Source organism: Miscanthus floridulus, chromosome 4 (assembly GCF_019320115.1).
Source record: "Miscanthus floridulus cultivar M001 chromosome 4, ASM1932011v1, whole genome shotgun sequence".
Classification (NCBI taxonomy): Eukaryota; Viridiplantae; Streptophyta; class Magnoliopsida; order Poales; family Poaceae; genus Miscanthus; species Miscanthus floridulus.
Window position 1 is genome coordinate 117,069,810 of NC_089583.1, and position 71,630 is coordinate 117,141,439.

General features: G+C 47.1%; 4 protein-coding genes and 3 pseudogenes across 4 annotated transcripts in view; 4 read left to right on the forward strand and 3 right to left on the reverse strand.

Annotated features, from left to right (window-relative positions):
- Positions 1 to 2,164: 2,164 nt before the first annotated feature.
- On the reverse strand, positions 2,165 to 3,902 carry LOC136549173 (peroxidase 2-like). The gene is made up of 2 exons (XM_066540449.1): positions 3,824 to 3,902; positions 2,165 to 3,057 (listed from the first exon to the last, which is right to left on the reverse strand). Exons 1-2 carry the CDS (start codon positions 3,900 to 3,902, stop codon positions 2,165 to 2,167), a joined length of 972 nt encoding a protein of 323 aa, XP_066396546.1.
- Positions 3,903 to 8,437: 4,535 nt separating this feature from the next.
- LOC136550474 (peroxidase 2-like) lies at positions 8,438 to 23,737 on the forward strand (annotated as a pseudogene).
- Positions 23,738 to 32,543: 8,806 nt separating this feature from the next.
- LOC136549174 (peroxidase 2-like) lies at positions 32,544 to 33,704 on the reverse strand. Its single transcript, XM_066540450.1, has 2 exons — positions 33,402 to 33,704; positions 32,544 to 33,305 (listed from the first exon to the last, which is right to left on the reverse strand). Exons 1-2 carry the CDS (start codon positions 33,702 to 33,704, stop codon positions 32,544 to 32,546), a joined length of 1,065 nt encoding a protein of 354 aa, XP_066396547.1.
- Positions 33,705 to 39,159: 5,455 nt separating this feature from the next.
- LOC136549176 (peroxidase 2-like) lies at positions 39,160 to 40,453 on the forward strand (annotated as a pseudogene).
- A 3,502-nt stretch (positions 40,454 to 43,955) lies between these two features.
- LOC136552801 (peroxidase 2-like) lies at positions 43,956 to 45,107 on the reverse strand (annotated as a pseudogene).
- Positions 45,108 to 63,969: 18,862 nt separating this feature from the next.
- LOC136552802 (peroxidase 2-like) lies at positions 63,970 to 65,126 on the forward strand. Its single transcript, XM_066544371.1, has 2 exons — positions 63,970 to 64,248; positions 64,365 to 65,126. The coding sequence occupies exons 1-2, from the start codon at positions 63,976 to 63,978 to the stop codon at positions 65,124 to 65,126; spliced, it is 1,035 nt and encodes a 344-aa protein (XP_066400468.1). The 5' UTR covers positions 63,970 to 63,975.
- A 5,163-nt stretch (positions 65,127 to 70,289) lies between these two features.
- Positions 70,290 to 71,630, forward strand: part of LOC136552803 (uncharacterized) — a 15,098-nt gene continuing 13,757 nt past the window's right edge. The window contains exons 1-4 of the mRNA XM_066544372.1: positions 70,290 to 70,643; positions 70,922 to 71,011; positions 71,111 to 71,347; positions 71,496 to 71,598. Coding sequence (XP_066400469.1) covers positions 70,318 to 70,643; positions 70,922 to 71,011; positions 71,111 to 71,347; positions 71,496 to 71,598 — 756 coding nt within the window. The 5' untranslated portion in view covers positions 70,290 to 70,317. The remainder of the gene's footprint in view (positions 70,644 to 70,921; positions 71,012 to 71,110; positions 71,348 to 71,495; positions 71,599 to 71,630) is intronic.

Below are 71,630 nucleotides of genomic sequence, written 5' to 3' on the forward strand. Positions count from 1 at the left end.
GGACGCCGTTCTGACCTAGGCCCACATAACAGATGGTGAGGGGAGGACGGAGGGGAAACGACGATGGAGCGTCGACGACGGCTCGGCAACGAAAACAGAGCAGGGGCGCGGGGCTCGCCGGAGTTGATTTCACCAGCGGCGTCCTTGCCCGGAGTTCATCTCAGGATGGCGGACGATGTTTGCAAGGTCGAGCCGTGGAACTAGGAAGTCTTGCTGATTTCAGTGGGGCTTTGTGGTGATGGCGGTGGTCCGCCGGAGTGGTTGCGGTGGCGCGAAGGTGGGTCGTGGTGTTCTGCGATGTGGTTGAGTGGGTGAGTGGGTGCGGCGTGGCTACAGATCGAACTTGCGTGCATAGAGAGTGCCATCCCTCGTCGTCGCGCCTTGCCGGCGACAGCCATCGGCAATGGCGCCTTGGTGGTGAGTGCTTCACGAGGCTAGGGCAACACAGAGGGCTGGAGCAGGCTATGGGGTAGTGAGAAGGTGGAAGAGGGGATCAGGAAGCTCTCTATCCACCCTAATCGTCCTACGCTGCACCAGTGGAGGAAGAAGCGGAGCTTGCTCCAATGGCGACTGCGGTGTCCTGATTTGGGGGAAATCGAGCTACCGCCCAGGAGAAGAGGGGAGGGGAGGAAACAAGGGGGATATGGGATGTTCTAGACCTACGCGGAGCTTGCTATGGTGGTGGTTGAAGCCGGGGAGCACTCGCCGGGCGTATTTATAGGTGGCGGAGGTCGGTTCGCTGGCGAGATATTTCTCGCCGCGCGCCTAGGTTTCATGGGCACGATCCTTCGTTTGAGCTCGCTCCAAACTACAAAGGCGGTGGCGTACACTGCGCGCTTATCTGTTGCTCGATTTGGGGTGAGCTGGAGCCAGAGCGCAGCCATGGCGGCATGGCTAGCTTGCTCGGGTGCTGCCGCGTGGTGGAGTGGATAAGGGCAGCGAGGTCTGGTGGGTCCGCAGCATCCTTATGCTTATCTGCATCGCTGGGCTGAGGCGGTAACAACAAGCCCGAGGAGACGGAGGTCGATGGCGTGGGCGACGCGGTATTCTCGTCGTTCACCCAGAGGTAGACGACGATGCTGACGAGCGCGCCGCGGTGTCAGTGGCGTGGAGAAGAGGGAAGGGAGGCAGGTTGCGTCCTGCTGGGCTGCGCCAAGTGAGTGGGCCGGCCCATTGCGGGAAGCAGAGGAGAAGGAGGCGAGAGCGTGCACGCGGGCTTGTGCTGGCGACGGCCCAGTGCGGGGGAGGCGGAGAGGAGGTGGGCCGTGACCATGGGCCAGAGGAGACAGGGGAGAGGATTGAGCCCGAGAAGCTTTTCCATTTATGAAATGCATTTTCTATTTCCCAGAAAATAAACTAGGCACATTTGAATGAATTTGAATTGGATTTCAAGGAGAACTTGGTATGTGGTGGTTGGTTAATTCAAGGGGAAGATCAAGGAGCTATTTGGTGAGGGATGTAAAAGGGGGAAGCCAAAAAGATTATTTAGTGCCAAATAAATTCTAGGGCAAACAATCATGCAATCAAACAATTCAAGCATTCGAACAATCATTTCATCACTCCACACATTCTAACCTAAATGTATATGGTGTATTTTGATGCAGGGTTTTCTGAAAACATTTCCTTTAAAAAGGGTTTTGAGGAAAATAAATAGTCAATGTTTTAATTTGTTGCAAAGTTTTAAAAGTTCTAATTTTTAGTGGTTTTTAACATGATGCAAAAACACGGGTGTTACCCAACTATATTAGCTTAATTAATCTATGCCTAAATTGTAATTATTAGAATAAATTCAATTCAAGGATCAAATGGGCAATAAAAATATGTGTGCTCTTTTAGTGCAGTGGTGCGCTAGGTTTAATTTGTTTCTAGCTTCGCCACCCCTGGTTCGAGGTAGGGCACCACGAAAAATTTTCATAAAAAATTATATATAAAAAGTTTCAAATATTTAATAAGATATATAGATTAAATAATTCCATTTATATATAATTTTATATATGTACTGTAAGAATGAGCATATACAGTTGGACTCTAAAAAAAATTGTATACACCATGTTACTTAATCATATGCATGCAAGAAACACCATGATTTAACGTGGCATGCATGCTTGGACAGCTCATGCTCTGCATGAAGTATGTGACGATCAGCATCCATCTGATTAGATAGTTAGTTGACCTTGACCATCCAGCACTTGTCTCTGATCTCGCCGTCGGCGCTGCTCTTGATTCCGACGCGGCCCATCTTCACCATCGCCGCCTTGAACTTGGTCTCCCACAGCCCCGGCGTGAACGCGTTGGCGGACACCATGTCCGCCGTCTGGTTCGACGCCAGCAGCGCGGCGTCCGACGCGAAGAGCACCTCGTGGTTGAGCACGTTCCTGTAGTACTGGCTGTCCAGGCCGTCGGGGGTCACCGAGTCCTGCGGCACCGTGGTGTCGCCGCCGTTGCACTGCGAGGCCAGCGTGCCGGAGAGCGTGGCGTTCATGTCCGACACGTGGGGCGGGAGGCGGTCGGAGAAGGACGAGCAGCGGGAGCGGCCGACGGTGTGAGCGCCGGAGAGCGTCACCATGTCCTCGGTGTCGAGCCCCTTGGCGGCGAACATCTCCTTGAGCTTCTCGAGGCTGGCGAACGGCGGGGGCAGGTTGGCGAGGGCCTCGCTGTCGAGCGACACGCGCCCGTCGTAGCGGCCGGCCGGCATGTCGAAGTCGACCGCGTTGTTGCCGCTGAGGAAGAAAGTCGCGTCGCGGCCGGCGAAGGCAACGATGTCCGCGCACGAGACGACGCCGGGGCAGGCGGCCTCGAGCGCCGCCTTGGCCGCGTCGATCACCTCGAAGCCGCGCAGGCTCAGGTTGGGCGCGCTGGCCCTCTCCGTCGGCTCGCTGGAGCCGGTCGTGTTCAGGAGAACAGAAGCATCGCACCCCTGGACGAAGCAGTCGTGGAAGAACAAACGAATGAGTCCTGCGCCCGTGCCACGGTTACTGTCTATGGCACTCTTCACGGCCTCCCTGACAATAGTCTCTGCTTTGGGGCATCGATACTTGTAGTAGCCGACACTAAGTCCTGAAGGAGCGTTGCTTGGGCTTAGGGAAGGAGGATAAGTGGGTGGGATTGAGATTGAACTAGATGGACTTGGGGTGGGGCTAGCCAGTGGACTCGTGATCGATGGGCTTGGGCTTAGGCTAGGAGGATGAGAGGATGGGACAGAGATTGAACTAGATGGACTTGCACTTGGAGGATAAGTTGGTGGACTTGAGATCGAGGGGCTTGGACTTGCACTTGGAGGATAAGTTGGTGGACTCGAGATTGAGGGGCTTGGACTTGCACTTGGAGGGTAAGTTGGTGGACTCAAGATCGATGGGTTTGGACTTCCACTTGGAGGATAAGTTGGTGGACTTGAGATCGATAGGCTTGGGCTTGCACTTGGAGGATAAGTTGGTGGACTCAAGGTCGATGGGTTTAGGGCTTCTGCTTGGAGGATAAGTTGGTGGACTTGAGATCGATAGGCTTGGGCTTTCACTTGGAGGATAAGTTGGTGGAATTGGACTCGGGCTAAGGGTAGGGCTTGTGCTTGGAGCGTAGGTGGTTGGGCTTGGGCTCGGTGAAGGATACGTAGCTGGGTTTGCATTTGGAGGATAAGATGGTGGAGTTGAGCTACTACTTGGAGGATATGCGGCTGGGCTTGGGCTTGGATGATAAGTAGGTGGAAGAACTGAGCTCGGTGGGCTCTGGCTTGGAGGATGTGTTGGTGGACTTGAGCTTGGAGGATAAGAGTTTGGGTTTGGGCGTGCGGGGCTCAAGCTAGGAGGACTTGTGCTGGGAGCATAACTGATCTGGCCCGCCACGGCCCCAAGGAGCGCTAGCAAGGTTACAGGGACGACGACGGCGGCGAGCTTCTGCGGCGCCATGGTTAATTGCTGTCGCTCGATCGCTCGGCTGATGGTCGTTTTTCTTTGCACTTGCACAACACAAATCGGGTGTTTTGCTCGGGATTACGCTTTGCCCTGCCGATTTATAGTCGCCCCGGCCTGCAGGAAGAAACGCGTCAGGAATGTCGCCGCGTCGTCTCGTCTCCCGGGCGGCGAGGATCTCTCCGCACGTTGCGGTGGACGTGAAATTCAAACGGCGGAGAACATGGAGGACAGGACAGGACAGGACTGGACTCGACGGGTGCACAGCAACAGCTAAGCTAGCTCAAGCGGTTGACCCTGGGTACGGTGCTTGCGTGTTTGGTGTCTACCAGTAGCAGCTACCAGCCCTCCTGTTATGTTAAGCTGGGATTGGGCGGCGCCCAATGATTGTGCGTCCGGTGATGGTTGCATTGGTCTCAGACTCAGATCGAGGTTCTGAAATTGCGGCAGGGATTAGCTAGCTAGCTTTGCGTGTTGGGAACTGGGACCGAGTGAATGGAGTTGTTCTCTCAAAGACATGCATGCAGGAGCAGGGATGAATGATGAACAACACAGCTAATCGTTTGCATGATTTCTGCAGGTTTACTTTGACATTCGTGACTGATCAGACGTGATCGAGAAATACTCCTACCTGTACTCTGTCACCCAACTCCTGTCGGTGATATTGTGATAATATATAAACATGCATGCCATGTGATGTCGTCGGTCTTTACACCGAGGTGATTGACGCGTAGAGCGTAGCGTAGTGTATGTATATGTTTTCGTGAAGGAGTGGACAAAGTTACGCCCGATAGTCGATAGCCAATTAGGCTTTCAGAGGGCCGGGGGAAATAATTGCGGAACCTACAAATACTTTTAAGACTTCACCTAAATACAAAATCTAATTTATTTTAGAATCACACATTACAACGCAGACGTCCACAACATGCATGCACACTCACCCCTATGAACACACGTGCGTAAACCCTACCTTTATGAGCACCTCCAAATGACTGCGCCGGCAGATCTTGAGATTCACGAAGTTCTAATATGAACACTGCGTCTCAGTTAAAACTGATCTCGATAAAAATCCATAACTCTGATTGTTATCAAATATTGTCAGAATAAATTAGATAAAATTTGTGAATGGGTAAAGTGTATGGCCATCCCTTAAACTTGTGTGGTTGTGTCATGCTTGTCCTCGTACTCATGAAATTTGTCATTTTGGTCTTTAAACTTGTCGAGATGTGTCATGACGGCCCTCGTACTCTCAAAGTGCATCATTTTAGCAACAAATAGCATCATTACACTACTGCAGACGGGCTCTTTGTCGAGTGCTTAGGGCACTCGGCAAAGCCCCTATTGCACTCGACAAAGACTTTGCCGAGTGCCGCACTCGACAAAGAGCAGTCGGCAAAGAACCCGTCGGCAAAGGTTTCTTTACCGAGTGCCACATATCGGGCACTCAGTAAAGCCTTTGCCGAGCGTCACGTCAGCACTCGGCAAAAAAAATCCGACGTCAACTCTGACGGCCTCTTTGCCGAGTGCCACCTCAGCGGCACTCGGCAAAGAATTTTTTCTTTTTTTTTTGAAAATTCTTTGCCGAGTGCCATCCTCTTGCACTCGGCAAAGAAATTTTTTCTTTTTAAAAAAAATATTTGCCGAGTGCCATGGCTCTGGCACTCGGCAAAGCTAGGAAATTGGGTCTCTGCTTCCCAGCTTTGCCGAGTGCCATGGTCATGGACTCACGGCACTCGGCAAGGCCCTCTTTGCCGAGTGTGGCACTCGGCAAAGAGGGGAAAATGCTATTTTTTGGTTTTTTTGCTTTTCATCAGCACAAACAAAGAAATCACATATATATCAACACACAGCACATGATATATCACATACACATCCATAACCCATCACATACACATCCACCATCCATAATACATCACATACAAATCCATTGTCCATAATCCATCACATACATTCACATCATCCATGACAATATCCATCACAATATATATACGTCTCTAGTAGTAGTCCAACGTAATGCTAAGTCTAACACAAGTCCATGCAACATGAAAAGAAATAAATAAACGGTACCTACTGCCAGCCTCCCCATCCGGAGTGTGAACTGCCACCTTGAGGAGGGCCAGTTGGCCACCCGGCCTGTGGAGAAGGGCCACCTTGAGGAGTCAGGTTCGAACCCGCCGACTGTGGCTGCACAAAGGAGAAGCGAATTCATGAGTATCTACAGGAGGGCCGCACAAGCTAAAGGAATAAACAACCATATATACTCACCGGAGTCTCTACAGAAGGAGGAGCCACAACTGGAGCGAGCAGCGACTGGGGCACGACCACACCTGGCAAGGCCTGAAGGCTCGCCATGAAGCTGAACATGTCCTGCAGCCTCTGTGTCTCGGCCGCCCTCTGGGCTTGTACAACCTCCATCTCCAGCCGATGGGCCTCCGCCTGGGCCGCCTGCTAGGCCTCCAACCTCCGCAAGTCGGCCTGCAACATTCCACCCGTAATGTTTAAACAATGCAAAGGCAAGGTAGATGTGTAGAAGCAATGAACGACGAATAAAACAGTACTAACCTGGAGTTCCGCCATCTGCTGCTGTGAGCTCTGCTGCCGAGAGCGTATGGGGAGGAAGGAGCTCGTGCTCCTTGCTTGAATCTCGGCAAGGATGGGAACAGAGGCGGAGTCGACTGTGCTGTCCGCCATCCAGTACGTGACAACGTGGTCGAATCTCGGTGATATCACATGTGGAGATGTCCTGGTTTGTGAGCATCTCGGTGATATCACATGTTGAAACTTTTTTAAAATTTTTCCATGGCATATGCATACAATATGGCGACAACTCGACAAGTTTCATGATTTTTGAAATTCGTTCGCATTTTATACAATTAAAAAACCACTCCCACGCAAGTTGGCGGCGTTGCCCCGTGAGCACGTTGATCGAAATTTCGAGACAGTTCCTGGATTTAGCCTAAATTTACACTAAGAAACAAGGATAACATTTTTTGAACAAATGTAATCCATTATTCGATGCACCTACAGTTCAAACTTACATTTTCTGGAAAACTTCAACAAAATAAAATAAACTATAGAAATATGCCAAAGGCAATGAAAATGTCCCAAATTTAAACATGTTGTTTGTGGTAGTGTACTAAAGCTTCAAAAAAAATTAGTGGCAAAAAACCAAAAAAAATATTTTGCCGAGTGCCAAACAGGGGGCACTTGGCAAAGAGGACACCGCTGGATGCCGTTAGGCCCCTACCAATCTTTGCCGAGTGTCTGCCTTTGTCGAGTGCCAGACACTCGACAAAGACAGTCTTTGTCGAGTGGCAAAGGCCTCTTTGCCGAGTGCGGCGCTCGGCAAAGCAGGTCTTTGCCAAGTGCCCGAAATTTGGCACTCAGCAAAGATTTTTGCACTCGGCAAATCACGTGTTTCCCATAGTGTTAGTTTGGTCCTTAAACTTGTCAAGGTGTCATATACGGGCTCTCTTCCTCTCAAAATGCATCATTGTGGTCTCAAAGTGTATCATTTTGGTCCTTGAACTCGTCAACGCATGTCATGCCATATCTTTGATTGACCCGTGCCCAGGCGCCAATGGTAGCATGCTAAATATGTGCTCACATGGAGCTAACATGAACTTAAATTTTATACGGCAATTTGTATGCTCCGATGACATCTAGAATTTTCTAATTGATTTTGAATTTGAGATTATTTAGATATAAAAGGGTCAAAAGTAATGTACCCAAAGTTTTAGAAAGTACTCCCTCCTCTCAAAATAAGTCTCATTCTTACTTCCTGAGAAGTCAAATGCTTTCAACTTTAACAAAATATATACGAAAAATCATTAATATTTATGGTGCATAATATTAGATCAATGGTTGAACATATTTTATAATAAGCTTATTTGGATATATAAATGTTGCTAATATTTTTTATAAATCTAGTTAAATATAATTTTTTTTGACCTACTAAGAATCCAAAGCTGACACTTAATTTAGGATGGAGGGAGTAAGGGTCAAAATAAAATTTTTAATATTGTACTGCTATCAATAATAATTGTTCGATGGGATCGTAATAATGAGGCAAACGGGATGCATAGTGTAGTGGGTTTGACTCTAGCATGAGCAAAATAGGCCTTGTCCGAGCCGCTGGGCTTGGCCCAATCTGCATATGTTACTCCATAGGGTTTGAACAGTGAGGAAGCAAGCCCACAAAAGAAAAACAGCTTCAACCTAGCTCAAAGTATTAATTCTAATTATTTTTCAACTAAAAAGAAGCTGGTGGCTCACCCAGGCATAGGTCCGGCCCAAACTTGGCCTAAACATATGTGCCCGACTTTCCCCATTAGACATTTCTGTTTAGGAATTGTCGAGTTGTGTCCATGCAGCATGTTGGTACATGTTCTCGGCGCGTGCATCCCGGGCTGATCTGAAGCGGCACCTAACAGCCCTCGATCTGACTTCCGGTTCCGGGTGTCTATAAATTGACGTGTTGTTTGTTACGTACTCATCACTCACTGCTCACTGCACTAACAGCAGCAGAAAAGATGGCTAGGCTGGGCATCCTCGCCTTGGTTGCGCTGCTCGCCGCCGCCACTGCTCAAGCGCAAGGGTCCTATGCTGCTCCTCCTGCAACGAGCCCGGCGAGCGCCCCCGTGCCGGTGCCGCCCAGCCCAAGCTCCACCACCGGCTTCTGCTCCAAAGCTGAGTTTTGGCCTCTACAAACGCTCGTGCCCTTAAGCCGAGGAAATCGTCAGGGAGGCCGTGAGGAACGCCACCAACGTCAACCCCGGCCTCGGCGCCGGCCTCATCCGCATGGCCTTTCACGACTGCTTCGTCCAGGTATATGAACCAATGCTTCCAAAATTTGGCCGTGCATGCATGCAATGCATTGCCTTGACAAGCTACCACCACGTATTTGTTGTTGCATTTTGCAGGACTGTCAGGCTGTGACGGCTCTGTGCTGCTGGACCCGACGCCGGCGAACCCGCGGCCGGAGAAGCTGGGCCCGCCAAACTCCAGCCTGCGCAGCTTCGACGTGGTGGACGCGGCCAAGGCGGCGCTCGAGAAGGCCTGCCCGGGCGTCGTCTCCTGCGCCGACGTCGTCCAGTTCGCCGCCCGTGACGCAGTCTTCTTCCTCAGCGGCTCCAAGGTCTTCTACAGCCTCAAGGGCGGACGCTTCGACGGCAGCGTCTCCTTCGAGAACGAGACGCTCAGGTTCCTGCTGCCGCCGTTCTTCAACCTCTCCCAGCTCATCCAGAGCTTCAAGGTCAAGGGCCTCAGCGTCGACGACCTCGTCGTGCTCTCCGGCGCCCACACCATAGGCCACTCCCACTGCTCCTCCTTCTCCGACCGCATCTCCACGCCGCCCTCCGACATGAACCCTCGCCTCGCCACCGTACTCAAGAAGCAGTGCCCGGCCCACCCCAACTTTACCAACGACCCCACGGTGGAGCAGGACGTCGTTTTTTTTTTGCGATCGGGTTAGACACATTTTTCATTAAGAGGAAAGAAGTTTTAATCCGTTACAGAGATACCAGACAATGCCGGCGAGAAGCTAACATCACAGCCTGCGACTGATCTAACTACCCAATTCCTTTTCGATATTACATTAGGATGTAATTTTGCGACCAAATATTATGACCTAATAAGGATAACGCCTAGACGGCGCGAATGGCCCTAGAGGCCCACTGCTTCCTGCCTGGAAACAGAACCTGCATGGCCTCCCGTGTTGACGACGATAGCGGCAGCTTGAAGGCTGTCTGGAACTCCTGAAACGAAGTGTCGTCAGGGAGTGTGTCTCCACCTCAACGCCTAGGCGCTTCATCATCACCTTCCTTGCTTGCGCCTCAAGCTTTTGCTCCCTGTACTTGCTCTTCGCAGCTAGGCGAGCGCTCCGTTTGGGGACGAGCTCATCATCCTCAATTGCCCGTGCCCTTGCTGACTTGGTGACCGGCAAGCGTGGCGGCGATGAGAGGACGGGCTGCGACAGTGGCTTCCTGAAGGTGGAGATAAAGTCATCAACGGGCATCGGTTGCAGCGGAGGCACCGGAGTGCGGATAGCTACATCGTCGACGAACTCAGGGCAGTCGACGGGCTGAGGCGAAGTATCCAAGACTGCATCACCCCCGAGCTCGGAGGCCTCGACAGTTTGAGGCGTGGACAAGGGTGCCCTAGCCTGCTCAGGTCCGGCGATCTCAACAGATAAAACCGGAGACTCCTCCCCCAACTCCAATGCCATGAGGTGTGGCCTGAGAGAGTTTTGGCCGGATCTGCAGTCATCAGGGCCCGAGAGGCATAGGTCCACCGCCAGGGCCGTCTCTGAAATCTATGGGCCAGCCTGGTCCCTATTAAACGAGCATCCGAAAAGGAAGTCAAGGCCATCGCAAGGCCCAATTGGGACACAGGTCATTCGGCCCGTCATCAGCTCGAACTCCGCCACTAGGGCAGACCCCACCATGCCAAGGTGACGAGTGCGGGACACTCGCCCGGTGCGCGGATCGATGTCGATGGAGAGAGACTGTGCGCCACTGTCGCTGATAACTTTCCGCGGCGTGCACAACGATGCCTCACTAAGCATCGAGTCGATCGTTGCCCATTTGATAGGAGAGGGCGAGCCAGGGCGCCTGAGCACGAAGTCAAACTAGTTGTCCATGAACGGTTCGACACACGTCGCTCGTGTGGCGGAAACCGCGGTGACGCATCCACAGCAGGGCATGGCACCGCGCGGTGATACGACTAGGCACATCAAGTCCCTGACCATGATGGTCTGCCATGACTCCTGTGTATGGAAGGTTGGCTCGTCTGCTTCGGTGAACTGGGTGGTCCATGGACGTGACGATGCCGGCAGCGCCTCAACCCGCTTGAGCAGGGAGCGCGAGATGCGACGTAGGCGCTTGGGTAGAACAGGATCACCAGCAACATTCACATCACCGCTGGTGGCATCCAGGTTCGCACTGGCCTACGGCACAGGGCCTGATGTCTCCGCAGCCAAGACATTGACCTGAGGCTTCGGAGTAGGACGCTCGCACACTGGTGGCACAGACGGCTCCCTGCCGGTGGAGACAGAGCACATAGAGGCAGTGTCCACCGGTGACCAGTGATCGGGCAAAAGCTAACACCGACGACCACCCTAAAGCGACCGAGGGGCACGCCTAGGGGAGCAACCATGCTTGCCTACCTAGTGACTGACAACCAGTGCCTAGGGGCAGTCGCGCGTTTGGTGGCCGACATCCTTGCAGGTGAAGCACTTGGATTGGAATGTGTAGTCGGCTCGCACGTGGTCGCCGGCAAGGCAGTTGAAACACTTGCCGATCTGGTACGATGGCACCAGTCGACGCGGTGCCTCGGCACGCCGCCAACGCCTCCTGTTGTGCACTTGCCTGAAGCCATCCTCATTCGGCTGGACCGACATGCGCACCGGGTGGACGACGATAGATGCCAGCCGGTGAGGGCGGTACATCGACGGCAGCCGCACGCTCAGTTGATGCCCTCGACATGGACGTGGACGACGGCGCCGGTGCCGGTGCCGACAGCAGAATGGCCTTACATCATCCAAACGATGGAGGCACGTCGGAGTCGTCAAGCGATGCCTTCGAGTCGGTGAAGCACAGTCTCTCCTCCGACTCCCCCCCGATGAAGTGGCGAAGGGCTCCACGTCGGGGTCGAGTGAGCTCAAACGAAGGACAAAGCTAGCACGAGCTGCCGTCGCAAGCGGAGGTAGCTATAGCAGATTAGGACTCCTAGCACTCCGAGCAACCTCCTCCTCCTCAACTTCGTCTGCCTAGGAACGACATGAGCAGAAGCCATCAACCCCATGCTTGCTGCCCGCAACAAGGACATGGCGCGGTATATCAGGTCCTAGGGAGCGCGGATCTGGGTTTGATAGGATGGGATCTAGGCTGGGTTGGTAGATCGGTGAGGAAGGAGGCGTGGCTATGCCAGCGTCGCCGGGTGGAGGGGACGGGTCCGGTGGGTGTCCCTCCCCCAGCTTGCGGCAGTGGAGCGGTAGGATGTGAGGCCACGGTGAAAGCTCTAGTTTGGTTTTGGTGAATTGATGAAACCCTAAGTGCTAACCTAGTTTTATCAAGTGATCATGAGATAGGTAGCACACTCCAAGTTGCGAAGCAAACAAAGATCATAGCATGATGAAGATGATGCCATGGTGATGATCAAGTGCTTGGACTTGGAAAGAAGAAAGAGAAAAACAAAAAGCTCAAGGCAAAGGTATAAACCATAGGAGCTATTTTGTTTTAGTGATCAAAACACTTAGAGTGTGTGATCACATTTAGGTTTGATAGCCATACTATTAAGAGGGGTGAAACTCATATCGGAATGCGGTTATCAAAGTGCCACTAGATGCTCTAACTCATTGCATATGCATTTAGGATCTAGTGGAGAACTAACACCCTTGAAAATGTTTGTGAAAATATGCTAACACATGTGCACAAGGTGATACACTTGGTGGTTGGCATATTTGAGCAAGGGTGAAGAAGTTAGAGGTAAAATGGAGTTGGTCGCAAAGATGCTGGCGTCGGTCAACTGATCGGACGCTGGGTCGCTCAACGACCAGACGCTAAAGGGCTACATCCGGTTGTGTTGTCGGTCAGTACAGTAAGAAGTCATAGTGTGACCGGACGCTGGTAGGGTCCAGTCGAGCATAACCGGATGCGTCCGGTTGGCAAAAATCAATTTTGGAACCTTACTGTAAACGACCGGACGCTGGGTGTTCAGCGTCCGATCAACTCAGGCATAGTGTCCGGTCAAGATAGATGACCATTGAAGTCGGGACACATGGCTGACTATGAGCGACCGGACACTGGGGGCTCAGCGTCCGGTCAACTGGTCGGAGCGTCCGGTCAGCCCGCGTTATGCCCAGTGAAGGGGTATAACGGCTCTATTTTGTGTGGGCTTCTATTTAAGCCCCATAGCCGGCTGTAGCTCATAACTTTGGCCATTTTCATTGACATAGCAACCTTGTGAGCTTAGTCAAAGCCCTCCCACTCATCTCCATCATTGATTCATCATCTTTGTGAGATTGGGAGTGAATCCAAGTGCATTGCTTGAGTGTTTGCATCTAGAGGCACTTGGTGTTCGTGTTTCGCTATGGATTTCGCTTGTTACTCTTGGTGGTTGCTGCCACCTAGATGGCTTAGAGCAGCGAGGATTGTTGAGCGGAGGGTGGTGATTGTCTCTGGCTCCGATCGTGGTGATTGTGAGGGGTTCTTGACCTTTCCCCGACAGAGAGCCAAAAGGTACTCTAGTGGATTGCTCGTGGCTTATGTGATTCTCATCTTGTGTTGGTTGTGCGGCACCCTATTGAGGGTTTGGCGTGTGAAGCCAATTAGCGCGTGAACCTCCAAGTGAGTGAATCGCCACAACGAGGAGTAGCTTGCCGATAAGCAAGTGAACCTCGGTGTGGGGGTATTAACCCCTATACCCTTATGGCTAGGCTTGGGCTGGCCTGGATTAGGGGGTCCGGTCCACTGGAAGATGACGCGCGGCCTGACCAACTTGTTCGGAGTCCCACGCAAGGAGTCAAGGCAGATTTGGAGATCAAGCAAGATCCTGGTCGATTAGAATAGGAATCCTTATCTGGCCACCTATGGCAATTGTAACTGGCTAGGATTAGTTTCCAGATCTGTAACCCTACCCCCCGGACTATATAAGGTGGGTAGGGGGCCCCTCTAAAAAAGATCTCTCATTGACATACAACAATACAATCAGACGTAGGACGTAGGTATTATGCCTTCTTGGCGGCCGAACCTGGATAAAACCTCGTGTATGTCTTGCGTCACCGTCTTGTTTGTGGCTTGCGCATCTGTCTGTCGACAATCTACTACCTTGGGCATACCCCTAGGTAGACTGCCGACCATATTTCATCGACAATGGCGTGCCAGGTAGGGGGTGTGCATACTGCTCTCCAAGCAAACAAGATGGTCGTCATCCCCGGCTCCGTGGCTACACCGAACGGCCTCACGTTCATCGTCGGCCAGATCACCTAGACCAACGGCTCCGACGACTTCATCGCCATGACCACGGAGGAGGCGCGGATTCAATCTGCGTCGACCGCTGCTTCACCCGCATCGGCTACGGCTCCGACCATGGTGGATACAGCTCCGACCACAGTACATCTGGCTCTAACCATGCCCGCATCATCTTCAGCCACGCCAACAACCTGTTGTCCGTTTCCCTGCTACAAAGGGAAGCAGATCGACAACACCGACCTGCTAAACTCCATCGATCGGGTCGACACCAAACTCGCTGAAACCCTAGCTCTAGTAAGTTTAATTCAAAGTCAACCTAATGAGCAGGTAACCGCTCCCCACAATAGATCTACCCGACCAGCTTGGGCCAGTCATCCTACATGACTTGGTACAGATCTCGTGGTCATATCTACTCCTGAAGGGCGCTCCGCTCGTCGCCGGCCAGCCTCCGCGACGGGTCTCTAGCTCTCCGAGTATGAAGCCTTGACGGAGAACTACTAGGTCCAGCCCTATGGCCTACGAAACGCTACCTCCAACTATGCGTATAATATACAACGCCGCTCGGATTTGTGTTTTATACATCGACCTCGGCCGAAGCCACGCAACTTCGTCAACATGATCCAGATTGAGGATTATCAAGAAGGATCCGTCCACATAGTCCAAGAGGGTGACTCCAACTCCTCATCTAGCATCGCATCTAATGCCTCCGTCCACACCGAGCTCCAGCATCACGATGATGAAGGCGTCGAATACGATCTGGATATCCCAGACCACGCCCTAGGGTTCCCACAATTCCCATCTTTCCCACCAAGGCAAGGGGATTTGATCAATGTTGTCACTAATGACGAACCACCAGCAGTCGGTGAAATAGAACAAGAAAGGATTGCACGCGAAGCACGCAATATTGATCGGTTTAATCGCTAACAAATCAAAGCCAAAGCAGAAGAGGAGGCACGACGCATAAGGGTCCAGCCACGCGACCTCAACAATGCCTTCGACAGGGTGAGGGACAAACAGGTCTTCAGGACTCCAAGTGCCAATGTAGCCGTTGCTATGGCGATAATGCAATGGCTACCCAATACCCCAGAAACCCAGTCAGTTCACGATGATATACAAGCTTATCTGATGGCTGCTATGGCCTAGACCGCAGAGATTGTAAATCAAGCCCAGGCTCCATCCATCTCAGTCGAGTCAAGTCACAGCCGCCAGTACTCAAGTCGCTCACAGCCACCCAACCAACGTGACTCACGCAACAACGACCCATCAGACAACCGTCAAGGCGGAAACGATGGCCATGATGGTGGTCGGGATGACAACCGCACGACGTTCGAGACGACAACCGCCGAGACAACCACGATAATCGCCGCGATAACCACGGTCATAGGGCTAATCTAGATGGCAACCGAGATCGCTGCGATGGCAATAACGATCTCTGCCATTACCTCGGAGGACGTGATCTACGCGATCGCATCAACCAGAGAGCCAACGATTGTGCATCCCACAAAAGCTATCGCCGTATGGAATATGATACTTCCCACGTCCCGCCAGGTTTGAAGCAGTTTACTCCGCACCTTCGCCAAGTCATATGGCCCAAGAACTTCAAGCTCGAAAAACTTTAGAAGTACGACAGTAAGGAGAACCCCGAATTATGGGTCATGCTCTACGAAACTACATGCAGATCAGCCATGGCTGACGAGCACATCATGTCTAACTACTTCCCAGTCGTTGTTAGCCATGCAGGTCATCAATGGCTGGTCATCTTGCTGGTGAACTACTTTGATTCTTGGCAAGAGCTCAAGCAAGCCTTCATCGACAACTTCATTGCTACTTACGAGCAACCCGGCAACAAATATGATCTGCAGTGGATCCGAGATTGGAAGGATGAGCCACTACGAGACTACATCCGGCGTTTCTCGGAGATACGCATCAAGGTCCCGTCAATCCCTGACAACGAGGCAATCAAGGCTTTCATCACTGGCCTATGCTTCCACGACGCCCTAAGGGATAAGCTCCTCCGCAAGAGACCTAAATCAGTGACAGCGCTCCTAGCCACTGCTAAAAAATATGCGGACACCAACGACCCTAAAAAGATAATTATCAAAGAAGCAGCAAGGGTTCCACGCTCCGACCACCCCCCACACCACGACGACTACCGCGGCAACTGTGGTCAGAATGATAATTTTGATCGCTGCAACCAGCGCAACGACTCCCGCGATCACCGCGACCAACGTAATCAGCGGTGTAACCACCATGATGATTACAGGGGCAAGCATGCTCGGGAAGACAACGGCGAGGTCAACACCGTTAAGAAAGGTGGCGGACATCATAACTATGAAGAAGACTATGCCAAAGCATTAAAAGGGCCCTGCCAGCTCCATCCCAAGTCAAACCACACAGTGGAGAATTGCCGCATTCTCAAGTCTATCTACACACGTCAACAGGCTCCGAATATGTCTAACAAGCCTAACGACGTAGGGGAATAGCGCAACAAGGATAACGACGATGAAGACATAGATCCCCATCACAAGTACGTTAAGCCAACCGATCACGTGCACACCATCATTGGAGGCAAAGTGTCCATCGAGACCAAACGAGAATGCAAGCTGCTCGCCCATGCTTGCTTGAACGTGGCCAACATCGACAACCTCATCGGCGATCCACGGCTCCCTCCTTGGTCTCACCATGAGATCTCCTTTAGCAGAAAAGACCAATGGGCCACAATACCTGAACCAGGACGTTTTCTCCTGGTCCTCGATCCTTGTATGAACAAAGTTCAATTCTACAGAGTGCTGATTGATGACGGCAGCTCCATCGATATACTGTTCAAGAACAGTCTGCCGGCCCTGAAGATAACCCAGGCGGATCTCAAGCCATACGAGGCACAGTTCTGGGGTGTTCTCCCCGGACAGAGCTCTACACCTCTCGGGCAGATCATGCTACCTGTGTAGTTTGGGACCTCGGACCACTTCCGCATCGACTACGTCAATTTTGTGGTTGCTGACTTCGATGGCACCTACCATGCTATTCTTGGTCGACCATCGCTCACCAAGTTCATGGCCATACCTCATTACAGGTATCTGGTGCTCAAGATGCCTACCGAGAAAGGAGTTCTAACCCTCAGGGGTAACATATACGCAGCTTATACCTACGAAGACGATAGCTTTAAAATAGCAGAGGCTCACGACCTCTCTATTCGCATGGCTGAGACCATGCTCGATGCTAAGAAGACCTCGGCCGACCACCTGAAGATCCCAGAGCTCGAGGCTCCACGTAAGAACATCAAGTCCAAGGAGCACAAGGTGATCCAGCTGGTCGATGGTGATCCTAGCAAAATGGCCCTTATCAGGGCCAACCTGGATCCTAAATAGGAAGACGCGCTCGTTAGATTCTTGAGGAGCAACGTGGATGTGTTTGCATGGAAACCTGCTGACATGCCCGGTGTACCTCAGAACTTGATCGAGCACTCCTTGAATGTCAACGGCAAGGCCAAACCTATCAAGCATAAGCTACGACGGTTCGCTCATGACAAAAAGGAGGCGATTAGGGTAGAAGTTACACGGCTTTTGGTAGCCAGATTTATCAAAGAAGTGTATCATCCGGAGTGGTTAGCTAACCCGGTTCTTGTACGCAAAAAGAATAATGAATGGAGAATATGCGTTGATTACACTGATCTCAACAAACACTGCCCTAAGGACCCCTTCGGCTTACCTCGCATAGACAAGGTCATAGATTCAACTGCCGGTTGCGAGCTACTTTCCTTTCTCGATTGCTACTCTGGTTATCACCAGATCGCTCTCAAAAAGGACGACCAGATCAAGACATCTTTTATCATGCCTTTCGGCACCTACTGCTACACGACCATGTTGTTCGGGCTCAAGAACGCCGGGGCTACCTACCAACGCGCTATATAGGCCTGCCTCAAAGACAAGATAAAAGACGACCTCGTCGAGGCTTATGTTGATGATGTAGTTGTCAAAACCAAGGAAGCACATACCCTTGTTGACAACCTGGAACGCACCTTTGCAGCCCTTAACACATTCCAATGGAAATTAAACCCAAAGAAGTGCATCTTTGGTGTTCCTTCTGGCATACTACTTGGCAACGTCGTCAGTCATGACGGCATACGCCCTAACCCGGAGAAAGTCAAAGCTATCTTGGACATGAAGCTGCCTAAAAAGGTGAAGGATGTTCAGAAGCTTACTGGATGTATGGCCGCTCTCAGCCATTTCATATCAAGATTAGGTGAAAAGGGATTACCGTTCTTTAAACTGCTCAAAGCATCCGAGAAGTTTGAGTGGTCGGAGGAAGCAGACGCTGCCTTCACACAAATAAAAACATACCTTACGTCACCTCTGGTACTCACTGCTCCTAGAGAAGACAAAACACTCCTACTTTACATTACAGCGACTAATCGAGTGGTCTCCACTGCCATGGTGGTCGAGTGCGACGAGCCCAGCCACATCTACAAGGTACAGCGACCAATCTATTTCATCAGTGAGGTACTCAATGAATCCAAGACCAGGTACCCATAGATTCAGAAATTGATCTACGCCATACTGATAACATCCTGAAAGTTGAAACATTACTTTGACGGATATCGTGTGGTGGTCATGACTGAGTACCCTCTGCGAGACATCATTAGCAACAAGGATGCGAACGGGCGCATCGTCAAATGGGCAATGGAGCTATGCCCCTTCTCCTTGGAATTCTCAAGCCGTACTACAATCATGTCTCAGGCACTCGTCGATTTCATCATTGAGTGGATAGACTTAAGCACGCCTGCCTCTCAGGGGCCCAACGAGTATTGGAAGATGTACTTCGACGGCTCTCTCAACATCGATGGCGCAGGAGGAGTCATTTTCATGTCACCATCCAAGGAGCAGCTCCGGTACGTCCTCAGGATTTATTTCCCAGCATCTAATAATGCCGCCGAGTACAAAGCATGCCTACATGGTCTGCGCATTGCGGTCGAGCTCGGTGTTAAACGTCTCTATGTCTACGGAGACTCGGCTCTAGTCATCAACCAACTCAATAAGGACTGAGACACGACCAGTGAAAAGATGGACGCATACTGCAAGTCGATTAGAAAGCTAGAAGGTAGGTTTTATGGCATCGAGTACACACACGTGGTCCAGGACAACAATCAAGCAGCAAATGCGCTGTCAAAGTTAGGATCATCCCGAGCCAAAGTCCCACATGGTGTATTCATCCAAGACCTGCTCACGCCTTCCATCGAAGAGGAAGATCCCACGGTCGACAAGCCTCTAGACAAGCAATTGATGGCTATGGTTCCGTCGTCGAGCACCACCGAGCCACCTCCGACCACTCATGAGCCCGACTAGAGAGTACCTTTCATCAAGTACCTGACAGATGGCAGTGGTCACACTGATCAGACAGAAAACGAGCGCCTGATGCGTCGTAGTAAGCAGTATCTGCTTGTCGATGGCAAGTTATGGCGCAAGAATGCAAAGGAGGAAATCTTGATGAAGTGTATAACCCAAGAGGATGGTGAACATCTCCTAGACCAAATCCACTCTAGCTCCTGCAGCAACCACGTGGCCTTGAGAACACTGGTCGGCAAGGCTTTCTGAGCAGGGTTCTATTGGCCGTCAGGTGTAGTCGATGCAGAAAAGCTAGTCCGCCACTGTGAGGGTTGTCAGTTCTTCACCAAGAGAATCCACATACTAGCACATGAGATCCAGACAATATCAGCCTCTTGGCCCTTTGCATGCTGGGGACTGGATATGATCGGGCCCTTCAAACCAGCTCCTGGGAAATTTACGTGTGTCTTTGTGCTGATCGACAAATTTTCTAAGTGGATAGAGTACATGCCTCTAGTACAGGCATCCTTAGAAAAGGCTGTCACATTCCTCGACTAGGTCATCCACCGCTTCAGCATACCCAACAGCATCATTACTGATCTGGGTACTCAGTTCACCGGGAACGCTTTTTGGGACTTCTGCGATGAAAGGAGCATAGTAGTAAAATACGTCTCGGTGGCGCACCCTAGAGCTAATGGATAGGTCGAGCGGGCAAACGGTATGATTTTGGATGCATTGAAGAAGAGGATGTATAGAGAAAATGACAAAGCTCCCAGAAGATGGCTCAAAGAGTTACCAGCCGTGGTCTGGGGCCTCAGAACTCAGCCCAGTCGTAACACCGGTGTCTCACCATACTTTATGGTTTACGACGCTGAGGCAGTCCTCCTAGTAGATATAGCTTTCAGATCAGCACGGGTCGAGAATTTCGACGAAGGCAAGGTCAATGAAGTGTGGGAGCTAGAAGTGAATAGTGCAGAAGAGAAGCGGCTCGATTCTTGCGTACGTACAGCCAAATACCTTGCTATTTTGCGTAGGTACTACAACAAGAACGTTAAAGAGTGGTTCTTCATGGTCAGGGACCTGGTCCTGAAGTGGAAGACAAACCAGGCTGGTGTCCATAAACTCGCAACTTCATGGGAAGGGCCCTTCATGATCAAGGAAGTCACACGACCAACGTCTTACAGGTTAGCTCACCTAGATGGTACAGACGTACCCAATTCATGGCACATCGACAAGCTTAGGCGTTTCTATGCTTAACTACTAAGATATGTACTCCTCTCGTACTTTCGATTTAATTCAATAAAGCTATTATGATTTCTCCGACCGCTCTGATGTGTCACTTCGAATTTTATGGTTATTCTAACTTAGCCAGTCAAAACCGACCACCATTCCTTCCTAGGTTTTCGGAGCAGGCCCTATCTCTGGTTCCTCCCAACGCATGCATGGGATCCGCTCTCTACGCTACGGGTGATCGGCAGGTCCCCCCTGGTTTGACTTGTCCGCGTCTACATGTGCATAGGTCACGCACCTCACACTCCGACCACATGGCAAATTAGGGCCGTACAAACTTTTCAGGATGATGTGTCGAGTAAACTGGTACAACTAAATAGAACACTAATATGTTCTCACTTAGTTACACCAACACGAGTTTCAAGCTTAAACACGTTTTATATAAAACAAACAAGCTTATAATGATATACAGTTACGTTATTACAAGCTTGCCTGAAGAGGTACAAGTTTACAATAACACAACTACATCCTTCTTCTACAGCTCTAGCCTATCCTGTTGGCTGGTCAGGGCACGCGGCACCTGCTGCTCGCTGCTTTCGACATCCTGCTTGAGTCTTGGGGACTCTTGTACTGGTCGAGCTGAAGAGGATGGCCCCGCCGATGCCTAGCTGGTTGAGACTGTAGGCTTCGCCGGTTGGTTCACAACTGATGGCGTTTCCAGCTGACTTGTTGATGGCGTACCCTGTACAGGTGCTGTCCCACCTCCACACAGGTTAATGTCGCCAATTATCTTTGAAGATAGGTCCAGCTAGGTCATCTGAAGCTCCTTAGCCTTGTCTGGATCTACCTCCTTCGAGTACCCAGCCTCCAAGCGCTTGAGATCGATCAGGGGGTAGTGGGCATGCACCATGCTTAGCACATGTGCGCCTGTGTACTCACCTACCTCCTTCATAAACTCTTGGAACCATCCCCATACCTTTCAGCATCTCTCAACCAGTCTGAGCTACGGCGTCCTTGGCACTTCCTCTGTAAGTGCTGGGTCGATAAGGTTGAGGACGGGCAAAATGCCAGTTGCCACTTCCAGACCACTGTTGTGCTCGGGGACTGCCCAGACCACTACCGTGCTCGGGGACTGCCCAGACCACTACTGTACTCGGGGACTGCCCACACCACTAGCGTGCTCGGGGACTGCTCCGACCACTACTGTGCTCGGGGACTGCTCCGACCACTACCATGCTCGGGGACTGTTCTAAAGAATGCTCGGTGACTGCTCTCCTCGGCTACATGTGACATGTACTCACATACAGTCGAGAGGCATTTAGTTGGACCTTGCTACAATGCTTATACTTCTCCTTCCAGCAAGCTCGGGGACTACATCGGTACGATGCACCTACCAGTGCATCTCGTATTGATTGTACGATGACTGGATTCTTAACTTCAGTGGAAATTCTTTTTAGACCCTGGCACCATGTGCCTACGTCACCTACTACCAGGCTCAGAGACTAAGTGGGCACACTTCACCTTGCGGTGAATGTGTTTTATCGACCCCTACGCTTTGACTGATTGCCAGGATTACTACTGTCCAAGGGTCACTTACATTTCTTATCAGAAATACAAGTGGGCACACTTGATAAGGAAAGAAATCTTTTTCTTTTTTCTTTAAGAGCACCATGCATTCTTCGGACAACCGAAATCTTCAGCTATAATCGTGGTCTATTGCTCTCAATTTTGATCAGAATGCTGCCGCATTTGATTGGTCAATGTTTCAATTAGTTGAAGATGACATGAAGACGGATTGCATTAGTCGAAGGAAATCCAATGGCGTGTCGCAGCATAATACATGGTGCTCGGGGACTAGCTGTGGGGGTATTAACCCCTATACCCTTACGGCTAGGCTTGGGCCGGCCCGGATCAGGGGGTCTGGTCCACTGGAAGACGACGCGTGGCTCGACTAACTTGTTCGGAGTCTCGCACAAGGTGTCAAGGCAGATTTGGAGATCAAGCAAGATCCTAGTCGGTTAGAATAGGAATCCTTGTCCGGCCACCTATGGCAATTGTAACTGGCTAGGATTAGTTTCTAGATCTGTAACCCTGCCCCCCGGACTATATAAGGTGGGTAGGGGACCCCTCTAAAAAGATCTCTCATTGACATACAGCAATACAATCAGATGCTGGACGTAGGTATTACGCCTTCTTGGCGGCCGAACCTGGATAAAACCTCATGTCTGTCTTGCGTCACCATCTTGTTTGTGGCTTGCGCATCTGTCTGCCGACAATCTACTACCTTGGGCATACCCCTAGGTAGATTGCCGACCATATTTCGTCGGTAAAAAATCATTGTGTTCATCATTGATTCCGAGATGATTGGTCTTCATTGTTATTCATCCTTGTGATTGATTGGTTCCTTCATCTACGAGGCGGTATAATCTTCTTGATCACTCTCTTTACATTACCGCAAACTAGTTGTCAAGCTCTTTAGTGTAGCTAGTTGTGAGAGCTTGCTTGCTTGGTTGGTGTGGCTCTTTAGTTAGCCTTTGAGAGCACACTAACATAGGGTAGTGTCATAGCTTTTGTGTGGATAGACTCTATCTAAACTAGAATTGTGGTAGGTGGCTTGCATTTTGAGTAGGCTAGCGCAACACTTGCTTTGCCTCATAATTGTCTAACCATTTTGTTAAGTGTTGTTCTAGAAATTTTATTAGGCTATTCACCCCCTCTAGCCATTAGGACCTTTCACACGGCGAACGGCTTGGCTAGCAAAGTAACAACAAACAACGATGACTCGACCAGCAGAGCAGGACCAAGCGACGATGGCCCGGCCGGCTGGCTGCCCATCAAAGGGGCAGCTCCATCCCAACCACAGCCTCGTCCAAGGGAAGAAAACCCATCAAATGATAGATCAACAAGAGGTAGGAGCGGATCTGTAGTTGGAAGAAGGATTTTGGTTGGATCTAGGGAGGATTGTGGTGGATTTCGGTGATTTTTTAGAGACGGTGATCGAGCGCCCGTGGGGAATGGGTGGAGCGCCAACGGCTCCATCCTGCTAGGCTAGTGCGGGGTGCAGGACATCATCACTCTCAACACATTGGACAACCAGTACTACAAGAACACATTAAATCACAAGGTGCTATTCATCTCAGACGTGGCCCTTCTCATCTCGATGGAGATGGCAAAGAAGGTGATCGAGAACGCTTTCATCCATGGAAGGTGGGAGAGGAAATTCACCAAGGCGATGGTGAAGATTTCGCTCCTCGACATCAAGACTGTCGCCAACAGGGAGATCTGGAAGAACTGCCACGTCGTCAACTAGCGTTAGATTTGTTTCATCGTCATAAGTACAAGTGCTTTGTTTGATTTGATTCTTCATTGCATCCAGATATCTGGTTGGTTTTTTGGTATTGAGTTGGCATAAGATATGATATGCTCGATTAGAGATCAAATGATTCAATAAATTAATTAAGTTCCTAGTTCTTTTTTGGCTGAACCTCAATGCTCCATTTTTTAGACTGAATTGTGATCAATGGGCTGATTTTACAAATAATGCATACTAATGACACATGATACATGTGGTAAACCTCAGAGGAAGTGTCAATTGCGTATACATGCCTATGGCAGTAATAATATAGTAGCCCACTCTTTTCTTTTGAACGGTAATGGCAAGTGTTCTGCCTTTTCATTGGATCAGAGTAAGGAAAAGAGTGCAACTACAAAGCCTCGGAAAAGTTGCTATGATCTGTGAGCTATAGAAAAGTTGTTTTTTTACAACGACACTTAAAAGAGTATCCCATATCTGATATATATTGAGGAAAACAACCTGGATAATAAGACATAAAATGACCTCTAAAAAATAAGAGTACATAATAAAAACAAATTGGTCTTCTTCTTCCTACAATCATCCGCCGCTTGTCGGAGCTCGAAAATCGTACTAAATAGATGGTAAAGAAATGGAACACTTGCAAACATCCTCGCTAAATATGGCTTTGAAGACCGCAAAAGCCACTCACTACTGACAACGAGATCTACTACCCATTGAATGAATATTGGTTGGAGGAACCTCCAAGGAACACAGGCTTGCAATTCTTCACCATCAGATTGTTGAAAATACCAAACCTTGCTGATCGAAAGAAGATGTCGAGATCATCCCATCGAAAGTCAGCCAACTGCTTCCTAAGATAAACATACCAATTGCCAAGATCTGAAGAGCAACAGATTTGACAAAAACTATGCTCTCACTAGCCCTTCACCAATGCTAGATTGAACGTCATTGAGGTAGAGAGAGGCATGAGAGATCTTATTCTAAAGCATCATCGTTGCCACAACCTCGTCGATGACACCAGAAACCAAATACTACAAGAAACATTGGAACAAACCTAGATCTACAAAGAGGTCGGGTCCCCACTCTAACCACCGGTGAGATCGCCGGATGGGAGAGTGAAAGGAACTTACAGTGCTTAGAGAGGGGTGAATAGGCATATCTAAAATTTCACAACATAAACTAAAGTTCAATGTCATCAATTGTCGGAAGTCCCGATAGTTTGGGCCCAGAACTTCTGACCGTCGGAAGTCCCGACGCAAACTGTCTGGGAGTTCCGACTCCTACATGAACTATTAAACCAGTGCTAAAATAAACTGAAGAATGAATTAGCTTACAACCCCACTTCCTAGTGGTTAGGTAATATAAAGATGTAGGATCACTCCCTTGACATCAAAATGCCACCACTCTAGTAGATTGGGTCTAAACCCTAAGATATAGCTAGAGGGAGAAAGAGACAACCAAGGACAAGTGAATGCAAACAATACAGCATCAACAAGCATGCGAGAGAATGATTTATCCCAAGGTTTGGCAACCCCACAAAAGATCTCCTATGTCCTCATTGTTGAGGTGACCACAAAGGTTAGAGTCACTTCCTACCTCCTTGGCTCTCTCAAGGAAACCATAAAGGTCACTTGAGTTTTTCACTAGAAATTAAGGGTAATACAAACTTCCCAAGGCTCTTCCATAAGATGGACGCTCTTGGGCGATGCCTAGCCGGCTAGGGGCAAAGCCCTAAGAGTAACAAATGCAAATCCAACCGGCTTGACGAAGAAATCAAGTGCCCGAGCTTGCTTAGATGACTTTCTCACTCAATCCACCCTCTCTTCACTCAAATCCTTGGAGGAATCGAAGCTAGGAGCAAAGGGGAGAGGAGAGGGGTGCCTTGAATGCTTGGGAGCTATTTTGGCCAAAGTTAGGTCATGAGTAATGAGTGGGTAACAGTTAGAAGAGAGGAGAGAGATATTTATACTTTAAGGCAAATTCTAACCATTTAGATCTGCATTGAAAGTTCCAACCTAGATCACCTAAACTTCTGGCACCTATATTTTTGTACGGTCAATAGCATGGTTAGGGGAGTTTGGGCAAACATGGCGTACCTTGGAACTCCCGACAGCTACCGGGACTTCCGACAGTCGGGACTTTCGACTAGCGTCGGGACTTTCGACGCGCAGTGTCGGCCCCTCAATTTGAAAGTCCTCAGTGCATCCATATTTGCACCAAGATCATGCATAAATACACACTAATCATAGGGATGATACACAGATATATAATAAAGGTTCTGAGCTTTATTGATATTCTAAATTAAGGTCTACAACAGTGGCCGAAGGGGCATAGTCATAGGCTACATAGTAGCGAAAGACTACGGCCATGAAATGACATTATTGGTGGTCTCTAAAGCGGGATTATAACACAACGAAATGGCATCCTATTCCACAGGCAACTTGAGCGTGGACGAAACCTTAGCCTCGATGTCATATTCCTACAATCATATCTCCTTACGGGAAACCTAATCCTCGTGGTACATTTCATCTTCGAAGTCATAGTCTTCTTCTGTGCCAAGGTCTAGTGAGTCAACAACGGGTTAGTACATACGTACTCAGCAAGTCCCAACCACAGGGTAGAAATAGAGATGTGGTGGTGATTATGATTACAGGTTGGGTCCTAGTAGAGTATTACCATTCCCACTAGTGCCCTGGGTTAGCATCATTCTATTACCAGTTTCATTACACATAAAAGTAAAACTAATCATAGTATCCCATCCTAGCATTTGCCCATTCCAAGGACGTGGCTATTCGAATAGATTTAATAACCTCTACAGAGGTGTATAGATTTCCCCACATAATAGGTGCAACCTCATCCATGATCGATGGACGAAATAGACCTAACGAGACTTCGTACCTGAATGTACGCGTAGATGTCCTATATAACTCCTACTACAGGCTTCTTAGGGGTTGGAGACACAAAACCGGGAAGATACCAAATCCCCCTAAACGTGATGATACCAAATCATCACAAAAGAAAACATGGCTCAAACTAGGCCAAGAAAGCAGTGGCTCGAAACATGGCCTAAAAACCTAAAGCTTAACTGTGGAAGATCACATAGCATCCACGCCAACCAGGATATGAAAGAAATCCATCCCCTATGTCGGCTCCTGATATTCCATTGCCTACACCGGCCTCCTAGTAGAAACTATACTTCTATCTAATGGGGTGTGAGGTCAATCCTACCCATATAAACACAGTGGCTGTACGAAATAACTCACTAGGTGAGAGGGACTACGAACTGGTCCTTATGTGACCTGAGGCGAGTATCTCCCAGAGAAATCCCCTCTAGGCATCCTTGCCATGGTAAACTACCTCCATAGTTTACCACTACTACGCCTCATGTTGGGGTTTAGTTTAGGTTTAACAATGTTTTAAGTTCTATTATTATCCCTAAATCTAGTCATGATGTGGAGCTTATAAAATAACAAGATAACCATTTATTTTAATTATTTCATACTAACCGAGCTCATTTTCTAAGGTAATAATCTCATAGTCATGTTTTAGCATTTCAGTGGTTTTAAGCAAGATGGTAAGGAGGGGAGCTAGGACTTGCCTTCATCATTGACACTTTGTGGCACGTCTATGAAATTCAGGCCTTCGTCCTCCTAACGATCACTGTCGTCTGTCGGACGTATCGGTCAAATAAGACTACCGCTACTCACAAAAGAAAAAGGCAAAAGCAAACATAGAACTATATGGCGGCACTAGGTGCATATGGTAGGGTTTGCTTTTAGATGAATTTTAGATGTGGTTTCATGCAAAACGGAGTTATGGTTTAAAAGTTATTAATTTTAGAAGTTTATTCTATAGCTAATTAACTAGGTAGAATTTTATATGCATTTTCTAGTCCATGAAAATGGGTGCAAACTACATGGTAAATTTCTTTCATGCATCTAGTTTATTTACAAATTTTCTAGGGAATTTTTCTAAATCGAGAAAATAGGTTTTTAACATTCTGTGTGCACTAACCGGGTGTACCCAGCATTTTCCTCAGTGTACCCAACGCTATGTGTGGTGTGCGTGTGTGTGTGTGACAGGTGGGTCCCATGGCCACGTCAGCTCGGGACGGCATCAGGACCATGGCCCATGTGACAGAGAGAAGAGGAGGAGGGGAAGTAACGGACGGGGACGGCGGTAACGGGGACACTGTTATGCCCCGGTCCCACCCGTCAGTGAGAGAACGAAGGGAATAGGGGAACGGTGACAAGGAAGGTGGCCACGGGCTCACCAGGAAAAGCTTTGCCAGTGGCGTCGTGCCTTAGGAAGGATGTGTGGTAGGCGGATGGCACTCGGGCTCACCAGATTGGGGAAAACCTACCTAGTGCTCTTACCAGAAGGGGGAAAGAGGAAACGGAGGGGGAGATGGTGTGTTCCGACTCACGGCGGAGCTCAGAGCAGTGGTGGGTGAGGCGGAGGCTCACCGACCAGCCCCTTTTATAGGCGGGCAAGGTCGGCGGCGGCGGCGGGATATTTTCCTACCCACCGGTGGATATTTTCCACCTCACTCACGTGCTTGAGCTCGGTGGTGGGGAGCTGGATGCCTCAGTGTCCGTTCGTACTCTGGCAAGTTCGTCGATGTTCTTGGTCACATCGGTGAGGTCTTCCCTTGCCTGCCGCCATGCCGGCATTGACGCATTGTGGGCGTTGAGAGAGAAGAGAGGGAGGGAGAGGGGAGATGGGATAGCTCGGGGTGTCATCAACTCGGCGACTGTGCGCCCGTCATCCCCAGCGTCGAGCTGGTCCACAGCAGGGTCAGTACAGTGGCACAGGCATGGTCGGCGTGGGGGAGACAAAGGAGCTGACAGCCGGGTCCCACCTGTCGTTGAGAGAGAGGGAGGGAGAAGGGCCACGAGCTGCTAGTGCTGCGATACTAGGCCGTGGCCGGCCCATGCGGGAAGGGGAAGAAGGGGAGGGGGAAGTGGGCTACGCTATGGGCCAAATGGAGAGGGGAAGGGATAGGAGGCCCATTGCCCCTTTTCTATTTCCTTTCCTTTTCTATTTTCCTTCTTTTCCTATTTAGCTATTTTGAAATGGTTTGAATGCAAATTCAAATGCAGTTTGAATTTAGTGATGCCACCATAAGTTCAACGAGCAAACAAACACTCAACCAAGCCATAGGTTTCCTAATATTCTATTCCTATGTTGATTTATTTATATTATTTTCTAGGTTAACTAGTTGTATGTGTGAGTTTCTATGCAAAGTTTTAAAAAGTTTATTTCTTTAGTGATTTTTAAACTAAGTCAAATTTGTAGGGTGTTACATGCTAGCCAGTGGTCAAGCAACCTGAAGGCTATGTCTGCAAGCGCCGGGACTTCTGACTCCCGGAACTCCTAGGGAACCGTCGGAAGTTCCGATGACCAAAGTCATAGAAAACTAATTCTAAGTGTTCGTGAAGTGATAGAGTATCTCTCTTTTGATTTTAATTCGATACTTGAACTATTCTATCTTCCTCAAACCACCTAAATTTGCATCCCTCTTAATAGTACGACAAACCTAAACCCAAAAACATAAGATAGATATGTGAAGAGCGTTTGAGTTCGTCCTGCCTTTTAAACTTCAAGAATTGAGGGACACCATTTCATCTTGAACATCAATTTAATTCCTTCACGGGGCTAAAGCTGTAATATTTCTCATTAAAAACTCATTAGTCCCTAATTTGGATGTCATCAATACACAAAAACCCACACCAGGGGCAAATGCACTTTGAGAGAGAGGAGGGAGATCAATGCGGTTGCGGTAGAAGCTGGCAAGATGAGCAGTTTCCACGTGGGAGAAGTTTTGCGGAGACGCAACTCCCGGTTGGGATTTGCGACGTTATATGGAAAAGTTGTTATACGTACGTGTTGTAGAAAAATTGTAAGCTGTTTGGTTAAAACAACTATGAAACCTACTCCGATCCTTTCTCTATCTCCCTTGGAACAACTAGCAGAAACAAAGCCAAAAACATTGGAAAAGTAAAGCGAAAGTCAAAAACGGGATTTAAGGTGTTGTAAAAATTGTACTACGTGAAAGCAACGACTTCTGAAAAACTACTTCTAGTTCCACTGGTTCCACTGGTTTGGTTGGTGTTCTGCTTTTTGGTAGCATAATCAATCTATAAAAGCTGAACCAGACACAACCTTAATTTGGTGGAAGATCGAACTTGGCAAGACGCATGCTATGCACGGTCCAAACACTACACAACACGTGTATATGTCCATATGTTGTCAGGGATCCATCATCACTGTGAACAATGTTAAGTGAATTATATTTCTAAAAATTTAAAGCAAGACACCTTAACCTATTAAAACGACTCCACCCATAGGCAAGAACTAGCCTTAAAACTTCTACAAGAGCACACTAAAACGAGTCTGTAGGGCCATCACACTATACCAAGTCCTTAGTCATAGGCGCACTGACAATATTATCCTAAGGAGCAAAAGAAGAGCCTGTGATCTAAGAACACACTACCACAGAAAAGATCCTAGATGTCACTCAAGTGTTACTTTCACACAAAACATAAACTAAGCACTAAGCAATATCAAGACATGATTAAAAATCAAGAACAAAGAAGAGGACAAAAGCTAATTAGATCTTTTTCCGTGGTGTCAAGCAGTTAGACCTACCCCTTAATATTCATGTTGGAGCACCTACTAAGCGTTGAGCACCACACCCCCAACTATTGAAGCTGCTGCCTCGCCTACGTACTGGCTACGGGGTTCCAAAGGTTCAGTGGGAGGAAGACTCTCATCGTACATGTACTGTGGTGCAGTTACATGTACGGACAGTCATCCTTCTTCTCCGGCAACACGTTGCTTCGGTCCAGCATAAGCAAGCAACCAGGACTAAGTGAACTTTTACTAACCAGCTAACATCTGATCCTCTTAAGCAGGAGTGGATAGATCCTCTAAGGTAGCATTGGTGGCGGAGGGAGGGGGCCTGCGCCCCCCCCTCCTCGCCGTGGAATGGATAATTTTGTTTGCATCATTAGTGCTCTTTTTGATGAGGTAGGCCGACGATGCAATGCAAAGTGAGGAGTGAGCGAGGACTTAGTACATATATACTCCAATCTAAAGATGGCAACGGGCAGTAAAAACCCAATGGGCACACATACGGGCGCCAACTTGTGCCCATGGGCACTGGCGCGTGTATAGATTTGTACCCAACGGGCAAAGGAAGACGGGTAAGAAAATATCATACCCGCACCGCAAACCCACCAAACCTGCACTGATATGTGGGACCATTGCAAAAGAGGTATATAATCTACTTCCTTCAGATCCTAGGGTTCCTTTCATCCACCCAGCCACCCCTATCTCACACCGCCTGGCGCCTAGTGGGCCCCCACTCCTCTCTCGTCTCCTCTCCAGTTGTGCCTCCTCTGCCCTAGATCCAGCGCCGTCCGCCCATGCCCATCCTTCCTTCGACGCCAGCTGCCCTCCGCCCATCCTTCCTCCGTCGCCGACCGCCTGTTCGCCTGTCCTCTAACGCCAGCCGCCGTCTACCTGACCTCCAGTGTCGGCCGCCGTCCACTCGTTCTCTAACACCTGGCCGCCGTCCTCCCCGCTCCTACACTAGCTAGAAGTGGGCCGCCGATCCATCGTCCTCCCCACGCAGGCCAGTAGTGTGTATTCCTTGAAGAGTAAACTAGACCACCTCATCCTTTAACTGTGGTCCTTTATAAATTCCAACTTGATGCAATCGAACATAGCTCGAACCCTTCTTCATCTTCTATTGCCAACTTGATCATGAGCAATTGGTTGATAATGCACAAGAACCTCCTCAAGAGCCAGGTGAATATATGCATCCATCCAAATGGGCCGAGTGAAATATGCACTCGGCTAACCAAGCCGAGGGAACATACATACACATACACATACACGGATATCCAAAAGTAGATCGAGTGACTACTCGTTCGGACAAATCAACATATATAGAGCAGCATTTTACAACAAAATTAATTATTATATGACCACACAATAAATTGGTGACAATAAAACCTTTATTGATGCAATGTTTTACAATTTCTTTGCAATATATATCAACCTTTGCAACACAAGTTCAAGATTATGACAATGCAATAAATTCGTTGTAATTTTGTCAACTAATCTGCAAAATGGTGTCAATAACATCAACCTCTTGCAACGAAAGTCAAGATTGTCACAATGCAACACATATCGCAACATTTTTGCAAACTGTGTCAATAACACTTACACCAATCACAACAAATTTAGTACCATTGCAATAATGTCCTCTGTGGCCTTAGGCCAGTCTCAGTGGGGTTTCATGGCCCAGTTTCCAACACACCTATATTTTAGAAACAGTGCAGAAGAATTTCATCCCCATGAAACTCTCTCTACTCCCATGAAACTTTTATTCTCTCTCTTCATCAATGCAGTGTCATGTCAGCGTATTTAATGCCAATAAAACTCTATGAAATTCCTATTGAGATTAGCCTTAGGGGTATTTTCTAGTAGTAGTGTGCATTAGATGGAAAATCCAGTCATTAATCACAATAATCCACCATTCAGGTTCAGCCAAAAAACCAAGTAGCTTTATTCAATCATTTGTCCCTAGTCGATGAGTACATCTTGTGGAAAATTCTTCTTCTTCTTTGGTGAAATACATCTGGAAAATTGAATTAAAAGAAAAACAAACCTTGACCATCTGGATGCACGGAAAGAATGAAACAACATACTCGCTTCCGAAGAAAGAAAATACAAGAGATCAACATAAGGTGCTGCTATATATCTGCAAAAAGAACAGAGTCGCGCCGCGCTAGTTGACGACGTGGCAGTTCTTCCTGATCTCGCCGTTGGCAGCGGTCTTGACCTCGATGAGCGACATCTTGAGCATCGCCCTGGCGAACTTCCTCTCAAACCTTCCTCGGATGCCAGCGTTCTCAAGCACCTTCCTCGCCGTCTCCGTCGACGTCAGCAGGGCTGCGTCGGAGTTGAACAGCACCTTGTGACGTAGCACGTTCCAGTAGTACTGGTTGTCCAGCTTGTTGGGGGTGACGATGTCCTGCACCACCGTGGGGTCGTTGGTGAAGTTGGGGTTGGCCGGGCACTGCCTCTTGAGTACGGTGGCGAGGCCAGGGTTCATGTCGGATGGCGGCGTGGAGATGCGGTTGGAGAAGGAGGAGCAGTGGGAGCGGCCAATGGTGTGGCCGCCGGAGAGCACGACGAGGTCGTCGACGTCGAGGCCCTTGACCTTGAAGCTCTGGATGAGCTGGGAGAGGTTGAAGGACGGCGGCGGCAGGAACCTGAGCGTCTCGTTCTCGAAGGACACGCGGCCGTCGAAGCGTCCCCCGGGGAGGCTGTAGTAGACCTTGGAGCCGCTGAGGAAGAAGGCGGCGTCGCGGGCGGCGAACTGGACGACGTCGGCGCAGGAGACGACGCCCGGGCAGGCCTTCTCGAGCGCCGCCTTGGCCGCGTCCACCACGTCGAAACCGCGCAGGCTGGGGAAGTTTGGCGGGCCGAGCTTCTCCGGCCGCGGGTTCGCCGGCGTCGGGTCGAGCAGCACTGAGCCGTCGCAGCCCTGATGCAACAACAAATACGTGGTAGCGCGTCAAGGCAATGCAGTGCATGCTTGCATGGCCAAATTCTGGAAGCATATTGGGATTAGTTCACGTACCTGGACGAAGCAGTCGTGGAAGGCCATGCGGATGAGGCCGGCGCCGAGGCCGGGGTTGACGTTGGTGGCGTTCCTCACGGCCTCCCTGACGATGTCCTCGGCGTAAGGGCACGAGCGCTTGTAGAAGCCGTACCTCAGCTTTGGCTCCAAGGACCCTTGCGCTTGTGCAGTGGCAGCGGCGAGCAGCGCAACCAAGACGAGGACGCCGAGCCTGGCCATCTTCTGCAAGCTGTTGCACACCGTGCTCGAAGAATGGGAGGCTGCTGCTGCTGAGTGAGTTGGGGATTGTTCATCTGCGTGCATGCTTATTTATATACACCATGGAACTGCCATGTGCCATGTCCTCTAGCTCGTTCCGGAATGCACGCACGCGCTGGGAACGTGCTTACACAACTTAGCATTGTTTTTCTAATGACCAAAACACAACTAACTCAGCTTGATCTATCCCTCTGACTTTTTGGGCTAGTATCAAACTAGGCAGCCAATGCAGACACCACATGTGGGATAGCGGACATCTAGCTCACTACTATAGATGGATAAGCTTTGTCTTGTGCCACAGTGCTTACTCTACTCCCCTGACAGGACGTCGCGCACATTCACAACAATAATTCCTGTGTAAATTATGGCAAGTCAAACGTTTTCGGCCAGCTACACTCATATTGACAACAATTTATGAAGGATCGCTGGCAAATCCATCATTATTGGGTTGGTTGGATCTAAGCAAAGTTCGTGATTAAGATTGCTCGGGCATTGATCTGGAGCCACATGCCATCTTGGAGGAGCTTTGTAAGTGTTGAAAAATTATGAGATATGCGTTTAATCCTAACATCAAATATGGATATTTCATAATACATTGTGAACTTAACACATAACTGTACATAAAACATCCCACTCCGCCGTTACCATTAACACCACATATACATGTAAGAAGCCATGAAGTGGTGATCAATTTCTAAGTCAAACAAATAGTTCAAGTTAAGATTTCAGCTAAACACAAGTGAAGGGACCATGACGACTAAGGGCGTGCTTGGAGATACTATCAAACCCAATGCAAGATACCATCTAGATGTGCAACTACGTTTTCCTAAGCGTGTTGCTATCTCTAATGAGTTTTGCACCCTAGGTTCCAAACCTATCAACTAATAACCTAGCAAGTTATACTAGGAAAGGTAAGCACACAACCTAAAAATGCAAGTAAGTGCAGAAGCGTAAATGAATTAGAGAATGCAAACTCCCGTGATGACGATTTCCCTAATGTACCGAGAAGATCAACCTTCCCCTAGCTCTTGTTCGAGCCCCTCACAAGGGTACCCTCTCGTGAGCGCCAAAACGTCCAACTTGCCTCAGACTGGCCATCGGTATCTACAGTGCCCACCGGAAAGCTCTAGTGACTTCTCTTTTGCCTTTCTGAGTTCTTTCTTTGAACCATTTTATCTAGTCTTCACTTATATGATCTCTTGAGCTTCTTCCTTGTCTTTTGGAGTATTCAATGTTTCTCTTGATCTTCATTTGAGCCATTGATTCCTCGATCTTCACCTTAGCTTAGTTCAAGTTTGTCTTTGCATCCTAAGGACTAATGTTCCTTGTATACTCGCAAACAATGTTAATCAAAATGGTTATATTGCCAATCAACCACTAAAATCACTAAACCCTTGTTGGTCCATGTTTCTTACAATATCTCCCTTTTGATGATTAATGACAACACAACCAAAGTAAACAATAAAATATATCAAATTAAAACTACCTACTTACTTGATGCAATGAAAGAGCAAGATCATATGGTGCTATTTTAAATATGCATGATAATACGAGAAAAAACTTAACTTGTTCTTACCATTTTCACTTGTCCCCTTAATTTATGTGGTCATTATGGACATAAGCCTCTCCCTTACTCCATAATCCACTTCTCCCTTTCTAGAACCGCTATTAGGTATAAAAAAGATTTTTTTTTGAATTTTTGGGGATTTTGGTAAATTTTTTTAAGTTGGTCTTGCTGTGGTTCAAAATTATCCTCCTTTGGAATTAAACACCGAACATGAAGATTAGTAGCACAAGGGAGAGTCGAATATTATCATCCTTCAGAAGCGAAGTAAAATTGATCACAACACTTGACACTCTACATTACATAGATTGAGCTCCCCTAAAAGCCTATGTACATATGGCGTAAGACAAAGCATATGCCTAGTTAGACATCTAAGTCAAGATAGGGAGATTAATCTATATAATATATTGAGATAGAATATAAATAAATACATTTATTAGTTGTAGGTATTAAAGATAAACTTCTAAACTCATGTCTTATAAGATTCTAACCGAGCATGATGCATGGACCGGGCCGTTTCGAATTGTAAGTAAACCATCAGGAAATTAAACCCAGTTCTTTTAGTATGGAAACATAAAAAAGGAGGATAAATCATACTACATCATAACATAAATGTATCATTTTTTTAGTAAATATGTCAGCGTGACGATGACACTGTGCTTGCACCTTCTTGTGGCCCGTTGCCCTGCCCCCACCATGGCCGAATCACTGCCCCTCTCTCCCTAGCCGCGCGAGAGGCAGCCATAGAAGTCCACTCCTCCACCCAACGGCCAAGCATTATTGTCAAAAAAAAGCCTCCATTTTCAGTTGTCTCTGCAAAAGTATTTCTAGATTCTGCTAGTTTAGTGGGCCCAGTGGAGTCTTCATAGAGCCAGCTAGGAATACAGCCCAAAAAAACCATGTTTGTATAAATCGTTTCTGTAGCAGTGGATGCCATGCAAGACTATTCACTGGTATGGCATAGAATTAATGAAGAGAGAAAGATAAAATAGTTGTATCATTCTAAAAATGCCGTTTGGATACAATATCCAAGGTTAGAAAACCATGCACAATCCTTGGGTCCTTTGTTATTGATAGAATATATACTCCATCTATCCCAAATTAAAAGTTGTCCTATGTCAAAATATTTTAATATTAACCAAATTTGTAGATAAAAAATACTAATATTTATAACACCATTTTAGTATTACTAGGTGCACCATGAAATATATTTTTACATACTTATTGATGCCATAGATATAACATTTCCTATTGTAGAGGACCATGACGTCTAAGAGGGGGTGAATTAGGCAACTTAAAAATCTAACTCTAGACTATGGCATCTTTTTCTAACCTTAGCAAAACCTATGCAAAAAGATAAACTATCTAAATGTGCAACTACGTTTTGCTAGTTTGTTGCTATCTCTACCGCAAAAGGATTTATGCAAACAATGTAAAAGCGGAAGCTAAAGAGTAAGGTAGAGATATACAAACTCCCGTCGATGACTCCGGTATTTTTACCGAGGTATCGAAAAGCACGCAAGCTCCCCCTAGTCCTCGTTGGAGCCCCTCACAAGGAATCCCTCGCAAGGGCCAAGCTCCCGGTCAGGTAACTCCGTGGATAGCCCCGGGCCTTCCCCATGCGTAAGTGGGTCTCCGGTGTGCCTTCTGGCAAGCCTCTCCCGGACCGCTCCCCGCGGGTCTTCACTATCAAACGCGGTTGGTGCGATGATCTCGCAAGACTATAAGCCCCTCCGATGTACAACAAAGGTGCGCGCAAGCACCGAGTGGTAAGAGGTATGCAAACCTCACTAAACCCTAAGCCTAAACCTAGAGCAAGCGCATAAGCGGTGGTCTAATCAACCTAAGTGTCCGATCACCTTTGTGAGCTCGTTTCTTCGCGATCTTGCGTCTGACTTGGTTCCTATCTTCGTGCTTGGACTTTGCTTGATATCTTGGGTCTTCTCTTGTGCTTCTAGGGTCTTGCTTATGACGTTGATCGTGGGATCACCATGTCGCCTTCGTCCAAGTCACATCTTGCACCCTATTAAATTATAAAACAATTACTTGTAAATTCATTAATCCAATTTGATTGTGTTGATCATCAAACACCAAAATACAAAGTAAATGGGCCTAAGGTCCATTTTCCTTACACCTATAATATTGCCTTAAGGACTTATAGTGATTATTATAGGAAATTATTTATTTTATTTAAGACAGATGGAGTATATCCAATAATTAATTTGTTTAGAGACTCCTAAAATACAACACCATATGATACTATACTTTGGGTAAGTAAGTTATATCGTATAATCGTTATGACTTATCGGCCTGGCTTATCAGCCATCGCTTGAACTTATCAGTCTGGCTTATTAGCCATGATATAGTGTTTTTCTCTCACAACAAATCAGCAAACCATACTTTTTAGCCTGGCTTTTCAGCGAAGCAAACAGGTCGAACTCAGTAGCTCAGTTATTACATTGCACTAGGAATATCCCTTTTATCACCACCATGGTCGACGCAGCGATGCCATTGACGTACTCCACTCCACCTTGTCACCCCCGCAATTAATGATCGCCATCTCGACTCCCCCACCCGTCCAAGCAAGCATTGTTGTCAACGTGAGCCTGCATGTGGCAGATCGAAAGCGCTTGAATCCCGGCAGGAACGCAACGGAGCATAATTTCCACGGGAATTATTGTTGGGAATAATGTGTAAGCACGTCCTGTCAGGGGAGTATTAGAGTATGTAAGCACGGCGTCGGCAGAAGAAGAGAATGAAAAAGCTTATCCATCACGTACGCACAGTACATTGAGAGAGATTCCCACTTTCCCAGTACTCCACATGCATGCATGGTGCCTGCCAGGTTTGCATGCATGGTATCAGCACCACGAAGTCAGAGCAGCGCATGCATTTCTGCTGCCCCAGCCCATGAGATGCTGAGTTGTGCTTGGTATTATTCTTCCCAATGCGTGCATCCCGGCACGAGCTAGAGAACATGCAGCTCCAGATCACCGAGAACGTCGATCGCCAACAACCTTCATCGTTCTCCGGTCTCCAGGTGTGTACAAATAGATAGCTAGACGAGCCGCCGGTGGTACTCGGCAGATCAACGTGCATTCGACGACGACGGCACACAAGATGTCCAGGCTAGGCGTCTTCGTCATCTTGGTTGCGCTGCTCGGCGGCGCGGTGCCTGCAACTCAAGCCGCAGGCCCGCCGTCCCAAACTCCTCCACCGCTCAGGCTCAGGTTCGGCTTCTACAAGCACTCGGGCCCTCGCGCGGAGGTGATCGTCAGGGAGGCCGTGTCATTACTGGAAACCGAAAAATCCCTGTCGGTACGGCTTCTACCGACAGGAAAATGATAATTATTCTGTCAGGTGAGTAAAACCCGACAGGAAAATTATAAAACCGACAGGAAAACGACATTTTCACTCTGTGTGGTACATACCGATAGAGAAATTCATTTATTTCTGTCGGTGACGTAAATTTTTTTGTCGGGTTTTAGCTTTATTACAGAAAAAATCAAGCCGCGAAAATCTCCCGCCGACCGAAACAGAAGTCCAAAACTATCCCGCGCAGACTCCTTCCTGGCGCAGAGTAAGAAGCCCGGGTCCGGCTAAAAAAAATAAAAAAATCCCTCAACCTTATTATCCCCAATCCCTGTACGCACAAGCCCTCGCTCCACGTCGGCGCCGCCCTCCCGCACGCGTGCTCTCCTCCCTCGCGCCGCACCCTCCACCGACCTCCGCTCTCACTCGAGGTTCGTAGTGTCCTCCCCCAATGAGTGCAGCGTGGCGCCATCTCCTCCGGCCTCCGCTCCCATAGTCACCGGAGCCCCCAACCCTCCCCTGCCATCCCCAAGATCCGCCGCCATAGGAGTCATTGACCCCCGCCCTATGGGGATCCGGTGAGGGAGGCCTAGATCTGGGCACTTGTGCCTCGAGGCGCGGCGGATGTCGGGCCAGGGAGGCGACCACGGCGGATGTCGGGTTGGGGAGGCGGCGACGACGTGGAATGTCACCACCCTCAACCCCGGCACCAGCGCCAGCCTCATCCGCATGGCCTTCCACGACTACTTCGTCCAGGTACGTTTACGTGTTAGACTGTCTCCAACAAGGAACTCAGGACACCCAAACCCAAAATGGGTAGTAAGAGACCCAAAATCAGCCTCCAACAGAGTACCTATACGGGAGATCTATTTTTGGTTGCCTGAAAAGCACAACCCAAATATGGGTATCCTCTCTCCTAGAAATCCATTTGCAGAAAGGATTCTCTTTTGGTCTTGTTGTTGGAGAAGATGCCGAATAGATATTGAATCTTTTACTTGTAGCGCTACCCAAAGTACGAATGGATCTTATATTTTAGGTGTTATTTCTGGAGACGCAGTGCATGCATGCATGCTTCCAAAATTTGGCCGGCGTGCATGGCATTGGCATGCGAGCGATGCGTTGCCTTGACGCGCTACCATCATGTATTTGTTGCTGCAGGGCTGCGACGGCTCCGTCCTGCTGGACCCGACGCCGGCGAACCCGCGGCCGGAGAAGCTGGGCCCGCCCAACTTCCCCAGCCTGCGCGGCTTCGAGGTGGTGGACGCGGCCAAGGCGGCGCTGGAGCGGGCCTGCCCGGGCGTCGTCTCGTGCGCCGAAATCGTGCAGTTCGCCGCCTTCTCCCTCAGCGGCTTCAGGGTGAACTACAGGCTGCCGGGGGGCCGCCTGGACGGCCGCGTGTCGCTCGAGAACGAGGTGCTCGCCTTCCTGCCGCCGCCGTCCTTCAAGTCTTCAACCTCTCCCAGCTCGTCGGCAGCTTCGGGGCCAAGGGCCTCAGCGTCGACGACCTCGTCGTGCTCTCCGGCTCCCACACCATCGGCCGCTCCCACTGCTCCTCCTTCTCCGACCGCATCTCCACGCCGCCCTCCGACATGAACCCGGGCCTCGCCACTGTGCTGAAGAGGCAGTGCCCGGCCAGCCCCAACTTCACCAACGACCCCCACGGTGGTACAGGACGTCGTCACCCCTGACAGGCTGGACAACCAGTACTACGAGAACGTGCTCAGGAACAAAGGTGCTGTTCAACTCCGACACGGCCCTGCTGACGTCGAGGCAGACGGCGACCAAGGTGATCCAGAATGCGTTCATCAGCGGCAAGTGGGAGAAGAAGTTCGCCAAGGCCATGGTCAATATGGCCGCCATCCAGGTCAAGACCACCGCCAACGGCGAGATCAGGAAGAACTGCCGCATCGTCAACTAGCTACTCCTACGTACTTAGTACTAATACAAAGGATTATCGGCGGCTCTAAACCTGCCACTATTTGGCGTTTGTTTCATCAGAGAAGCACATTATTTGATTATTTCTCGTTGCATTTTCATTTCAGATGAATCTGCTGGTTTTGATGTGAACTTGACTAGAGATCAATGTCTTAAATAAGTGTTCGCAAAAGAAAAGAAAAAAGATTTTTTTTTTAAACCTGACGGCGGACGCTTCCCTTTTGAGGTTGTGTTGTAACTTGTGAGACGATGAATGGGTCGATACCTATCTGATTTGCATAAGCGTATATATATATAGGCATCAAGTTCAGAACATGTATAAGCATCTGTTTCAAACACATGAGCATCTTACTAATACTAACCGGAGGCCTTCAATGGAGGATCAATATTCATGAGAAACGTTAAAAAAAATACCAGAAATTCTCACAAAAATCTAAAAGATATGACTATCATTGATAATAATAGCTGTTAGATCTGTTCCAAATTATAAATCGTTTTGGCTATATCTAGATGCATAATAAAAAAATGTATATGGAAAAAGCCAAAACGATTTACAATTTGTAATGGACAGAGTATTTTCTAAATAATTACTCACATCACATATGTCATTATGTAAAACCCTATATTTGCACCTAAATAACCCACTGTCATTATGAAACATAGTGTAACTAACTCCTAAAATTTGCAGCTAACTTACCCAACTGTCATTAGGATAGATAATCTAATAATCAAGGTTTTAAATAGCCGGCTAAGCCATTTAGCTTTCTATGTCCGAAAACAGGCTATAGCGGGCTATAGCGGTAGCTAAAGGCTAACTTGTACATAGAAAAACTTAGCTAGATCCTTCTTAAACAGCTATAGCCGGAGATAGCGGAGGCTATATCCGAAGATTTAAAACCTTGCTAATAATCCCTTATACTTGCATCTAAAATACCACTTTTCTGTAATTATTAAATAGATTAAAATACCCTCTCAAATCTAAATACAAATTACCAATATATGATATTAAAAAATGTTTAAATAATCATAAATTATGTATATAGATTGTCTAAATTACCCATTTCTATTAACATTAAATATTAATATAAAATTACTAAATCAAATGTACCTATTGTGCCATCATACAAATCAAGTATAGTGATAATACATATGTTATGTTCACTAATCATGAAAAATATTATGTTAACGACTCAAATACCAACACTAAAATTTATTTTAGATTATATTAATAGCCATGCTAATAATTTATGTACATTGTTAGTTTTGATACATTTATACTCTATTCCAAACCATATTCACTTTGGCTTTATCCTAAGTCAAATTTCTCTAACGTTGACCGAATTTCTTGAAAAGTACATTAGCATATACGAGTTTAGATAAACTCCATTGTCAAAAAAAACTTACGAATAAAATTCGATTTTGTAGATGTTAATATATGCTACACACTTGGTCAAAGTTTGTGAACTTTGAATTAGACCAAAGCTAAAGTGGACTGTAAGTTGGAATATATTTTAAAAGAACCGGAAAAGAGACCTATCAATGGCATTGATAAAGAAAAAAAAATACATTGCAACTGATTCTTTTCTCACTTGGTCTAACATAATAGGTGAAATCATGTGAATTTATTTGAGAAAGTGCTTGATTGATAATTTGGTTTGCAAACTACAAACTCAGTGGTGCAAGCTCAAGAAAGAAGCTTCACTTCAGACTTCACTCTCTTCACAGTTCATTCACAAGTGTTCAGAAAAAATGAGTTCAGTTCAGAAGGGGCCGTGCGTAGGTATGCATGGGGCTCAAAACTTGCAGGCCAATCCGTAGAAAGATCAACCATTGGGCCTCTTTTTCCAGTGCACCCGAAGCGGCCCACCTCATTGTAGAAACCAAAGTTGGCCCAATCCCTTGCCGTTGAGACGGTAACTTCGTGCTCGCCGTCGTCCATGGGCTCGTCGCCAGCTTCCAGCCTTCCAGGCCAAGGGGCTCAACATTTTTTTGAAAGTAACAAGGGGCTCAACATGACTGAACTTGATCTCTGTGCTTTTGAACCGCACACTATCGACCAGTCCAGCTATTCGTGTTTCACGAAGTGAGGGTAGCTTAGTTGGTTGGGTTCTACGTGATGAAATACGTTCATCTGGATTTAAGTCCTCGACTTGATACAAGATTTAACAGCGTTATTCTTTTAGTGGTACGCGACGTACCCATTGACAGCGAGACGTCTGTGGTGACTTCGTTAATCTCGAGATTTGCCGGTCCAACTTAGTTCTCCGGAGGTGCTCAAGGGTAGGATGCGCATGTGTGCGTTCATAGAGATAAGTGTGCGCTCGTATATGTGAACGTCTGCGTCTGTAGCTGAGTCACGCAAAAAAAACTTTTCGTGTTTCAATTTTCTAATTCCTATAGAAACTTCTCTAAATATTTCTAGATAAACATCCATAAAGATAAAGGCGGGGAGAAAAAATTGAAAATACATCAAAATTCAAGTTTGTCTTCACTTGCAGTCTTCAAACTTATATGGTTGTGTCATCCAAATCATTAAACTCACAAATTGTCTATTTAAGTCCAAATAGGTAATAGGTCAAGACTGGTGCTCGTATGCTAATGTAGCATGCTAACATGTGGACCACATGTCAACTCCATCTCCCTTCGACCTTCTATCCCTTGAGATCCCTCTTTCCTATCTCCTATCTCTCCCTCGTGGCCTCAAGCTATATAACAGTGGTGGTCGTGCTGCCACATGCCATCGTGGCGAAGCGGGCGAGCCCCCCCCCCCCCCCCCCCCCCCCCCCCCCCTTGTCCATGCCTGGGAGAGCCCACCCTGCTTGTGTCGTCCCTAGCCCTCGGCCATGTGCCTCTCAAGCCATGCCACCCATGAGCTCAAGTGAGAGAGAGAGGGGGGAAGGAGGGAGATTGAGTTAATATGGGGGCCACAAATGTCAGCATGCCCTGAGCATTTGGACTAGCTGTGCGATCTAGACATATGCTCTGTTCGCTTGTCTTATAATCCGTATTTTTCGGCTTATCTTTTCAGTCATAACAGTATTTTTCTCTCACAACAAATCAGCCGGAAAACAGTGTTTCAGCTTGTTTTTTCAGCGAAGCGAACGGGGCCATAGATTGAGGATGTAAACAGGTGGTGTATGATGACCTAAACGAGAGATATGCTAGTTTTGGAACCAAGATGACGTAATTGAACAAGTTTGAGAACCTAAATGTACGGTCTGTGAGTTTAGGGACTAGGAAGACAACAATTGCACAAATTTGAGAACTGCCAATGCACTTCACTCAAAATGTTTAGGAAATTGCAATTCATCAAGAAATATTTTACTTGCTATTACACGGATGGGGCAGTAATAAGGAACAGATACAGAATCTGCATTGAAAATAAAAGAATACAGAAATATGCAAAATAAAGCAGTTCACATGATTTCTGCTCAAGCGTGTAAACGATTCGAGAACAAAAGCTAATCTGATGCATCAGAAGCCAACTAGTTGACGACCCGGCAGTTCGTCCTGATCTCGCCGTTGGTGCCGGTCTTGACCTCGATGCTGGCCATCTTGACCATGGCCGCCTTGAACTTCTGCTCCCACAGCCCCGGGACGAAGGCGTTGAGCACCACCGACGCCGCGGTCTGCCCGGACTTGAGAAGCGCCGCGTCCGACGTGAAGAGCACGTTGCGGGCCAGCACGTTCTTGTAGTACTGGTTGTCCAGCGCATCAGGAGTCACGACGTCCTGAACCACGGTGTTGTCGGTGGTGGCGTTGGCCGGGCACTGCTGCCGCAGCGACGCGGCGAGCGCGGGGTTCATGTCGGACGTGGACTCGTTGAGGCGGCCGTCTCTGACGAAGGACGAGCAGTGGGAGCGGCCGACGGTGTGCGCGCCGGAGAGCACTACGAGGTCGTCGACGCCGAGCCCCTTGGCGGCGAAGCTGGCGGCGAGCTGGGAGAGGTTGAAGGAGGGCGGCGGCAGGTTCTGGAGCGCCTCGCTGGACAGGGACACGCGGCCGTCGCGGCGCCCCGCGGGCATCGCGAAGTCGGCCCTGCCCCCGCTGAGGACGGCGCTGGCGTCGCGGCCCGCGAACGCGACTGACGTCGGCGCAGGAGACCGTGCCCGGGCAGGCGGCCTCGAGCGCCGCCTTGGCCGCGTCGATGACCTCGAAGCCGCGCAGGCTGGGGAAGTTGGGCGGCGATAGCTTCTCCGGCTGCGGGTTCGCCGGGGTCGGGTCGAGGAGCACGGAGCCGTCGCACCCCTAAATGAAGAGAACGTTGCTGACACGATCAGGCAAGGCACGTACGTGCGTGCACCGTGCACGGTGCTGGACCTGCTGGTGCATGTAGAGCAGTGAAGAACACAATGCATGCATACCTGGACGAAGCAGTCGTGGAAGAGCATTCGGATGAGGCCTGCCCCGACGCCAGGGTTCTGCTGCACCGCCTTGGTCACGACGCCCCTCACGATCGCTTCGGCGTTGGGGCACGCGTAGCTGTAGAAGCCAACGGCCAGACCGGCGCCGCTCGGGGTCGGCGTCGGCGCCGACGCCGGGGTCGGGCTGGGGTAGTAACCGTAGCCGTCAGCATGGCAGGAAATCATCACCGAACACAGCAACGCAAGTGATGTCAGAGCAGCAAGCCTGGCCATGGTTGATTCGTTGCTCCTGTGTTTGTGTTGTGTCTTCTCTCTTTTCTGCGAGTACGTACGTGTGTTCCTGACGTGTGCGAACAGTGAACGAGGTGTTGCTCGGAGCTAGGGCACTAGTGATGTAGTGCAGTGCAGGAAGTGATGCTGGAGAGCTGCCGGCTGGCACGTGTATTTATAGTCGTCGTCGGATGAATATAATGGACGACAACGACGACGATTGGTGCTTGGAAGAATGTGTGCGTTAGGGATCGGATGAGTTCATCCGCTTAATGTCAGTTGTCAGCGACCAGCAATGATATAGGAGACAAATAAACAAAGCTCATCACCAGTTGACTTATGCCCCAGTTGAAAATTGATGACCGACCAGTTTAAACGAGCAATGGTCTCATATCTCATCATTGGCCTCAACCTCATCAAATGAATGAGACGGGAATAATACGTGCTATGATGTTGGTTACGTACAGGTGTCAGTTTGCTAATTTAATTTGCATAGATATACATATTATCTAGAAGAATTAATTGCATAGATATATAGGATTGTTTGTACTGGCCTGTGTGGTACGTTAGTTGGTCTATGACTCTGTGTAGTGTCACAGACTTTCAGAGCTCTCTCTAACCGGCCGGACAGCAAGTACACAAAACATTGGACACCAGCTTGTGTGCCAAACTGCCAGCATAACAATCACGAATATGGAATGGAGAAGCAATGCCCACTGTTGAGAATTCGAGATAGCCAAAGACGGACGAAAGAAATCAATGAACTAATAACGGTCGGTGATAACGACTCCATCTACATCTACTGACAGCGCTGATCGCGGATAACAGCAGGCCTAATCCCAGCAGCGCGTGGACGATTAGCTGATGCTTCAACACCTAATGAAATCGCTGCTTCATTCTGCGGGTCCGCGGCGGATTTAATATAATTTGCTTTATTGCCAAATGCCAATGCCATGCCTTGCCGCAGTGCACGGATATCAAAATATGTCAAGTATTTGTGACTGGATGGAGTTTGGAGTATACGTCTATCTAAGTTTCTCTTGTGTGGAACTTTTAGTATATTTTCTTTATCCTCGTTAAGTTAAATTTCTTGTGTTTATTGCATGTTTTATTAACTCCGCTTTTTTTTCTTAGATATACGGATTTTTAGGTTGTAGAATGCATTATTCATAAGTACTAGCACTACGTCAAATATGATTTTCAGGGGCTGCTAATGAGCATTTGTAGGGGCGGTTCGGTCAGCCGCCCCTACCATACCGTATCTACAAATCATGTATTTGTAGGGACGGTTACCAGACCGCCCCTACAAATCTATTTATAAGGACGGCTGGTGTTATTAGCCGCCCCTACAAATCGATTTGTAGGGGCGGCTGGTAACACCGCCCCTACAGTGTATTTTTTCGCAAAAAAACAAACAAACTACCAACACATGTCTCCCCCAAATCATCCTGTGCGTTGCAACGGAAGAAAAATAAATCAATTTAGCTGATAAATAAGGTAATGAGGACCATCAGTTGTAGTAGTCTTCAACCGGAATGCCAAACACAATTGATAAGGGGCTAAGTGCAACTCCATGTCTCCATCAACCTTAATCAGAGTTCAAATGATACAACTGCCAATGTTCCAAATAAGGAAACAACTAAAGATCTAATAACCACCATCAAACTCCGGTGATACAAGCTAATAATTGGAATCCCCATACTTCTTACACTACTCAATTCATCATTCTGGGGAAACATCAGTGCCTTCTCCTGCGTGAGGTTCTTGAACAGGCTCTCGGCGTTCGGGCACCGCCTTGTGGAAATGCCAGGGTTCTGTTGCACCGCCTTGTGGACGACACCCCTCACGATCTCCTCGGCGTTCGGGCACGAGCTGTGGTAGAAGCCTAGGGCGAGGCCATTGGCACTAGGAGCTAGGAAGGTGTTGTTGGTCCCGAGATCTCTCACACGGGTGAGCCAACCGCTCACCGTCGTTCCTGACCACACACTACGGCTGGAGGTAGAAGAGGGGGAAGAACAGAGCGCGCACACAGCACAAGTACCAGCGTTGGCCAAAGCTCTGCAGAGGAGATGGCAAAACTGAACTCTCTCTTTACTAAGTTGCAATGGAAAGCTATATATATACAACTCTACCTATCTAATACTAGTACATAGACATGTCAAGCTGTCATGCTGCTACAATGACTGATGTGATAGCAAGGCTGACTTTAGCGCCTACCCCTGCCGTGGTTATAGTGCAACAGCAAGGGAGCCATTTCGACGTCTGCCTCTACCGCGCGTACAGGGAGAGCGGCATATTACTTTACTGGCGTCGGCGTCGGGCTGGGATAACTGTAGCAGCCTGAACCCGATCCAGGGGAGCCGTAGTCTGCTCGGCATGTCATCACTGTACCGAGCAGCTGGAGCAAGGCCGCCGTAACAGCAAGCAGCTTAGCCATCTGAGATGAGAGACCGGATCGATCGAAGTGCAGACAGGCAGACAGTACACTAACAGAGACTCAGAGAGAGAGAGCTAGATGAGGGAAAGAAGCTGACTAAAGGAAGGTGAAGTGAGTAGTGATGGAAGAAATAATTTGTTTAGTTCAATGCCAGCGAAAAACATGCATGGGTGGCACAACTACGACGTACTCACAGGATAAGGTTGACTTGTGATGTGCATGCAATTTGTTTCGCTCCGTCTGAACAACGTTGTAGGCGTCTCATTGGACTGAATTAACTTTTGTAGGCGGGAACAGGAGACAGATAATAGATATGCTAATTGTCATGCATCAGGCATGATATGTGTTGCATGGTTGTCCGTTAATTAGCTAGCTTGGAGACTTTGTGTAAGCTAGCTAGAACGAACAATTTAGACAGTAACCAGAGTAAGTTGGAGATTCTTCCTATAGCTCGCCTGCCAATAATTTTAGTTGTCAGGTACACGTCTTTTGGACTCATCCTCGTATGTACAAGAGAGCTCCATTTCTACACGAAAGGAGAACTAGACCATACAATACGCGCATGCAGAGCCCATCTATCTAATCATTATTACACGCCGTGATTTACGAAGAGTGTATATATGCTAGGGGTTGCTGATCGAGGTGCTTGTAGAAGAAGGGTGAAGAGAATGACAACTGACGGTCGGTGCTAACGACTGTTTTGGGCTTATCTGTCAGCCGCCGGCCCAGTACACATTCACTGAAATAGCAATTAGCAAAGCAGCATGAGTTTCCAGCAGAGTAATTACGAGACACAGCCACACAGGTACTAGTAGATGGGAGGAAGAATAAGGTGGTTCAGCGTGCTAGAGAGCTTATTGTGCTACCACATACCTGCCTAAATGGCATGCTTACCTACAACAATAACTATATATCAAGCAAGCATCAATATGTCATCATATGAGGCTCTCTTTGGTCAAGATTGCCAAACCCAGCTAATAAATTAGTCAGAAGTTGAATAACGAAGTTTGTCCGGGTACAACTTGGTGAAAGATTTGGAAGATAAAGTTTCACAAGTGAGCAAATGTTCAAAGGCAGCCCAAGAGCACAATAAATCCTATGCGCATGACCGGAGAAGAGAAGTGGAATACAACATTGGAGACTATGTGTGCAATGGTTCTAATACACATGAGCAGCATTTGTGATGAGTCTGATGAGTAAGGAACAATGTAATTATAAATTTCATTTTACAAAGTGGGCTGAGCAATTGAAAATTTTGTGAGATATAGACTTGGACAGTGATTTCATTGAGCTCACCAAAGAATTGAAGGTTACCTGGATCTAGCCTCTGTTATATTCTTAGGATGATCTAGGTGTAGATTAGAGGGTGAATCCGGCACTAGTTGATTCAAAAAACAATCTTGAACATGAATCGGGAGAGGGAGAGAGAGAAGAGAGAGAGAGAGAGAGAGAGAGAGAGAGAGAGAGTAGAGAGAGCCATACATTTGGGGTTGACAGAGGAGATAGAGGAGGAGGCACGGTAGAGTCCAGAGGACGGGGCGCTGCCGGCGGGGCTTCCCGTCACTTGCAGCAGTTGTCCATGATCGGAGGGGCCTTTTAGGGTTACTTCCGGTGGGTTAGTGGCGGCGTCAAACCTCGTGTCTAGCACTCCGGTCCCCACCTCTCTCTTATAGCGTTGTGTGACAGGGGCCCGCCGACCAGTGGTCGGTTGTGTGTCCCCGATCAGGACGCGGTCAAGGGGTCCGACTCAGTCATTGGACTGAGTCAGATGAGATCAATCCTAACATTTCCCCCTTGATCTCACCTTATGACTTAAACTTAACTTACTTACTTTATCTTGTTCCCATTCAGTCACAGATCAATGCATAGAGTGTACCTCATCGTCACGGTCAGTTACTATTAGACTTAACATCTATAATGCATCTCTCTATTTTGAAACAGATACTCAACTAGGCCCTTAGTATCCAGAAATCATAGACTTTCTCATAAACCCATGTCGACTGTGTGTTCTCTAAACGCACTAGGTGGTTAGCCTTTGATAAGCGGATCCGCAAGTACTTACTCGGTACTTATGTGCTCAATGCTTTCAAAATGATTCTGGATTTTCTCCTTTACAACATATAACTTAGTGTCAATGTGTTTGGCATCACACGACATGTTGTCTTAGGAGTTTACTTACTTTAAATGTATATTGTTGTTGTCTACCATTGTTAAATCCGGATACAAATTCCCTTAACCTCCTTTTGCCTGTTCCTTAAGCCTCATGTCAAGCTATACTATGGTATACATCATTGATGATCCCACAACTATTTCTTTGGAGCTTTTTCACAACAATACCCTAACTGCGAGTGTTAGCAACTGCTGTGGATTTCACTACACATCTCACCAAGAATTAACTTTTGTACCCTCAACTATTTGAGAGCACTTATTCTTTCTTACTCAGCATGAGGCCTATGATACTTTGCTAAATTGCAAGACATTCTCAACTCCATTCCAGTGATCTATATCTGGACTGGACTTCTGCCAAAATATCCCGGATACGTATACTACGTCAGGGTAAGTTCTTACTTATACTTGTACACTCATCAAGCTTCCAACAGCTGAAGCATATGGAACCATATTTATTTGATCGATCTCATATCGGTTCCTGGAACACTTAAAGTTTCCAAATCTATTACCCTTGACTATAGGAGCAGGCGTAGGTTTACTCGCATGCATACTTTATTTCTTTATAATCTTTTCTAAGTATGCATTTGCGATAGTCCTAATACCCCATTTTCTTCTATCTCGGTGAATTTAGATTCCTAGAACCAATGACGCTTCACCAAGATCATTCACATTAAACTTGAGGACAAAACTTCTTTTCCAATGACAGATTAACATCACTACTAGTGAGTAGAATGTCATCTATTCACAGAATGTGGAAAATAAATTTTTCATTCTTGAACTTCGCATAAACGCTATTGTCCTTCTTATTTTCTTTAAAACCCAAATTTTCTCATTGTTTCATCAACCTCAAATATTACCGTCTAGAGACTTACTTTTAACCTATAAATGGATTTCTACAAGCGGCATCCCATATATTCTTTTTCTTCCATGACAAAACCTTTGGGTTGTGCCATGTAAATTTTTCATACAAATCCCCGTTGAGGAATACCGTCTTTACATCCATCTGATATAACTCTAAATCGTAATATGCCATTAACACCATTATGATTCTAAAAGAATCCTTTCATAAGACTAGAGAGAAAACTCTCATCATAATCTATTCATCCTCTTTGCGTAAAGCCTTTTGCTACAAATCATGCTTTATATCTTTCTATATTCCCTTTGGAGTCATATTTTATCTTGTAGACCCATTTACAGCCTACTTGTTTTGGCTCTATTAGGAATTTTATCTAAGTTCCAAATATCGTTGGTATTCATCGAATTCATTTTAACTTTATATCTTTCTATATTCCCTTTGGAGTCACATTTTGTCTTGTAGACCCATTAATAGCCTACTGTTTTGGCTCCATTAGGAATTTTATCTAAGTCCCAAACATCGTTGGTATTCATCAAATTTATTTCAACTTTATATTTTTTTGCCATTTAAATGAGTAAACGCTTCTCATGTCTTCTTCAAATGAGGTGGGATCACCCTCCAATTGAATTTCTTTACTAACATAGACTTCATAGTTATTGGAAAAACTGATTTACTAATTCTTAAGACCTTTTGGGACCTCAGCTACTGACACTTTTATATGGGGTTGTTGTTGCTCTTCATTGTCAAGAGAATTGATTCTACAAGCTCCTGTATTACAAGATCCTTATTTACATTATTCATTTTCTTCGAAGAGCCAACAATATGTGTTGTATTAATCATACAACAACAATAGGTATTGAGAAACTTGTTGCTCCTGAGTCACTGGAGTGGGCACATAGCCCCTCTTCTCTTCAAGTCTTAGGTCTCTACATACCTCTACATACCATGCTTTCCCAGATCTTCCCATCTTTTCTAAAAATGGTGTTTCTTCAAATATCTTATTTTGGGTTTAATCTATTAATATCTTTGAGGCTGACTACGCTATCTTCCTGTTGCAACTTTAAAAGGTCCTAAGAATTTAACTAATTCTCTGCTTAATCTGTTAATATCTTTGAGGCTGACTACGCTATCTTTCTGTTGCAACTTTAAAAGGTCCAGGAATTTAGCTATTTCTCTGCTTAGGGGTATCATTGTTGTAACCATTATACTCCTCCAACGGTCTCTATCTCACTCTTAATAAAGAGTATCTTTTTTAATTGATCTTTATCTCACTCTTCATGAAGAGTATTTTTCTTAATTGATCTTAATATTCTTCCCCTCAAAATATGGCATGAACTTTACTGCCACAATTTCGATAACTATTCAGAAAACCTGTGAACGAGGAGATATATATAACTTACTTCATTCACATGATTATATCATAAGAACATAGTTATATCTTGATCCGTTTAGGAGTACACTTTCCTTCATTCACTTTAAGAACTCAATGTTGTCTTTCATTAGCAGTACTTTTACAAGCCACACTTGCATCTTTTTCTTATCCTTTGGTTAGTATTGACCATGACGGTGCATTTCTATTATGCCATGGTTAATATAAGGATAGCATAAGAGCTACCAAAACTTCTCTCGCTATGCGGGATACAAAAATATATGAGTCATCACAAAACTTTTTCTGCCATGTAGGATTAACTAGCATAAGCACTATGCCAAACTTCTCCCCAGTGCGGGATACATCTATATGAAAACTTAGTCATGACGACTAAAACATTCACTTATACTTTATTTTCTAATTAAATCTTCCCATTGGTTCTAATTTAATCAGAAAATTAGTAAACTAACAAAAAATTATCCTAAACTGGCTTGACTCAAGCCTTTTCATTCACATACACCAGCATTGCAGCCCATTAGTATGCAGCCGAGTGATCTCATCGGTTAAAAATAAAACATACGATATGCTTCTGCATCAATTCTACAACACCGTTGGGCAGAAAATAGAATTAATGCATAAAACTCATAAATTAACTTGAAATCCATATAACTACTCTTCGAAATTAAATTCTCCCGTTGGTTTAAGTTTAATTAGAAGATAATCAACTTCATTGCAAGCGGAAACATGTTAATAAGATACATTATATTAGTTCAGGAGCATTTCTTGGTCCTTATCTACTCTCTAAAAAATTGACCATGTTGGTGTGAAAATTATCAGAGATTTAAACTCAAACTTGAACTTATTTTAATATTGCCATCATGAACGTTGGTCAGAAAATGACAATACCATAATTTGACTTAAACAAATGGACTACTTCTCTAATAAGATTTTCCTGTTGGTTCTAATTTAATTAGAGGATAAGCATAATCATGATTTACTAAATATAACTGCTCTACAAATTAAATTCTCCCGTTGGATTCGAATTTAATTAGAAGATAATAAACTTTAAACTTTGCAGCGGAAACTTAAACATAATTGGTAAATTTTACCCACAGGAAAATTCTCTTTGCTAATTTTCTTTGAGCCATTAATCATTTTCTAGGAAATAAACATTTACTGGAAAAGAAAAACAAAAATGGACTCATTTCTTTACTGTTGCTCGGTCCAGCAGCAAAAACCGGCCCGTGGCCCACGGCCGCATGTGCGCTCTCCCACGCTCAGGCTACAACCTAGGCCTAGCCAGGAAAGTGGCCTGGTGTCCGCCTCCACCTAGGCCAAAAGCTGGCCTGATTGCTCAGAGCCATTCGATCAGATCGGACGGTCTCCCATCATTATCGCTCGCATAAAACCCTGTCGTGGTCGATCGAGTGGAAACCCTAGGATCATTTCCATCTTTGCTTCCTCTCTCTTCTTTCCACAGCACTGCGGCGGAGAGTGAGAGGCACAGCAAAGTAGCACCGCCGCCGGTCCCCTCGCCGGTGAGCTCGCTCGCCCGAAGCTGAGCATGCCGCATCGAGCTATCTGGGCGACAGTGCTCTTGACTCCGTGTGGCTCCACCTCCCTAACCCTAAGTCCATTCCGTCTCTCCCCTTTCTCACTCTCAGCGACAGTCACCAACCGAGCGAGCGTAGAGAGCCCACGAAGCCGAGAGAGAGAAGATAGCGCCATCGCTAGCCCCTCACCGGTGCGCGCGCTCCCTAGTGGGTGAGCGCACCACCGTCGAGCGGCCTAGCCACGGTGCCCTAGCATGGTCGTGGTGTAGAGGGGCGAAGGTCCTTCCTAGAGTGAACGATGAGTAGAGGCCGGTGAGGTAGGCCGCCTCCCTAGCCCTTCCCCTTTCCCCTTTGCCTTCTCTCTGTTTGGATCTTCTTTTCTCTTCTTCCCGGAGCAAGTCCGATTTAGGGTTAGGGTTAGGGTTAGGGTAAGGGTTAGAGTTAGGTATAAATGTCCATGCAGCCCAAGGCACGGCGGCTCAACACAAAGCATGCAATTTTGGCCTTGACCAAGCACGGCATGGCCTGATGGTCAGCGGGCCTGGGCTAGCCCGGTCCGAGGGAGTAGGCCATGACTGGGCCACTGCTCAGGCCCATGGGTTAGCACGGCCCAACCTGGCCTACGACGGTCAGCCCGGTAGTGGCCCGACCTCCCCCCTCCCCCTCCTCACTCCTTCCCTCCCTAAGGCCCAACGCGACCCACCGTCCCTGCCTCCCCCCGTTGGCCAACTATAACTCCACTCTGCCTCCATAATCCCTCCATCCAGCCTCCCCCATCCCTGGCCATGCCACTGCCTCTAACTCCACTCCACTCCGCCTCCCCCATCCCCATGTCGCCGCCTCTACAGCTCTACCTCCACCACGCGACGGCATCGAGTGCGTCAGTGGCGGTCGCGTCCATGGCCCCTATGCGTCTGGCTATGGCCGCCTCCTCCGCGCCCCACATAGCTTCGAGCAGAGCAGCCTCCATCCCCTCTGTGGTGCCAACCCTGCTCCTCCTTGGCTCCTCCCTGTCCCTCAATCATGCTGAAGTCCAGCGCGACAGCAACGCCGACGTCGAGCACGGCAACGACTGCCTCCTCCACGACCCCCCGCGCGTCTGGCCACCTCCTTCGTGTCCCCCTACAGTGGCTTCAAGTAGAGCGGCCTCGATCCGGCCTTCTACGCCCTCGATCTAGTCGGACCACAGTGGATCCGCCAGCTACTCCACCGAACTCGCCTTCTCTGCTAGCTACTTCGCCGGATCCGGCATCAAGTGACCCAGGAGGGAGCTCACCGGTGGCCGTCGCCCCCTCCACTCCTCGCCTCCGCCTCCTCTCTATCGCATTTGGTGGGCCTCAGGCTGGCCCGACCTACTAAAAAGGTCAGGCTCATCGAGCCAGCCCAATAAAAAAATTGGCCCGACAGGCCATGCCTAGGCCGTCGGCCAGGCTCGATGGACTGGTGCGGCACGGCCCGGTGGCCCGATGGGCCCTTTCGTGCCGTGCCCTATCGGGCCATGCCCGTTGGCCATCTTAGAGTTAGGGTTAGGGTTAGTCCTACTGTTCATCTTCCCCGTCTGTCTTCGCGGGTTAGGGTTAGGGTTCGAGTTGTTCTCAAAACCGAGACCCCCTTCTTCGCTCTTTTCTTCACCCGATTAGGGTTAGGGTTCACATCGAACCCTTTGCTTAGATCCGAATCAGATCTCTCATCTACTTCTACACTGCTACCCCTGACACTATCTACACACTAGATCGATGGCTCTGATACCATTGTTATATTCTTAGGATGATCTAGATGCAGATTAGGGGGTGAATCCGGCACTAGTTGATTCAAAAAACAATCTTGAACATGAATCGGGAGAGGGAGATAGAGAAAGAGAGAGCCACACCTTCGGGGTTGACTGAGGAGATAGAGGAGGAGGCATGGTAGTCTAGAGGACGGGGCGCGGTAGAGTCCATAGGACGGGGCGCTGCCAGCGGGGCTTTCCGTCACTTGCAGCGCTGCCCATGATCGGAGGGGCCTTCTATGGTTACTTCCGGTGGGTCAATGGCGGTGTCGAACCTCGTGTCTAGCGCCCCGGTTCCCACCTCTCTCTTATAGCGCTGTGTGACAGGGGCCCGCCGATCAGTGGTCGGTTGTGTGTCCCCGACCAGGACGCGGTCAAGGGGTCCGACTCAGTTGTTGAACTGAGTCGGATGAGATCAATCCTAACAGCCTCAACAAAAACTATTCACCTACATGGTCATTTTAGACTGTTTACATGCCGTGTAAACATTACACAGTGCTTGCCATGTCGGTTTAATTAGTTGTTTAATCACCGTTTAGTCTGTTTAAATGGCCATTTAGCCCGAATAAGTAGCTAAATGATAGGTGTCCAGTTAGTTGGTTAATTTAAACGTTTAGGCTAACAAAATTATGCCACCACGGGATAGATAAGAGTGTAATAAAAAGAAATATGAGAGACATATAAGCTAAGGAATTGATCGTTGATATTTGTATGGATTTCGTGCAAGTGGATATACTTGGGGAGTATGGAAAAAAGCTTTTCCAAAAATTACTTTCTAAGTTAAAATTCTAATGATTATGCACACAAACCACCATGGTACATTATTGGAACGATCTATAATTGACGAGGAATAATCTCCACCAACAATTTACTCTCAATCGGTACGAGCAGAGTCTATTTTCTGTTTCGAAGTCCACAGCATCTGGTGCAAACAAACTTATCTAACAACAGGGTTAGAAAAGCACCTTCCGACACCCAGCTTACCTTATGGCCAATTGGACGCCAACAGCGCTGAAACGAAGCGGATTAAATTGCGTCCAAAGTCAACCACCGAGCCGTTCCTTCCCCCCATGCTCTTGAGAAAATTCTCCTAAACAATTGGACCACACACATTATTATTCTTCCAACCACAGGAAGTTCCACCTCGAGCAGCTGAGCTCCTCTTTGGATATACCAATATAAGTTGTTCTAGCTTTTCTAGATATATACCTAGATATATATTACTTGCGAAAGAATGTAACTTGTTTCATGAATAATCAATAGAGCTATCTCCTTTTTCACAAAAAAATAAAATAAAATTATGTATCTAAAAATGTTAGAATGGTACAATTTGAAACAGAGTGAGTACTAATAGAAGTGCAAACCAGCAGCTCTCGTCACCACCCATGCATCTATATTTAAATTATCCATCTATAACCACTAAAAAGCATGTTCTAAAATAAATCTAAATTTATATCTAATTACCACCTACTATTATAATATATAACACTACGCAACCCCTTAAATTTGAACTAAATTACCCCTTCTATCAGTATGAAAAAAAACTAAAACATATCTTAAAATCTATTTCTAAATTATCAACGTCTTATATTAAAAATATTTAAATGACCATAAAGCATATATATATTTCTACATCCCCCACTTCTATTGATACTAATATATTACAATTTTATTAACATAAACATATATATTTGTGCCATCATGTAGATCAAGTACACATGCATACATGAGCAATAAATATATATGTTATGTTTTAGCAGTTATAAAAGAAATATTTTATTAACAATTCATATACTAATGATACTAACAAATTATTTGCTTTCTCCTTTTTAATATAATAGGCAGCTTTCCTGTTCATTTCAAAAAAATATTTTAAATTGTATTAATAACTACAATTTTTGTAAGTTGTTAGTTTAGATATATCTATACATTGTTTAACTAAAACCTTTGCAAATTTTAACATCTTAAGAAGTGGGTAGGTTAGTGCAGACCACTTGTGGTTATATTTTCCTAACCTTTGAGATTTCTTTGGATTATAAACAATTCTTATATGGCTTAATTATTGATATTTTTTGAGGTTAGCACTGATACCTCATCCTTGGTCTTACTTCAAGCTCTACCACTGAACTCAAGTAATGTGGTGCAGATTTTAAATGATTGTATATGCATCGTACTACACTACGAGAGAAAACGGTTTGTAGCAACGGGACAATTTTTTTAGGGATGGCTGGTGATGGAGCCGCCCCTACAGTGGCGTGCTCGGAAACCCAGAGACCAGCCGCCCCTACAAATGCTCCAGCAAATAAATACTCGGAACCCGCACGCGACATCGACCGTAGATCCTTCGTCTCTTTCTCCTCTCAGCCCTCCCTCCCTCATTGGCGAATCGACTCAAACCCTAACCCCTCTCCTTGCCAATCCCACCCATGGATCGCGACCGCTCCTCGCGCCGCACTCACGACGATGACGGGCACCACCGATCCCGCGATCGGGACAACGACCGACACCACCGTCGTAGTCGCCACGACACCAGCGCTCACCACCGGTGCGACGGCGGGGACGAGGTCCGCCGCCGCCACCACCACCGCGACAAGGACGGGGGTGGAGGCGGCGAGGATGACCACCGCCACCGTCACCATCACGACAAAGACGACAGCCGTAGCCACTACTACCGCGACGGCGGGGACGACGACCGCCGCCTACGGGAACCGACAGTCCGTTTCCCCGTCCGAGTCCCCGCCACCCTCGTCGAAGCGAGACCGCTCATCTAGCAGCCCGCGGGAGTCCGTCGAGCGCTGCTGAAAGCATCTAGGCCCCTAGTTCGGTTTTGGCAATTAATGACAATACGTGATTACTGAGACTAACGTATGTTTTGCAGAAACAATTAAGTTAGGTCACGGTAATGGAGATCGATTGGGCAATTATGGTTGTCATGCCCCTACGATGGAAATCATTTCAGTTTTCAAAGGATGGACGACAAGGTTAAGGATGGACTAGTTCTAAGTGTCGATTTGAGTTGGAGAGACACTTAGAGTAGTTTAGGACTTTGTTTTTCCTTTGCCCGTACTATTAAGGGGGGTATGAATGGGTAGCTTGACCTAGGTGAGTCTAGTGAGTTAGGTGTGGTGCACACTTGTTAAAACTAGCACTAGGTCGCTCCACAACAGCCCTTTGATCCAATGGAACAAACTTCATTCATAAATGTTCGAGAGTTGGAAGTGAATGGAGGGACAAATATTGATCGGACGCTGGCTCCGGTGTAACCGGACACTGGCTCAGGGCCCGGTCAGTTCATTTGACCAAGGTGAAAGTGTCTGAAGTGACCGGACACTGCGAGGTCATGTCACCGGATGCTGAGGGCCAGCGTCCAGTCAACGTCAGTAAGGTTCTAGTGAGGGGAATACGTGACCGGATGCGTCCGGTCAGTGCTGATCGGACGCTGCCAGCGTCCGGTCAATACTTAATCACTGGAGTTCGGGATGTACTGACCGGAGCGTCCGGTCAACATGATCGGAGCGTCCGATCAACATGACCGGAGCGTCCGGTCACCCCGTAGAGGCACATAACGGTTCATTTTTCAGCCGGTGTTATAAATACAACCTCCGCTCGTGTGTGGGGGTACTTTTGCTCATTCCAACAGCTGAGAAACACCTTAGAGAGTGCCGAGAAGAGCAAGGTCCTAGTGAGGTGATTGAGATTTGAGAATCCCAAAGAGAGCCCTCATTAGTGAAGATCAAGAGTAGCAAAGTGTGCATCCACCTTCTCATTAGGCTTGTCGTGGTCAAGTGAGAGTTCGTGCTTCTTACTCTTGGTGATCGCCATCACCTAGACGGCTTGGTGGTGATTGGAAGTTTGGTGATCACCCGGCAGAGCTTGTGGGTGACCCAACTCAAGTTGTGAGCGGTTGTGGGTGATTCACCGCGACAGAGTGTCGAAGAATCAACCCGTAGAGAGCACTTGATCCTTGCGTGGATCAAGGGGGAGCAACACCCTTGCGTGGGTGCTCCAACGAGGACTAGTGGGGAGTGGCGACTCTCCGATACCTCGGTAAAACATCACCGCGTTCCTCCTTCTCTATTTACTTTGAGCATTTACTTTGAGCAATTCAATTCTTCTCTTTACATTCATAGAATTGCCATGCTAGAGTAGGATTGGAACTTAGGTTGCAAGTCTTTTATGTGGTAGAACAATTAGAAACACTTTCTAGGCACAAAGGGTTAATTGGGCTAACCATAGGATTTAATTATTGCAAAGAAATTTAGAATTAGCTCAATTCACCCTCACCTCTTGGGCATCTTGATCCTTTTAGCCGCGACTCCACCGACCGTGAGCCGCGGTCGTTGTCGCAGAAGCAGAAGGGCCACGAGGGCAGTGGCGACGGGGATGAGCCCGGCCGCGAAGGGAGAAAGCGGGTCAGGGCATCCATAGATCCGCCTCCGCCCAAGGAGGAGAGGCCTAGGCGGGAGCGCCGGAGGTTTGAGGATGTCGATGAGATTGGGAAGAATGGTGATATGAGTAAGCTGGGTAAGGAAATCTTATCTCATGAGCAGAAGAAGGGGGAGCCATCAATTAACGGGGATTCACAGAACGACGATGCGCGTAATGTAAGTGTTGTTACAGTTGCTGAGTTCTGTTTATTGTGTTTTCATGTTGATTACTAAAGCTTAGGCAAGAGAATGCTTATGAGTGCTAGTATATCCTTTTTGTCAAGTGAGCAATGGTCTTACTACTAGTTTCTGGGTTATGGAAACCTGGAGAAATGGAATGGCTAGATTATTGGGTCATACTATTTGCTTAGTTCATAGAATATCAGTTCATAATCTGTCATCTGTCTAGAAAATATTGAAGAGCTTAAAGTCTTTCTGTAGAATCTGCGTTTTAAGGTTCATTTCTGCTCAAGAAGTTTATGCCATCTAAACAATTGAGTGGTATTGCTTGAATGTCTCCTTGTGAAAATATCTTAGGAGATTAACAGTTACTGAGCTTGATTTGATTAGCCACTGTTATTACAATGCCAACTTTTGCCCTAGATTAAGTAAGAATAAGGCAGCTATGGCAATGCTTCCTAAGTCATAATTATGACTGTTTTGTGCTGTCATAAGTCTACAGTATGCTTTGTTTGACACTTCTCAGTTGGAAGTATGGTGCACTTATGCAGCTTTTCTTATTATTGTAAATACATTTTAACATGCTACTCAGCAGCCAAGACTTTAATGCAGTCCCCTATTGGTTCATGTTTGCCTAGTGATGGATAGTATAGTAATATTTTTGAGGAATCGAAATGATGTTTTTAAATATGAAGTTGTTTGAGGAATGTCATAGTATTTATGCCCATGCTATAATCTGCCTATTGGCTGCAGATGCTACCTTTGCATTTGGTCGTAGTCTCTTTACTCTCGCAAGGCTATGGCATTTAAAGTGAATGTCTGTTAAAAATTGTTCATTTTGATACTTAGGGGCATCACCTCAGTTGGTTAGTATTAAGAAGGTTATCAATATTACCAAAGTTATACTTAGGGGCATGCATCACCTCAGTCAGTTAATATTAGCAAGGTTATCCCTAGGAGTTCAACTTGGTTGGCTGTGACCAGTTGGCTGGTGCAATAAAGTATCAGTTCGCCGTATTGGGTTCAACAAGAGCTTCTTTTTCAATGGGAGAAGCCCGATGACTAGTGGGGAATCTGCTGGTCTGCCCATACAGTGCTTACTGTCATCTTGTTCTCATACCATATTTGTGATTACCTTTGGAATTATTTTTGTTACTGTATGTTTGGTACCAACCATTTTGACATATGCTGTAGCATAGCTATGGTAACCAGTTGCTGCTGGCTTCCTGGAATGTTTGATTCACTTGTTTGTGGGGTAGCCATTGGTGGGATTGGGCAGAGTTTTTAATAGAAAGTTTATCCTCTATTTCTATATTTGTTTGAGCTGCAGCTTTTGGGCTTTTGCTTCTGATTGTTACCTCTTTGCTATTGGCTTTTGTAATGATTTTTTACCTTCTGAAGTGCTTTCTAAAGGTTCACAAAGGAAAGTATAGCCAAGTTTGGTGTGGTCTAAGAATGGATTCATTTCTTCAGGTCCAAATGGTTTGAACCCTCTGGTTTTGATAGGGGAAAACAGGCAAGGTGGATACTTAGTTTTTCTTCCCCTTTTTGTGCTAACTCTTTTAGTTTGTTTGACCTAAATGTTTGGGTGGTACATGTTTCACAACATTATTAGTTGGTGTTTAAATATATGAAGAAAGGTTTCCATTTGCTTCTGATTGTGGATGTAGGAGGTTTTAGAAATTGTCCAAGCTAATCACACTAGTTACTTGGCGATGAGCATTTCTATCTTTTCATTTTTTGCTCTTGTGGAAATCGGCACTAGACCACATCCAGTATCAAAAGGTATCATGCTACTGACTTTCCAGAATCTGTGGTAAAGTAGCTTACCTGCTTAGTTCTTAGAGATTCCAGTTCATGTGGTCATTGGTGAGTAGATTCCTTTGAGTATGCTTTCCTGAGACATTTTTTTTTCTCTTCATGTGTTCCCTTACCAATGCCTAGCATTTCCAGAAGAGCCATGTTAGCTCCGTCTGTTTTCTTATGGTTCTAAGGTAGAGTAATATTGCCCCGGATCAGAACTGCTACTTCCAGGTCTGTTCTCTTATGGTTCTAAGGTAGAGTATTGGTCCTGATTGGAACTGCTACTTCCTGGTTAGCTTGAGCTTTGCAGCGACAACAGAAAGATCATCAGATTAGGTTGATTATTTGGCTTCATCAATACAATATCTTTATAGATGCCCCATGTTCCTTTTGATTATAAGATACAAGGGGTCTACTGTTAGTCTTTCCTCTCTCACTTCTTTGTTGATGATGCTCGGCTTGTTGCTCAGCCACTAACTAAATGAAATATTATTGATTTTATTTTGTACTTTTGTGTTTCTATCAGATCACCGCCGAGAGCCTGTTCAAGAACCTCACCCAGGAGAAGGCACTGATGTTTCCCCAGAATGATGAATTGAGTAGTGTAAGAAGTCTGGGGATTCCAATTATTAGCTTGTATCACCGGAGTTTGATGGTGGTTATTAGATCCTCAGTTGTTTCCTTATTTGGAACATTGGCAGTTGTATCATTTGAACTCTGATTAAGGTTGATGGAGACATGGAGTTGCACTTAGCCCCTTATCAATTGTGTTTGGCATTCCGGTTGAAGACTACTACCAACTGATGGTCCTCATCACCTTATTTCTCAGCTAAATTGATTTATTTTTCTTCCGTTGCAACGCACAGGATGATTTGGGGGAGACACGTGTTGGTAATTTATTTTTTTTTTGCGAAAAAATACACTGTAGGGGCGGTGTTACCAGCCGCCCCTACAAATCGATTTGTAGGGGTGGCTGATAACACCAGCCGCCCCTATAAATAGATTTGTAGGGGCGGTCTGGAAACCACCACTACAAATGCATAATTTGTAGAGACGGTATGGTAGGGGCGGCTGGCCGAACCACCCCTACAAATGCCCATTAGCCGCCCCTGAAAATCATATTTGACGTAGTGCTAGTACTTATGAATAATGCATTCTACAACCTAAAAATCCGTATATCTAAGAAAAAAAGCGGAGTTAATAAAACATGCAATAAACACAAGAAATTTAACTTAACGAGGATAAAGAAAATATACTAAAAGTTCCACACAAGAGAAACTTAGATAGACGTATACTCCAAACTCCATCCAGTCACAAATACTTGACATATTTTGATATCCGTGCACTGCGGCAAGGCATGGCATTGGCATTTGGCAATAAAGCAAATTATATTAAATCCGCCGCGGACCCGCAGAATGAAGCAGCGATTTCATTAGGTGTTGAAGCATCAGCTAATCGTCCACGCGCTGCTGGGATTAGGCCTGCTGTTATCCGCGATCAGCGCTGTCAGTAGATGTAGATGGAGTCGTTATCACCGACCGTTATTAGTTCATTGATTTCTTTCGTCCGTCTTTGGCTATCTCGAATTCTCAACAGTGGGCATTGCTTCTCCATTCCATATTCGTGATTGTTATGCTGGCAGTTTGGCACACAAGCTGGTGTCCAATGTTTTGTGTACTTGCTGTCCGGCCGGTTAGAGAGAGTTCTGAAAGTCTGTGACACTACACAGAGTCATAGACCAACTAACGTACCACACAGGCCAGTACAAACAATCCTATATATCTATGCAATTAATTCTTCTAGATAATATGTATATCTATGCAAATTAAATTAGCAAACTGACACCTGTACGTAACCAACATCATAGCACGTATTATTCCCGTCTCATTCATTTGATGAGGTTGAGGCCAATGATGAGATATGAGACCATTGCTCGTTTAAACTGGTCGGTCATCAATTTTCAACTGGGGCATAAGTCAACTGGTGATGAGCTTTGTTTATTTGTCTCCTATATCATTGCTGGTCGCTGACAACTGACATTAAGCGGATGAACTCATCCGATCCCTAACGCACACATTCTTCCAAGCACCAATCGTCGTCGTTGTCGTCCATTATATTCATCCGACGACGACTATAAATACACGTGCCAGCCGGCAGCTCTCCAGCATCACTTCCTGCACTGCACTACATCACTAGTGCCCTAGCTCCGAGCAACACCTCGTTCACTGTTCGCACACGTCAGGAACACACGTACGTACTCGCAGAAAAGAGAGAAGACACAACACAAACACAGGAGCAACGAATCAACCATGGCCAGGCTTGCTGCTCTGACATCACTTGCGTTGCTGTGTTCGGTGATGATTTCCTGCCATGCTGACGGCTACGGTTACTACCCCAGCCCGACCCCGGCGTCGGCGCCGACGCCGACCCCGAGCGGCGCCGGTCTGGCCGTTGGCTTCTACAGCTACGCGTGCCCCAACGCCGAAGCGATCGTGAGGGGCGTCGTGACCAAGGCGGTGCAGCAGAACCCTGGCGTCGGGGCAGGCCTCATCCGAATGCTCTTCCACGACTGCTTCGTCCAGGTATGCATGCATTGTGTTCTTCACTGCTCTACATGCACCAGCAGGTCCAGCACCGTGCACGGTGCACGCACGTACGTGCCTTGCCTGATCGTGTCAGCAACGTTCTCTTCATTTAGGGGTGCGACGGCTCCGTGCTCCTCGACCCGACCCCGGCGAACCCGCAGCCGGAGAAGCTATCGCCGCCCAACTTCCCCAGCCTGCGCGGCTTCGAGGTCATCGACGCGGCCAAGGCGGCGCTCGAGGCCGCCTGCCCGGGCACGGTCTCCTGCGCCGACGTCGTCGCGTTCGCGGGCCGCGACGCCAGCGCCGTCCTCAGCGGGGGCAGGGCCGACTTCGCGATGCCCGCGGGGCGCCGCGACGGCCGCGTGTCCCTGTCCAGCGAGGCGCTCCAGAACCTGCCGCCGCCCTCCTTCAACCTCTCCCAGCTCGCCGCCAGCTTCGCCGCCAAGGGGCTCGGCGTCGACGACCTCGTAGTGCTCTCCGGCGCGCACACCGTCGGCCGCTCCCACTGCTCGTCCTTCGTCAGAGACGGCCGCCTCAACGAGTCCACGTCCGACATGAACCCCGCGCTCGCCGCGTCGCTGCGGCAGCAGTGCCCGGCCAACGCCACCACCGACAACACCGTGGTTCAGGACGTCGTGACTCCTGATGCGCTGGACAACCAGTACTACAAGAACGTGCTGGCCCGCAACGTGCTCTTCACGTCGGACGCGGCGCTTCTCAAGTCCGGGCAGACCGCGGCGTCGGTGGTGCTCAACGCCTTCGTCCCGGGGCTGTGGGAGCAGAAGTTCAAGGCGGCCATGGTCAAGATGGCCAGCATCGAGGTCAAGACCGGCACCAACGGCGAGATCAGGACGAACTGCCGGGTCGTCAACTAGTTGGCTTCTGATGCATCAGATTAGCTTTTGTTCTCGAATCGTTTACACGCTTGAGCAGAAATCATGTGAACTGCTTTATTTTGCATATTTCTGTATTCTTTTATTTTCAATGCATATTCTGTATTATCTGTTCCTTATTACTGCCCCATCCGTGTAATAGCAAGTAAAATATTTCTTGATGAATTGCAATTTCCTAAACATTTTGAGTGAAGCGCATCGGCGGTTACTTTGCTCTGGCTTCAGCAAAAATCACACAGCCATGGGATTTGAGCTAAGGAATTGATTGGTGATAGCTCATATTTGTATGGAATTCGTGCGAGTTGATTTAGCGGGGAACATTGAGAAAAACTTTTTTGAAAAAAAATATTTTCAAGCTAAATGATTACAGTGGGAAAAAACTAAGTACCTACGCTATTTGCGCGAGTTATCTTGCTAGTTATATATTGTACATGCTCACTTCGCTACTTGGTAAATAAACCACGCACAATGGCACGATCCATACACAATGTGTGTAAATAAACGACGTCTATCTGGCCCAACCGACTTGATCAGACATTCAAGCTAGTAGCTGCACACAAAGCACCGCCATGGTCCATATGGAATAACCTATGATTGTCGAGGTCTAATTTCTGTGTCAAAGTCTTGAGCATCAGGTGCAAACAAACATATCCTAGCAACAGCCGTAGAAAATAAAGCACCTTCCGACTCCCAGCTACCTTGAGGGTTGAGGCCGGCCAATTGGACGCCAACAACGTTGAAACGAAGAGGATTAAACAAGTCAGCCACTGAGCTGTTCCTCCCATGTTCTTGCTGAATTTCCCTAAACAACTCGACCACACTCATTTTAGGGTAAAGTATAATTTACACCCTCCAACTATCGTCAAAGTATAGATTTCAACCTCGAACTTCAAAACCGGATAACTTTGGCCCTCCAACTCTTGAAAAAGTTCAACTTTCAACCTTCTGGGCGGTTTTGTGTATGAACAGTACTTTTGATATTTTTAGGATTCGCCAAAATTTTATATTATTTTTTTAAGCATCTTAACGTCCTCAAATGAAAAAACTCAAAACTATAAAGTTGTAGATCTCATTGAGAGCTACAACTTTGGTATAAAAAGTATTTTCATTTAACTCCATACAAATAATATGTGCTCTAATGCGGCAAGCGCTAGTTGGCGATTATTATAGTGCTGAAATTTTATATTATTTTTTTCGAGCATCTTACTTCCCTCAAATGAAAAAACTCAAAACTACAAAGTTGTAGATCTCATCGAGGTCTACAATTTACATATAAAAATTATCTTCATCCGCCATCGTATTTTTTGAAACAATTTTGTCGCGTGATGAGACTCTAATTTCAAAAAATAGAAAACCCTTCAATACGATGGCGGATGAAGATATTTTTTATATGTAAATTGTAGACCTCGGTGAGATCTACAACTTTGTAGTTTTGAGTTTTTTCATTTGAGGACAGTAAGATGCTCGAAAAAATAATATAAAATTTCAGCATCATAATAATCGCCAACTAGCGCTTGCCGCATTAGAGCACTAATATATTATTTGTATGGAGTTAAATGAAAATACTTTTTATACCAAAGTTGTAGCTCTCAATGAGATCTACAACTTTGTTGTTTTGAGTTTTTTCATTTGAGGACGTTAAGATGCTTAAAAAAATAATATAAAATTTTGGTGAATCCTAAAAATATCAAAAGTACTGTTCATACGTAAAACCGCCCAGAAGGTTAAAAGTTGAACTTTTTCAAGAGTTGGAGGGCCAAAGTTATCCGGTTTTAAAGTTCGAGGTTGAAATCTATACTTTGGCGATAATTGGAGGGTGTAAATTATACTTTACCCCCCCCCCCCCCCCCCACCCCCCCCCCCCCCCCCCCACCCCCACTTTATATGTCATTCTTCCAACCACAGGATGTTCCAGCAGCAGAGCTCATCCTCAAATGTACTATAAATAGGGAATTAAATTGGGTGGACCCTAGGTCCAAACATCTTCTGTGCGCCCCCATGGTGGATGAACGACACGAAGTTGTGTTTTCCATTAGTTGATCTCGGGTTTAAAAACGCAGTGAAACTTCGCCTTGGCAAGGAGGACATTCGTTCGATGAAGCCTATTCCCGAACAGACGCGTCTCTTCTCTCTTGCCGGCAATGTCATTGGATTGAAATGGCACCGGGTTTTCTCAATCTACTTGATTACAACTCCCCTAAATAACCTTAATCTTGTTTTTTGAAACCCCTTTATTAGTTAGCTAGATAAGGGAATTGAGTTTTCTTAATCGGGTGGAATTATTGCTCTAAACATCCCTCGTTTCTCAAGATGTAAGAATTTATTGTCAATGAATCATATGTGCAGCAATGGTTACACTATCAATATAGATATGTTAAACGTTTTTAATAGAATGATTTAATAGTTAAGATATATAGATATATCTAACACTACAAACATGCAGAAACATATATGCTTAATTGTTATTTAAACATTTTTAATAGAATGATTTAATAATTTAGATGTAGATTTGAGGAGAATAAATTTATTTTTTAATGATGACTGAAGTGGCAGTTTAGATGCAAATTTAAGGAGTTGTGTAGATTATCTATCATATTAGCATGTGGGTAATTGTTGCAAATTTAGGTGGCACATGTGCATAATTTGAATATAGTATTATGGGTTTACGTTGTTTGAAACTAAAATAGAAAGATACAATGATCATTATTATCAATGTTGATTATAGTCTATTGAATTGATGACTAGATATTTTTATTTTTGTTAGATTTTTTAGGATTTATCTTTTCTTGTCTAGACGGCCTCACGAGGATTAACGTGGAGGCACCACAAAAGACATATAGTTATGTATTTAATTGAAACATAAGACTAAGTTATTATATAAACTATTGTCGTGTCCTTTCATGTGAATTTGGTTTTATATGCAATCAGTCCATAAACTACTCGATGTGTATGCATGACAAGCTCGCTAGAAGAGCAACCACAATTAATCAGGCTTTACTTATGAGAAGTTGGTCACAAGTAGAAATAGCATGGTCAACGGTGATGGGTAGAGTGATAGTAGCTCTCTGGCGTTGGTGACGATTCTAGAACTAGAAGGATTTAGGTGCCAATGGATGTTGGCGACTACTGGAGGCAACAATGGATTTGTTGAATTGGCAATGTTATGTTATGTTAAAAATCACTAATGCTCCACCACGAGTGTCGGTTCCACGTCGGTCAATCCGGACGTGGCTAGCTGGGCTGCGGACCAGCCTACATGCCTGTTCCCCCAATCAGCATACATGGTTTCTCTAAAAAATAAAAAAAGAGCGACATCTTATCTTTTCCATTCGCATCGGCTCCACCACATCGTCCGCCTTTTGGTCGCGTATGCACAAGCTCTGCTAGCGCTCGCGTCCGCATATGTGCGAGCGTCGACCGCCACCGCTAGCCGCGTACGCACGAGCTCCACCGGCTGCGATGCGCCGCCCGCCCGTGGTGAGGGAGAACGCTGTCGCCTCCCCCATGGGGGCCGGACGCTTGGTCGGCGGCCAAGAAGACCTCCGCCTTCGCCTGCCTAGCTCATTGTGGCCAGGTGTGGAGCTCGCCCGCGTGTAGCTCACGGCAGCCTGGGCGGGAGCCCGTCCACGCACATCTCGCGCCCCCCTCCTAGTTCGCCGTGGCCGGGGTGGAAGTCGCCAGCGTGCAGCCCGCGACGGCTGGGATAAAACTCCACATGCCGACACGGATCCATTCTCCCAAGCAACAAGGAGATGTTGCGCTGAAACTGCATGTTGAAAGAGTATATTTCAAGTGTTTCAAATGTTTTAGAGGTATGTTCCAAGTGTTTTATATTGGGATGTTGCACATGTTGTAATGGTGTTTTCAAGTGTTTGTCCCAAATATTTTATCTGTTTCAGACTATGTTGCAAGTGTTTCATCTAGATGCTGCAAAAGTAAATCTGGATGTTGTATATACATGCATATTACAAGCGTATGTTTCAAGTGTTCCAGGTGTTTTATACGTATGTTGCAGGTGTTTTATCTGAATATTGCACATGTTTTGCAATGGCCACAAGCGTGTTTTCCTGGTGTTTCAGATGTATGTTTCAAGTGTTTCAATTGTTTCGGGCGTATGTTGCAAGTGTTTCATCAAGATATTGTAAAAGTGATCTTGGTGTTGCACATGTTGTAGTGGAACCCATCTGCAGCAGCCACCTACTACAGCTACTGGGCCCGCCTGCATGTGTGTGGGTGTGGAGGGGGCGCCATGGTGCGGGCATGGGACACGAATTGCGCGCGGGCCACGGTCCTGGCGTGGGACACGAAGCGGCGTGCGCCACGGTGCGGGCGTGGGACACGATGTGGGCGCGGGACACGGAGCGCGCGCGGTCGTCCGGGCGCTAGACGTATCTAAAATAATATTTATCGCTTTTGTCACTATAACTCAAACTCTCAAACAAAAACATATCCAAGAATTATAATCTTCTCACGATAATAAATAAACATTGATATTAAAATGTACAATCAAATAATAAGACAAACTATTCAAAAAACTGAAAAACAAGCATAAATATTGTTATAATTAAAAAAATAGATACCCATGTGTTTGCGCAATTTTTTTTAAGTTGTGTTTGCACAAATTTGATACTTTTTTTTGAACTGGGAACTTGCATTACTCATATGCTGAAGCATCAGCAACAAGAAGACCGAGAATGTTACATGGGATAGAGCTAGAGATTACCTCTTCCCCTACAACACACTCATAATTTATCCAGCTCTGCAATCGCACAAGCGACACTATTACAATCTCTCCCCTTCAGATTCGAACGGTAAAAAAGTAGAGAAAATCAAGGTCTTCGGTTCGCCCACCAAACCACCTTCTGCCATTGCATCAAACTCATTTGAACAAAGAGCCTGCTTCACCATCAGTTCATCGGTTTAGCGTGACAGCTTGTAGTTTTTTTTTTTTTGAGCAAATGACAGCTTGTAGTTTTTTTTTTTTGAGCAAATGACAGCTTGTAGCTGAAATAACCTGCTGCACACGGGCTGCTGAAAGCGCCATGGGTCCAAATTGCCCAAATTACTATTGGGCTGATACAGGGCCCAATACGGCCCATACATTGGATCCCTTCCTCGCCCTCTTCGTCGTATCCACTCGCGAAAATAGCCAGAGCACATTCCCACACCTCCCATGGCGATCCATCCCCGGATCACCGGCGGCCGCAGGCAGCCGCTGCCGCTACCCCTGAAGAGGGCCCTCCTGGCCGCTATCACTGTCGCGGCTGCTCTCTCCATCCTGTGCATCCTGTCCTCCACCGACACGCTGACCTTCACGGACACGCTGTCCTTCCTGGGGTTCCGGCCCCGTGACGTCGACAAGAGGGACGGCAACCGGAGGTACCTTTACTGGGGAAGCCGCGTCGACTGCCCCGGCAAGCACTGCGGCTCCTGCGCGGGCCTCGGGCACCAGGAGTCCAGCCTCCGCTGCGCCCTCGAGGAGGCCCTCTTCCTCGACAGGTAATTTGGTGTCGTCGCTTCGCCCCTCCTTCTCTTCTCCCGCGTTGATTGAGGTCGCTAGGTGGCCCTTGGCGTCCAGAAATGGGCGCCCGGTGGTTAAAGATGGTCATGTCGATTGAATTCCAAATTGCATCGATCTTCTAGTAGGCAGTTAGAAGATAGGAAGCACCAAAGCAGATTGAATGAAAACAGGGGCTCTGTTGCATTTCAAGTTCTCAATTTCACCAATTCGTGTGCAATGTGGAATTATGCTAATGTGCAATGGCCCCATTCTGCAGGGTGCTTGTCATGCCTGCAAAGATGTGCCTGAATTCAGTGCACAATACAAAGGGGTTCCTTCAATCAAGCAATGCAACTTCACAACAAAGGTGTTGCTTCTTAAGTACCTGACCTACATGTGCACACTGTTTTTTTTTTTGGCCAAGTTGAAAGGATCCTGATAATACGTAAACTCCATGTCTTTGCAGGTGGGAAACAGGTTCTTGTGCAATGGAATCTTTATATGATATCGACCTCATATCAAGAACTGTACCTGTTATTTTGGATAATCCACGCTCATGGTACGAGATAATATCAAGAAGTACAAAACTCGGTGAGGATGGCTTGGTGGTGCATGTGCAAGGGGTTAGCAGAGCTGAACTCAAACAAAATTCAAATTACTCTGGTGCTCTCCTCATAAACCGCACAGCAAGTCCTCTTGCTTGGTAAGGAATAAGGATACTTGTTCCCTGCGAGTCTATACCATGCCACCTGCACTCAAAGAAATCATTTGATTTTATAGTAACGGTTAATCATGTCTATCGTGTAATGCATAAAATTCAGGTATAGACTTTAATCATCATTACAGTTCAGGTTTATGGAGTGCAAGGACCGGACCAAGCGTAGCTCTGTGATGTTGCCATACATTTTTCTGCCAACAATGGCAACAAGGAAACTGAGGGATGCAGCAAACAAGGTATATTGTTAAGAGATTGACTTGTTAGACAT

What these genes read in the sequence shown, in the direction of transcription:
- LOC136552802 (XM_066544371.1), top strand. Translation starts at nt 63,976, where the DNA reads ATGGCCAGGCTTGCTGCTCTGACATCACTTGCGTTGCTGTGTTCGGTG. An exon ending in TCCACGACTGCTTCGTCCAG is followed by an intron (nt 64,249 to 64,364) that starts GTATGCATGCAT and finishes CTCTTCATTTAG; the next exon opens with GGGTGCGACGGCTCCGTGCT.
- LOC136549173 (XM_066540449.1), bottom strand. Translation starts at nt 3,902, where the DNA reads ATGGCGCCGCAGAAGCTCGCCGCCGTCGTCGTCCCTGTAACCTTGCTA. An exon ending in GGCCGTGGCGGGCCAGATCA is followed by an intron (nt 3,058 to 3,823) that starts GTTATGCTCCCA and finishes ACGCTCCTTCAG; the next exon opens with GACTTAGTGTCGGCTACTAC.
- LOC136549174 (XM_066540450.1), bottom strand. Translation starts at nt 33,704, where the DNA reads ATGCACGCAGATGAACAATCCCCAACTCACTCAGCAGCAGCAGCCTCC. An exon ending in TCCACGACTGCTTCGTCCAG is followed by an intron (nt 33,306 to 33,401) that starts GTACGTGAACTA and finishes TTGTTGCATCAG; the next exon opens with GGCTGCGACGGCTCAGTGCT.